The 72,089-nt window shown below is 42.2% G+C and overlaps 2 protein-coding genes and 1 pseudogene across 2 annotated transcripts in view; 1 reads left to right on the top strand and 2 right to left on the bottom strand.

Annotated features, from left to right (window-relative positions):
• Window positions 1–10,690, bottom strand: part of mrnip (MRN complex interacting protein) — a 20,978-nt gene extending 10,288 nt beyond the window's left edge. The window contains exons 1-5 of the mRNA XM_034182231.1: window positions 10,445–10,690; window positions 10,227–10,286; window positions 8,177–8,283; window positions 7,761–7,833; window positions 7,602–7,690 (exon numbers count right to left, since the gene is read on the bottom strand). Of these exons, the coding sequence (XP_034038122.1) occupies window positions 7,602–7,690; window positions 7,761–7,833; window positions 8,177–8,283; window positions 10,227–10,286; window positions 10,445–10,504 (389 nt within the window). The 5' untranslated portion in view covers window positions 10,505–10,690. The remainder of the gene's footprint in view (window positions 1–7,601; window positions 7,691–7,760; window positions 7,834–8,176; window positions 8,284–10,226; window positions 10,287–10,444) is intronic.
• A 15,109-nt stretch (window positions 10,691–25,799) lies between these two features.
• On the bottom strand, window positions 25,800–28,776 carry LOC117520888 (annotated as a pseudogene).
• A 2,175-nt stretch (window positions 28,777–30,951) lies between these two features.
• selenot2 (selenoprotein T, 2) lies at window positions 30,952–57,780 on the top strand. The gene is made up of 6 exons (XM_034182233.1): window positions 30,952–31,186; window positions 43,111–43,221; window positions 43,291–43,417; window positions 43,491–43,578; window positions 57,310–57,442; window positions 57,527–57,780. Exons 1-5 carry the CDS (start codon window positions 30,990–30,992, stop codon window positions 57,429–57,431), a joined length of 645 nt encoding a protein of 214 aa, XP_034038124.1. The 5' UTR covers window positions 30,952–30,989; the 3' UTR covers window positions 57,432–57,442; window positions 57,527–57,780.
• Window positions 57,781–72,089: the final 14,309 nt, after the last annotated feature.

Here is a 72,089-nt window from a genome sequence, read left to right as displayed (position 1 = left end):
GTCACATAGCACTACTATTATTCTGAACACTACTGTATGTGTCTTTGCCTCATCTGAAAATGGACCTCTAATGTGCAGTCTCTGACGAACAAGGCATGCCTCATTCAAGAGCACATCCTAAATAAGGATGTGGATATTATGTGCCTGACAGAGACCCAGCATCAGCCAAATAGATTCTCTGCCCTTAACGAGGCATGTCCTGCTAGATACAACTTTTTTCAGAGAGCACGGAACTCTGGTCGTGTAGGTGGCTTAACTATCTTTCATAAAGATCACCTGGGCCTTTCTCCTGTGAGCTCTCCTCTTTTGAGTGCTTGGCTTTTTCCTCCAAGCCACTGCACTCAATGGGCCTCATGTATCAACGTGCGTACGGTGATATTTGAGCGTATATAGAGTGTACGCCAAAACGGCTGCGCTACTTGGCATTTATCAATGTGGTCGTTGGCGTACGCTGCGCTGAAAATATACACCAGGTCGAGAGGTGGCGTAAATTATACACCAAAATGAACCAGCACTGGAATCCACATAGAAATGAAGATGATCAACATGATAAACAGTGCCATTATACAAATCAATGCATATGTTACATAAATAAGTTTTTAGTCCAATTTTGCATGCCTTTTTTTTTTTTTTTTACAGTGTTCTGCGTGTCTGTTTATAAGAATCTTCTCGCCCAGAAGAAAAAAAAGAGCGCCAACAACTACTCATAACTGTGTTTGTCACTCGGAAACAGACACCTGCAGCCAGGTGTGAGTGGGAAAAGGCGCGGCGTCAGGACGCAGAGGCGCGATTTGTGAAATACTGGTCAGTCACTATTAATAATTTCTTGTGTCCAACCTCGTACGTTGATCGTAAAAATTACATTCGTTAGTTCTAAAAGCCATCATTATTATTTATAGGAAAACGTTCTATTTTTATTTCTCAAAGAAATGTTTGGGCCTGAAAACAGGTTGGTCTTATTTTTCTAATAAGGTTTGAACTTTGAGAGTGTTTACACATGAGAGAAGAGTGAGAAAATGTTCATGCCTGAGTGAGAAAGTGTATAAAGTGGTTTTACAGCTTTAAAATGTCTATAATAATTGTAAAAAATAACGCTGACTACGTCGCGGTTTTGCGTATTACGGGCTATTTTTAGAACGTAACTCCCGTGATAAACGAGGGACCACTAATACTTTTTTGACTATACTACAAAACAATTAATACGACGGCCGCTTTTGATGCTCTACTGGCACGCGTCGTGATCGGATGAGTTCTTTTTCTTTGCCATCTTCCTGGCTTCCATGTCGTAAAATGAGGGTGTGTCTAAAGCGGAGTCTGAATATTTATGGGCGTGTTTATTATAATTACGATTGTTTTCACCCACCGCATTTATCAAGGTCACGTCAGGCGTATGCCGGAAATGGACAGGTGCGCACTGCTTGATACATGTCACGGCAACTTTGGTGTACTTCAAATTTACACTGTAAATTTATGCCACAAGTGCGCAACGTTGATACATGAGGCCCAATGACTCTTCTTCTCATTTACCGGCCTGCCAAATTTCATCCTTCTTTTCCTTTAGAGATGTCCAAGTTTCTTACGACATTTTGCTCCTCAACCTCCAACACACTCATACTCTGGGATTTCAACATCCATGTGGATACTCCTACCTGTCATCTGGCTGATGAATCCCTTCAATTTCTGGACTGTTTGGCCTTGAAACAACATGTTAAACTCCCAACGCACTCCCGTGGACACACCCTGGACTTAGTCATCACAAATTCTCTACCTGTTCAACATCTCTCAAACTATGATATAGGTGTGTCTGATCATAAGATTATCTACATGGAGCTTCTCTGCCAGAACAGATTTCTTTTAGAAATCTGAAAAATATCAATCTTGAACTGTTAGCAGCCGATCTTTGGAATTTCATTTCTGTCTTGTTTTGAGCATCAGTCAATGCAGTGGCTTTTTAGAGCACCAGCCTCTCTAACTTTCTGGACTGTCACGCTCCTGTTAAAGAGAGGAAGGTTGCCTTCAAACGCTCGGCTCCACGGTTCACCCCCGAGTTGAGAAAAATTAAGGCAGCTGGTTGAGTACTTGAGAGATGCTTTTTAGATTCAGGTCTGCTAGTTCACAAGCTAGCTTACTGCAGGCATCGCAAGACTTATGCTAGGTGTCTCCATGAATCAAGATCCCCCTTTTACTCACTTACAATCTCAAATAGCTGTGGTAATTCAAAAATACTTTTTTCCACTGTCACTCATCTCCTCCAACCCGGAGCACTATCTTTCACTGATCCCACCAATGACTTTTGTAATAAAGTCATCTCCTTCTTTCAAAGCAAGGTTCAAACATTACAATCTGCCCTCAACTTCCCCTTCCACATCCATCCCAGCTGTCAATCCACAGTGGGAGGGAAAGCCATGGACAGGGCTATGAAACCCTCCACATGTGCTCTCTACCCAACATCCCTAATTAAGGCAAACATTACCATTCTCATTCCCCTTATCACTACTATAATCAATCAATCTCTCCAAACTGGTCATGTTCCTCCCATCTTGAAATCTATTATCAAGCCCCTTCTTAAAAACCCACTCTTGACCTGCAATCAATCAATCAATCAACTTTTTTTTTATATAGCGCCAAATCACAACAAACAGTTGCCCCAAGGCGCTTTATATTGTAAGGCAAGGCCATACAACAATCATGAAAAACCCCAACGGTCAAAACGACCCCCTGTGAGCAAGCACTTGGCAACAGTGGGAAGGAAAAACTCCCTCTTAACAGGAAGAAACCTCCAGCAGAACCAGGCTCAGGGAGGGGCAGTCTTCTGCTGAGACTGGTTGGGGCTGAGGGAAAGAACCAGGAAAAAGACATGCTGTGGAGGGGGGCAGAGATCGATCACTAATGATTAAATGCGGAGTGATGCATACAGAGCAAAAAGAGAAAGAAACAGTGCATCATGGGAACCCCCCCACAGTCTACGTCTAAAGCAGCATAACCAAGGGATAGTCCAGGGTCACCCGATCCAGCCCTAACTATAAGCCTTAGCGAAAAGGAAAGTTTTAAGCCTAATCTTAAAAGTAGAGAGGGTATCTGTCTCCCTGATCTGAATTGGGAGCTGGTTCCACAGGAGAGGAGCCTGAAAGCTGAAGGCTCTGCCTCCCATTCTACTCTTACAAACCCTAGGAACTACAAGTAAGCCTGCAGTCTGAGAGCGAAGCGCTCTATTAGGGTGATATGGTACTACGAGGTCCCTGAGATAAGATGGGACCTGATTATTCAAAACCTTATAAGTAAGAAGAAGAATTTTAAATTCTATTCTAGAATTAACAGGAAGCCAATGAAGAGAGGCCAACACGGGTGAGATATGCTCTCTCCTGCTAGTCCCCGTCAGTACTCTAGCTGCAGCATTTTGAATTAACTGAAGGCTTTTTAGGGAACTTTTAGGACAACCTGATAATAAAGAATTACAATAGTCCAGCCTAGAGGAAATAAATGCATGAATTAGTTTTTCAGCATCACTCTGAGACAAGACCTTTCTGATTTTAGAGATATTGCGTAAATGCAAAAAGGCAGTCCTACATATTTGTTTAATATGCGCTTTGAATGACATATCCTGATCAAAAATGACTCCAAGATTTCTCACAGTATTACTAGAGGTCAGGGAAATGCCATCCAGAGTAAAGATCTGGTTAGACACCATGCTTCTAAGATTTGTGGGGCCAAGTACAATAACTTCAGTTTTATCTGAGTTTAAAAGCAGGAAATTAGAGGTCATCCATGTCTTATGTCTGTAAGACAATCCTGCAGTTTAGCTAATTGGTGTGTGTCCTCTGGCTTCATGGATAGATAAAGCTGGGTATCATCTGCGTAACAATGAAAATTTAAGCAATACCGTCTAATAATACTGCCTAAGGGAAGCATGTATAAAGTGAATAAAATTGGTCCTAGCACAGAACCTTGTGGAACTCCATAATTAACTTTAGTCTGTGAAGAAGATTCCCCATTTACATGAACAAACTGTAATCTATTAGACAAATATGATTCAAACCACCGCAGCGCAGTGCCTTTAATACCTATGACATGCTCTAATCTCTGTAATAAAATTTTATGGTCAACAGTATCAAAAGCAGCACTGAGGTCCAACAGAACAAGCACAGAGATAAGTCCACTGTCCGAAGCCATAAGAAGATCATTTGTAACCTTCACTAATGCTGTTTCTGTACTATGATGAATTCTAAAACCTGACTGAACCTCTTCAAATAGACCATTCCTCTGCAGGTGATCAGTTAGCTGTTTTACAACTACCCTCTCAAGAATCTTTGAGAGAAAAGGAAGGTTGGAGATTGGCCTATAATTAGCTAAAATAGCTGGGTCAAGAGATGGCTTTTAAGTAATGGTTTAATTACTGCCACCTTAAAAGCCTGTGGTACATAGCCAACTAACAAAGATAAGTTGATCATATTTAAGATTGAAGCATTAAATAATGGTAGGACTTCCTTGAGCAGCCTGGCAGGAATGGGGTCTAATAAACATGTTGATGGTTTGGATGAAGTAACTAATGAAAATAACTCAGACAGAACAATCGGAGAGAAACAGTCTAACCAAATACCGGCATCACTGAAAGCAGCCAAAGATAACGATACATCTTTGGGATGGTTATGAGTAATTTTTTCTCTAATAGTCAAAATTTTGTTAGCAAAGAAAGTCATGAAGTCATTACTAGTTAAAGTTAATGGAATACTCAGCTCAATAGAGCTCTGACTCTTTGTCAGCCTGGCTACAGTGCTGAAAAGAAACCTGGGGTTGTTCTTATTTTCTTCAATTAGTGATGAGTAGAAAGATGTCCTAGCTTTACGGAGGGCTTTTTTATAGAGCAACAAACTCTTTTTCCAGGCTAAGTGAAGATCTTCTAAATTAGTGAGACGCCATTTCCTCTCCAACTTACGGGTTATCTGCTTTAAGCTACGAGTTTGTGAGTTATACCACGGAGTCAGACACTTCTGATTTAAAGCTCTCTTTTTCAGAGGAGCTACAGCATCCAAAGTTGTCTTCAATGAGGATGTAAAACTATTGACGAGATACTCTAACTCCCTTACAGAGTTTAGGTAGCTACTCTGCTCTGTGTTGGTATATGACAATAGAGAACATAAAGAAGGAATCATATCCTTAAACCTAGTTACAGCGCTTTCTGAAAGACTTCTAGTGTAATGAAACTTATTCCCCACTGCAGGGTAGTCCATCAGGGTAAATGTAAATGTTATTAAAAAATGATCAGACAGAAGGGAGTTTTCAGGGAATACTGTTAAGTCTTCTATTTCCATACCATAAGTCAAAACAAGATCTAAGATATGATTAAAGTGGTGGGTGGACTCATTTACTTTTTGAGCAAAGCCAATAGAGTCTAATAATAGATTAAATGCAGTGTTGAGGCTGTCATTCTCAGCATCTGTGTGGATGTTAAAATCGCCCACTATAAGTATCTTATCTGAGCTAAGCACTAAGTCAGACAGAAGGTCTGAAAATTCACAGAGAAACTCACAGTAACGACCAGGTGGACGATAGATAATAACAAATAAAACTGGTTTTTGGGACTTCCAATTTGGATGGAAAAGACTAAGAGACAAGCTTTCAAATGAATTAAAGCTCTGTCTAGGTTTTTGATTAATTAATAAGCTGGAATGGAAGATTGCTGCTAATCCTCCGCCCCGGCCCGTACTACGAGCATTCTGACAGTTAGTGTGACTCGGGGGTGTTGACTCATTTAAACTAACATATTCATCCTGCTGTAACCAGGTTTCTGTTAGGCAGAATAAATCAATACGTTGATCAATTATTATATCATTTACCAACAGGGACTTAGAAGAGAGAGACCTAATGTTTAATAGACCACATTTAACTGTTTTAGTCTGTGGTGCAGTTGAAGGTGCAAGAACTGGCAAGTTACAGACCCATCTCCAATCTTCCCTTTCTGGCAAAAACTCTTGAAATATATATTGCTCCATATTCAGGATCATTTACATGAAAACAGCATTCTGGAAAAATTCCAATCTGGTTTCCGTAGAGCTCATAGTACAGAGACTGCACTGGTCCGGGTCACAAATGACCTGCTGGTCGCTTCTGACCATGGGTTTTCTTCTGTCCCCATTCTGTTTGACCTGTCAGCAGCCTTCGACGCAGTGGATCACGCTACCCTGATCCACCGACTACAGCACCCTATAGGGCTCACTGGCACTGTCCTGGACTGGTTTTGATCTTATCTATTGGAGAGATCGATATTAGTCTCCATTGGGTGTACCAGATCGAGCCATCCTGTCTCTTGTGGGGTGACTCAGGGATCAGTCCTGGGACCCCTTGTTTTTAATCTGTATATGATGCCACCTGGATGCATCATCGGCAGTTATAGGGTCTCATTCCACTGTTACGCTAACAATACTCAGTTGTATCTGAGGCTGGGTGGCAGTGTGTCTGAGACCCCATCTGCATTTGCTCTATCTCCATCACTGTTTCTTCTTCTCTAGCTACCCCTCTTTCCACTCTCACAGCCTGTCTGGAGGAGATTAAGGCCTGGATGCTGCAAAATTTTCTCCATCTTAACAGTTTAAAAACTGAAGCAATCCAAACTGGTACTTTTCATCAAATTCCACAACACAAAGTCCTCAGCATTGCCTTTTCTGGTCAAAATATCGCACTTTCCACTACAGTCACCAAACCTGGTGTCATTTTTCATCCACAACTCACCATTGAAACCCATATAAAACAAATTTGTAAAACCTCATTTTTTTCACCTTCGTAACATAGCTAAACGTAGGTCCACACTCTCCCTTTCCAATTCCGAAAACCTCATCCACACCTTTGTCTCCTCCAGACTGGAGTATTGCAACGCACTTCTCAATGGGATTCTTGGCAAGAAAAAAAGACTTCAGTATGTCCGGAACAGCACTGCAAGGATCCTGTTGAGAGCACATCACTCCCATCCTCTGTTCACTTTACTGGCTTCCTGTTTCTGCCCGAATCACTTACAAAATTTCACTGCTTACTTTTCAATGTTTATAGGGTAACACCCCATCATACCTCAAACTCCTCACCCCTCACTGTCCTGCACTTTCTCTTCGCTCCTCCAACACTCACCTTCTTCTCAATCCCAGGACTTGATCCCGCACCACAGGAGATCGCGCTTTCTTATGTGCAGCCCCTCAACTATGGAATGCTCTGCCTCCTTATCTGAGGGCGCCACAGACTGTGGAATCTTTTTAAAAGGGCCTTAAACTTTTCTTTTTAGCGATAATTGATTTTTGAATTTTTAATTCCCGTATTGTTTTAATAATCTGCCTACTTTTGTTTCTGTTTTTACCGAACTTTCCTTTTAATTGCTGTAGCACTTTGAGATTCATTGTAAATGTAAAGTGCATTATAAATTAAATGTATTATTATTGATGCATATAGACACAGGAAGACATGAAGAAGAGCGACAATGCAGAATTTTGAAATGCTCAGGATGAAAATACCAATTTTTTTTCCTAATGTGGAGGTAAATGACGTAAAAGCCAGTTTTTAGAAACACTGCACCGTGTCACTGCTAATCAACAGGTGGGGGAGACAGCCAACAGACAAACCTGTTACTCCTGCCCATCATGTTCTTATCTGGCTCCACCTCCTGAGGCACATTCAGGTATTTGTGCCAGCGGCTGACTTGACTGGTTCCCTAAAGACAAACAAAGACGCACCTGCTCACTGTGTAATGTTCAAAGAAACATGTGGCTCAACCAGCTCACCTGCTCGGGTGTCACGTCATCCCCCTCCTGCTGATCATCAGCTCCGCCCCCGCCGCTCGATTCCATCTGCTTCCTGTCCACACAATACAACTCCAATCCTCAAGGTTCCAAAAACCATTTTAAATCTCATTCCAGGATGTTACGGTAAATGGACTGCATTTATATAGCGCTTTTCCATCTGCATCAGGTGCTCAAAGCGCTTTACACACCGGGAGCAATTGGGGATTAAGGACCTTGGCCAAAGGCCCTTAGTGATTTTCCAGTCAGGCTGGGATTTGAACCAAGGATCTTCTGGTCTCAAACCCAACACCTTAACCACTAGACCATCACCTCCCCCATGATGAAGGAAAGGTAGAGAAGTGAGCAAAGGGAAAGAGGCAGGACACAACAAGAGGGCGGAGCAACAACAGAGTTACCATAGTGACCAGGCAGTCTGCTCCTGCTCTTCCAACATGGCTCCACGCCTGCTGTTCAGTTTCTGCACATGTCGCCTGCAGTCATCCCCGGAGCCCCGCCCAAATTCCTGTCAATCAGTTGATCAGAGTGTGAGAGAGCCAGGGCCAGTGCTAGCCATTTGGGTGCCCTAAGCACAAATGCTTTGTGGCACCCCCCGAAATGAACAATAATTCAGAATTTGTCAGTGCGGTTCTCTTTATTTCCAAACTTCTCAATACTCAATATTAAATTAATATTGAGTTATTATTTTAATAATAATTTATTGTTTTGAAAACAGCTGCAAATAAATAATCTAGCATTAACAATGGCACCAAACAGGACAATAAATAATATTAAATTAAAAATAAATAAATAAATACCACCACCATTATATAATAATAAAAAAAAAAAAGATTTGTGCAATGACAGTAGACTGAACATTGAACTGAACGTTGTAAACACATAGCCTATAAACATACATGACAATGTGCGCATTTCTTCAGTAAGTAATATACATTATGTATATTACTTACTGAAGAACTTTGCACTTATTATTCTCAACGTCGCACATCTGTCCAGTACGTGGTGGACAGGCCAGGAGGCAAGGTCAGGCACTTTTGGAGGTGAGCTCGCTGCACTGGCTGATGGAGGAAACTTCGAGCTGTAAACGGGGGAGCGGCACAACGCAAGGCAGCGTGTGGTAAGAAAGGTGAGGAATGAAGTTGGGGGGGGATGAAGAAGAGATAAGAAGAGCTGTGACTGGCTGGCTGCCAAACTCAGCCACCTGCGACACAGGCACTTTGCACCTGATTTTCCCGACTTCCCCGCGATCCTCAATCGCTGGTTGCCGTCTGGCTGTTGCAGTTCTCCGTGCACCCTCCCGAGTCCCAACATAATACCAGCCAAAACACAGCGTAATGACATCACCTCCAAAATGTTTGAAGGGGGAAAAAAAAATGCAATCTGAGCTTCTTATTTATTTATTTATTTTATATTTAAAAACAGAGAAGAATTTTCAAGTTCAAAAAATGCTATCAAGAATTAAACCTTTGTGAAATTAGCAAATACATATCCTTAAAAAGACTTGTGAAATACATCTGATCTTACTACATAAACTGAGTTGAACTGAAACGGGAGAAATGTGGGGTGAATGTAATCGCAAAGTTATTACAAACAACATCCTTATAAATTTACTTGTATGCTTTTGTCAGCTGATCAGTGCAGTGTGACGCGAACTACGGGGGCCGGTGATGAACACATTTAAGCAGGGGTGTAATCAGCTCTCAGTTGAATGGAGTCAGAGCTCCATCTACTGGACAAACGGTGCAAAGACATTTTACATTGCCAACACAAACATTATTTCAGTAACTGTTCTGTTTATGAGAAATTATCGGCGTTCTATCGGCAAAATTTTGGCCGATAGTGAGTACTTTGAAAAGGGCTTATATCGGTCGGGCTCTAAAATATAGTTTATTTATACAACAGTGATAGTAAGTAAGTAGCAAGTGCCTTATGAACGTTTGTTTTCTTTTTTTACCGTCCCCTCGTGAATCCTGTTGCTGTCTGCTGTGTGTGTGTGCGCGCGCATATGCGTTCAGTCTCTACCCACCCGATTCCTCTCACTGTGCTCTGACAGGCATGAGCTTTAATGTGATATTAGGTTATTGTGAGGGAACGCAATAATCTGGACCTATATATTTTAGCCATCATGTCTCCAGGCGGACTCCGTAGTTTTTCATTCTGGCTTTGTTGGTATGACCCACTGCCTCACATCACCCAGGCATTAAAAAACAAAACACAGTGGCTAAAAATGAGGAAAAAAAAAACCAAACAAAAACTCTATAATCACGTAACTGTTGCTACTTAAACAACCCGCCAGCTCGATAACTGTCACGCCAGGCGGCGTTGTTAAGACCTCATAGACGCAGTGCCCGGATGTGTGTCACCGAATTAATTGGGGGGGGGGGGGGGAGTGTGACGTCACATAAGTTCTGTCTGTACAGTCTGTAGCGTCAACATGTCAGAACTGACCTTCAGCACGGACTGTTTCTGGCCGCAGAGCACACAGCTCCACTTGCTCACCTTCTTCACCTGAAATACACCAAACACAGTCACACCGCTTCTTACTCCCAACCGCACCTGGCAACATTTTAGGCGCCAAAAGCTGGTTCATGCCGTCTGAAACATGGCTCAAACGCAAGCAGCTGCTTCGACAGTAAAATGTTTCAAACAGCTCGTTTTTGTTTTACCTGTTGAACCTGGAAACTTTGGCAACAAAAGCAGCAGACGACGTGAAACTCCTGAACCATGGCTTCATGAGGTAGCTTCGAAGCTGGATAACACCCGAATCGACTCGCCGCCGCTGATCCAACAACCTCAGTACTGAGCCAGAAACCACCCCGAGAAATTAACCGTAACGTTAGACATTAGTGACCATGGAAATATAGAGACCAAGTAACGATACACCTAGTACCGAAGCATCTTCTTCTTTCTCTTCTTTCGAATTCAATGGCAGTCGGCACCAGCTTAAGGTGCATCTACTGCCACCTACCGGGCTGGTAAGTGATCACTGAGATTTACAAAACCTTAGCTACTGGCAGCCATAGTCATTTGTTTAGATGCGATTAATTAATCCAGTGTCCTTTAGATATTTTTTTCATTATTTTTATTCGCAATTTAACTTTAACTTTACAAACACAAGTGAACAAAAGGACACAGCAAAACAGACGACAGCTTGGTCAATAGAAAAAAAAAAATCCAACGAGGAAAATAAAAGTAAGAAGAAGAAGTGGAGGGATTAAAAAGGGATGCACCGAGGTCTGAATCCACCCAACCCTACAATAATTTAAAGATAAAGATAAATTAATAAATGACAAAATGTCACACTTATTTAATAATTTGAAAATCCATAAAAAAAATAGTAATAAATTTCTCAAACCCCATATCCAAAATTTGAGTCGGTAGTCACTACATTGGTGCATCTCTATACAATTGAAGTGTCATTTATAGACCTTTTAACAGAGTGGAAGACAAATCTGGCCCAATATATTCTAAAAATGGGCGCCATACTTTGTTAAACTGATGCCCAGTATCATGAATGATACTTGTGAGATATTCTAAAGGAATTAACTCAAAAACAATTTTTCGCCAGCCACTAATAGATGGGATCCGGTCACTGACCCAGTTCAAAAGAATATTTTTTCTTGCAGCAAAAGTTAGCGTATTGTAAAGTCTTTTACCAGCAGCTGTTTTTACATATTTACTTGGGAGGCCCAGGAGTAAAGATACAGGGTTTACTTCTAAATTCAATAGTAATATTTTCTCAGTCTCCCTTACAATTTTGACCCAGTACCTTTGAAGTTCATGACAAGTCCATAAACAATGCGTTAAGGTTCCTACTTCAGTTTTGCACTTAAGACAGAGAGGAGAAAGGGTGCGGTCAAAGAGGTGTCTGCGGTGTGGGGATATATGAAGTCTATGAATAATTTTTAACTGTATTGCTTTAGTTCATGTACAAATTGAAATCTTTTTTGCACAAGACCAGATATTATCCCATGTCTCTTCATCAATGGTTAAAGACAACTCCTTTTCCCACACACCCCTCACTCCCTGCGTATCAGTAGTAGTTAAATTGTTCAGAACACTGTACAGAGAGCTCAGAGACACTTTCCTGCGATGTTGTTTAAACAGCATATCCTCTTTTAACACCTTTTTAGAAAATATTACAGGAGTCATTTGAATAGGATATAGCAGTCTTGGCAACACATTCATTTTAACCAAGGCTATTCGCCCTAGTCAAGAAATAGGGAGTGAGCTCCAGCGTTCTAGTTCCTGCTTAATTTGATCAAATAACGGTTCAAAATTGGCTTTATATAAATTATCAAAGGAATGAGTAATAAAGATACCCAAATAAACAAACCCATCTGGTGACCATTTAAATGGAAAGGCAGATAAGCCTATAATGTTTGGTATTGATGAAAGTGTCCCAAGAGGCATAGCCTCAGACTTTGCCAGATTAACTTTATATCCCGAAAAACAACTAAATGAATCCATCAGGTTGACAAGGGCTGCTACAGAAGTTTCAGGGTTAGTGAGAATAATCAAGATGTCATCCGCATACAGGGTTATCTTATGACATAACTGTCCAATATTTAAACTATGAATTGTAGGTGACATCCTTATCGCTTCAGCCAGTGGCTCTATAGCCAGGGCAAAAAGAAGTGGCAATAAAGGGCAGCCCTGCTTTACTCCTCTCCCAGTAGAGAAGTACTCAGACCGAAACCCATTTGTTAAGACTGCTGCTTGTGACCCGCTGTACATTACCTTAACCCAATTAATAAAATTTGTACCCAAATTAAACCGATTTAAAGTATAAAATAAAAAAGACCATGTTGTGTGGGCCACCCGAAGAGGAGGTACTGCTGGCCCAACCATGATATTGCTGACGTCTTCAGCAAGGATCTGCCGCTCACGCTGCCCCCGCACCGTCCGTACGATTGTGCCATTGATTTGGTATCGGGCGCTGAGTACCCGTCCAGCAGGTTGTACAACCTCTCACGTCCGGAACACGAATCAATGGAGACCTACATCCGGGACTCCCTAGTTGCCGGGTTGATCCGGAATTCCACATCCCCGATGGGGGCTGGTTTCTTTTTTGTGGGCAAGAAGGATGGCGGACTCCGTCCATGCATTGATTACAGAGGGCTGAACGAGATCACGGTTCGCAACCGATACCCGTTACCTCTGTTAGATTCAGTGTTCACGCCCCTGCATGGAGCCCAAATATTTACAAAATTGGATCTCAGGAATGCGTATCACCTGGTTCAGATCCGGAAGGGAGACGAGTGGAAGACGGCATTTAACACCCCGTTAGGTCATTTTGAGTACCTGGTCATGCCGTTCGGCCTCACCAGTGCGCCAGCGACATTCCAAGCTTTGGTTAATGACGTCTTGCGGGACTTCCTGCATCGGTTTGTCTTCGTATACCTGGACGATATCCTCATCTTCTCCCCGGATCCTGAGACCCATGTTAAGCATGTACGTCAGGTCCTGCAGCGGTTGTTGGAGAACCGGCTGTTTGTGAAGGGCGAGAAGTGTGAGTTCCACCGCACTTCTTTGTCCTTCCTGGGGTTCATTATCTCCTCCAACTCCGTTGCCCCTGATCCGGCCAAGATTGCGGCGGTGAGACATTGTCCCCAACCAACAAGCCGTAGGAAACTGCAACAGTTCCTCGGTTTTGCGAATTTCTATCGGAGGTTCATTAAGGGCTACAGTCAGGTTGTTAGCCCCCTGACAGCCCTGACCTCCGCTAAAGTCCCTTTCACCTGGTCGGATCGGTGCGAAGCCGCGTTTAAGGAGTTGAAATGTCGGTTCTTGACTGCACCTGTTCTGGTGCAGCCTGACCCCGATCGCCAGTTTATAGTCGAAGTGGATGCCTCTGACTCAGGGATAGGAGCCGTGCTGTCCCAGAGTGGGGAGTCCGATAAGGTTCTCCATCCTTGTGCCTACTACTCCCACAGGTTGACCCCGGCTGAAAGGAACTATTACGTCGGCAATCAGGAACTTCTGGCGGTGAAAGAGGTTCTTGAGGAGTGGAGACACCTTCTGGAGGGAGCCATGGTCCCCTTCACAGTTTTCACGGACCATCGGAACCTGGAATACATCCGGACCGCTAAGCGTCTGAACCCCAGGCAAGCCCATTGGTCACTGTTCTTCGGTCGGTTTGACTTCCAGATCACGTATTGCCCCAGGACCAAAAACCAACGGTCCAATGCACTGTCCCGGGTGCATGAAGAGGAAGTCAAGCCAGAGCTGTCGGATCCACCGGACACCATAATCCCCGAGTCCACTGTCGTCGCAACCCTCACCTGGGACATGGAGAAGACCGTCCGGGAGGCCCTGACATGACACCCGGACCCCAGAGATGGACCTAAGAACAGACTATACATCCCACCAGAAGTCAGGGCTGCGGTCTTGGACTTCTGTCACGGTTCCAAGCTCTCCTGCCACCCAGGGGTGCGAAAAACCATGGCAGTGGTCCGGCAGCGCTTCTGGTGGGCGTCACTGGAAACCGACGTCCGGGAGTATGTCCAGGCCTGCACCACCTGCGCCAGGGGCAAGGCTGAACACAGGAAGGCCCAAGGACTCCTCCAGCTGCTGCCAGTGCCTTGTCGCCCCTGGTCCCACATAGGCCTGGACTTCGACACGGGTCTCCCTGCGTCCCAGGGAATGACAACCATCCTGACGATAGTGGACCGGTTCTCCAAGGCGGCCCACTTCGTGGCCCTCCAGAAGCTCCCGACGGCCCAGGAGACTGCAGACCTCCTGGTCCACTACGTCGTGCGTCTGCATGGTATCCCCACGAACATAGTCTCGGATCGTGGTCCCCAGTTCTCCTCGCAAGTCTGGAGGAGTTTCTGTAGGGAACTGGGGGCCACCGTGAGCCTCTCGTCCGGGTACCACCCACAGACTAATGGACGAGGCAGAGCGGGCAAATCAAGATCTGGAGCAGGCCCTGCGGTGTGTAACTGCCGCGCACCCGACGGCTTGGAGTCAATATCTGGCCTGGATCGAGTACGCCCACAACAGTCAGATCTCCTCGGCGACCGGCCTCTCCCCCTTCGAGGCATGTTTGGGGTATCAGCCCCCGTTGTTCCCAGCCATAGAGGGAGAGGTCGAGGTCCCCTTGGTCCAGGCCCACCTCAGAAGGTGCTGTCGGGTGTGGCGCACGGCCCGCTCTGCCCTTCTGAAAGCCCGGACGAGGGCTAAGGACCATGCAGACCGCCGGCGTACCCCGGCTCCTGCATACCAGCCCGAGCAGGAGGTATGGCTGTCGACTAAGGACATCCCTCTGCAGGTCGAATCACAAAAGCTGAAGGACAGATACATCGGACCATTCACGATTACCAAAGTCCTCAGTCCAGCCGCAGTGAAACTGAGGCTGCCAGCTTCACTGCGGATACATCCAGTCTTCCACGTGTCTCGGATTAAGCCTTGTCACAACTCCACCCTCTGCACTCCAGGACCAGCGCCGTCTCCTGCCCGAATCATCGATGGAGAGCCTGCGTGGACCGTCCGCAGGCTCCTGGACGTTCGTCGACGGGGCCGGGGATTCCAATATCTGGTGGACTGGGAAGGGTACGGACCCGAGGAACGCTCCTGGGTTAAGCGGAACTTCATCCTGGACCCGGTCCTCCGGGCCGATTTCTACCGACGACATCCCGACAAGCCTGGTCGGGTGCCAGGAGGCGCCCGTTCAGGGGGGGTCCTGTTGTGTGGGCCGCCCGAAGAGGAGGTACTGCTGGCCCAATGCCAGAGGGCGCCCTGCCTGAAGGCGGGCTTCAGGCACCAGAGGGCGCAACCACCGCCAAGAACTCGAGTTGACAGCTGTCACTTATCACCTCATCACACCTCACCCATAAATGCCTGGAGAAGACACCACATCTTTGCCGAAAAATCGTCAAACCGTCCAGGTAGACACTCAGCCGTTGTATGTAATTCAGCTAAGCTAAGTTGTGACGTATTTTGCATCTGAGCTGGTAGCTGTTGAACTGTAGTTTTGAGTTTTGCAGCTTTCCACTGTCTGCCGAGTTGGAGGGAGTTGGTAAGAGTTGGCATTCCCGCTCTTCACTCTTACACTCGTTGAGTGGAGGCTGCACGTAAAAGGAAGTAGTGAGATCAGGAGGTGGTGTTTTCTCCAAAAGGATTACCTGCTGACTGTTTTACTGGGTGTGTGCACACACACCCACTCTTGACAGTTTCTGTTTCCTGCCAGCAGTACCCGATCTGACAGCTGGAGACGGTGGCCACCTGGGGACTCAGGACTTGGCGGCTCCGGGGTGTTCCAGATCCGTTGGCGGTGGTATTCGTGTGGGTCCCGACTCTTCTCTGGACAGGCGTCTCCTATCCTCGAGCCTGCCCACACGACACCAACTTCATAATTGACTGTAGTATTGAGTTGTATCTGTATCCGTTGTGCACTTTTCACAACATTAAATTGTTACTTCGTATTTCCATTGACTATTCATTTATGCCCCCTGTTGTGGGTCCGTGTCATCACACTTTTCACAACAGACCACTCAATTTGGTCGAATGCCTTCTCTGCATCGAGAGAAAGCACCAAACCAGGAATAGATTTTCTTTTAAAAGCTTCAGTCACATCGAGCAGACATCTGACATTAGCAGTAGAGCAACGACCTTTTATAAAACCAGTTTGGTCGTCTTTTATTAACATTGGCAGTACAAACTCTAAACGAGAGGCCAAAATTTTAGCAAGTAATTTCCTATCCACGTTTAATAGAGATATAGGCCTATAAGAGGCCCACAATTCCGGACATTTTCCTTTCTTTAAAATCAAAGATATATTGGCCTCCTTTAAAGTGTGTGGTAATTGCCCTGTTATAAAAGAATGATTAAACATATCAAGCAGAGGCTCCACGAGAATGTTTTGAAAGTGTTTGTAAAATTCACTACAAAACCCATCAGGCCCAGGACTTTTTGAGTTCTGCAGTGATTTAATAGCTTTGACAACCTCAGCCTTTGTAATTGCAGAATTCAGGGCATTCTTTTGCTCTACTGACAAAGTCGGTAGTTCAAATTGCTCAAAGAAATTATCGATTAATCGCTCTGAGTCCAAAGCCTGGTCAGATGTATACAATTTTGTATAAAATTTTTTAAAACAATCATTTATTAATTTATTTTCATAAACTTTGCATCCAGCATCAGATATAGCTGCAATACGTAGTTTGCGATTCTGCCCGCTTCTTCACGTGATAGGCTAGGCATTTTCCTGATTTATCTCCATGCTCATAGAACCTCTGCTTGGTAAATCTTATTTTCCTCTCTGCATCTCTAGTTAGAAGACAATTTAAAGCTGATCTAATTGAGGTAATTTCTTGCCATAATTTTGACGAAGGGGAGATGTATATCCTTTCCTTATCTATCAATTCAAGTTCAAGAGATTTTTGCTTCTCCAGTCTTTGGTGTTTCTTTGTAGCAATGTATGATATAATCAAACCCCTAGCATATGCTTTAAAAGTTTCCCATAAAATAGACACGTTATTAGCAGAGGGGGTATTAATTGACAAAAATGCTCTAACTTCTGAGGAGAAATAGGATACAAATGTCTCATCTTTCAGTACAGACTTGTTAAGTCTCCAATAACGAGACTGGTGTGAGGGAGATCTGAGGTTCATGTCCAAGATCACTCTAGCATGGTCAGAGATAAGAATACTGGTAATTTCACAGGAAATAATTAAATGCAAATCAGTTCTGGGCAGAAAAAAATAATCTATTCTCGTTTGGCATTTGTGTGGGCTAGAGTAGAAAGTGTACTGTTTATCTGATGGATGAACACATCTCCAAGCGTCTACCAAACCAAACCCATCACACAGAGCCTGAAATGCATTGGCTTGATGGGAAGGGAGTATTGTACTATGTGGAAATCTATCAATAAGTGGATTAAAAATTAAATTTAGGTCCCCACCTACAATAACTGTTGAGTTAGAAAGAATCTGTGCTAACTCTAGAAATATTTTGGTAAGAAAATTGGTTGGGTGGGCAGGAGGAAAATAAACATTCATTAAAATTATATTTTCACCTTGTAAAGTTCCTTTTAATATTACATAGCGACCTTTGTGATCTGTAATACAATTGGACATTTTGAAGGGCAATGTTTTCTTTATAAGCACAGCAACTCCTCTACTTCTAGTTGTGAAAGATGAGAAAAACACCTGATTGTATAATCCTTGTTGTAATTTTGAATGCTCAATGTCATTGAGATGTGTCTCTTGCAAGAAAGCAATATCTATCCCATCCTTTTTCAGACAAGTAAATATTTTCCTATGCTTAATGGGATTATGCACACCTCGTACATTCCAACTACACAATCGCAATTTACCCATTGAAATTAACAAAGAAATATGTTGAACATAGATACATAGGATCCCACCACACTTCCAATAAAACATATATAAGCCAAGCTGTGTCAATGCTAAACAAAGATAAAACAATAGAACACAATAAAATAAAACACAAATTAAGAAACATAGTAGTCTTGGAGTAACACCCTACAGAACAAGTAGGAACCAAAAACCGACCTTGGCCTGCTAGCAAATTTACCAACAGGTACCTGCATCTAGCACACGCCTATTCATAGAGACAAGCACAGTGCGCCAGGCACCAAGTGAAAAATAACAGTTTCACCTGAATATCGAGAGGATGTGAGAGAACAATGCAGCAGTCACGAATGCCCACAATGGGCGAATACTCACGTCTTTAGCATAGTTAAGGGCAATCCGTCGGAAAGAAAAGAGATGAAAAATAAAACCCAAATATCTATATCGCCCTCAGCGCTCTAGGGCAACGATTCCACATAAGCAGCAGCTGCTTCAGGTGTGTCAAATCTTTTCTCTGCGCCGTTAGTGGTGATCTTCAGCGTTGCGGGAAACATGAGCGCGTAGTCCACATTCTTACTTCTCAGCCGGGCTTTCACTTCGTCAAACGCCTTCCGTTTCTTAATGACAGCAGCGGAGTAGTCGTTGAAGAAAATGCGAGGCTGCTGGTCTGCGGGGTGGGTCGGGTCCGCTGCGAGGCGCCGAGCCGCTTCCATCACCCGCTGCTTATCGATGAAGTTATGGAACCTCAGGATAATGGCTCTCGTGCGTGGAGTGGGACCCACCGGCCGCTGCTGCACAATAGAGCGATGAGCGCGATCCAACTTGATCTTCCCTGCCTTGGTTGTGAGCTTGAGGTAAGTGGGAAGCCAGCTTTCCATGAAAGTAACGAGATCTCTTCCATCCGTGCCCTCCGCCAAGCCAATCATGCAGAGATTATTTCTGCGGCTATAGTTTTCCAGATAGTCCAAATGATCCGTTAGGTCACTGACTTGCTTCTCAGGTTTTGTCACTTTAGCCTGTAAGACCGTTGTAGTGTCTTCCACGTCTGAGATTCTGCTTTCAGCTGCACTGACTCGTGCTCCCAGTGTCTGAATCTGGGCTGTTTGTTCATGAATAGCAGCGAGCACAGTACCTATTTTGTCATCAAATGCCTTTGTGACATCCCTTGTCATTCTGCTTAAAACAAGAAGGATAGTCGGGTCCACTTCGTCAGTCTCCTCAGCCATGTCATCATTTTTGGACCCCGCAGATGGTTCGCGTACGACGGGCTGTGATGGCTCTACCACGTCAGGCTCATTAGCATCGCTAGCATATTTTCCAACGGTGGATTTCTTATATGCCTTACTTTTTGAACCCGGCATTTTCGAAAAATAGTGATCCAAGCTCATCCTACAGTGAATCACACTCAAAAAAAGACAAGTTCTACCAGGTGAACACGTAATGTAGACGGATATTTCAAACAGTTTCACCGGAGCCTCGCAACACAAGCGCTCATGCTACGACGCCATCTTGCTCCCCGTCCTTTAGATATTTAAATAATTATTTTTGCACGATGTTTGATGGGTTTTGCAGAAGATTTCCAATGGACATGTTCTTATTTTCTCTGCACAGTGTTGTGGACAGTCTCCTCTGTTGTTCATTATACGCCTCACATAAGCGCATGATGAACAGTTTCCAGTTGGTCACAGTTGGGGCAGACTCCTGTTGGGTGTTTATGGATCCTTAGAAGAGTGTTATTAAGACCTTTGTGGCCTATCCTGAGACGGGCCAAGACTGCTTCCTCTTTCTTGCTTCCAGCCACATCCATTCTACCTAAAACGTCTTTAAGGATTTGATATAAGTGCCTTCCTGTATTATGCATGTCCCAGAATTCCTGCCACAATTCCATAACCTTTCCTTTAATAAGAGTCTTTCCTTCAAACTTACTCAAGGGAATGTCCCGGTCAGTTCTGTTCATTCTTAAAGATTGTTTGTCCAGGATGTCACCATCCTTATTTCCGTCAATCCCTACATGAGCCGGTACCCAGAGGGAGCACAGAGAAACTCCCTTCTCATGCAGCCTCCATATCAAGTAATAAATGTTGTATATCAAATCTGTTCTGCAAGACTTCCCTGGTTCATTACTCAGGAGAGCTGCTTGACTGTCAGAGGCAACCACTAACTTCTGCAACAGATTTTCATCAGCCCAGTTAAGGGCCATTAAGATAGCACACAGCTCAGTAGAATACACAGAAAGGTGATCAGATGTTCTTCTTTTTATACTGATTTTATACTCTGGGATGAAAATTGCAGAACCAGTGCAGCCAATAATTGGGTCTTTAGAGCCATCAATGAAAATGAAGAGAAAGTCTTTGTACTGTTCAAAATACTTCTGTACATGAAACCACTCTGGGGTGTTTGTCTTCCGGTTGAGCAGCTGGTGTATACCCATATCGACTCTTGGGGAATCAAAAATGCACAGTGGGACAGGCGAATGCGGCACTGTAGGGCAGAACTGAAGATGGTGTATATTCATAGCTCCAGCTTTAGCATTCCCAACCCAGCCAAAGCTCCACCAATCAGTTTCCTGATGCTCCTAGCACTCCATCAAGACAGCTTTAGTTGGATGACTCTAAGCATGTCCCTAGAGATTGATCCAATAGTTCATCATCAGTTGGAGTCTTCTCAGCCTGAGAGGCATCTCCCCATCTCAACTTGGAGTGCAGCCACCGGAATAGATTTAAATGCTCCACTACATGTTCTTAAAGCTTGTGCTTGTTTCTATCACTTGTTGTCTATTCACTAGATGGGATTCTGCAGCAGATATAAATGCAGGAGATCCAAAATCCAGTGTGCTTCTCATCAAGGACTGGTAAATATTTAACAGTGGTCCTCTAGTAGCCCCCCAGTCCTGTCCCGCCAAGCACTGAAGCAAGTTATTGATCTTTTAGCACTTGGTCTGTACACACTCAATTTGATGTTTCCAGGTCAGTTTCTCATCAAAGATGGTGCCAAGGAATTTAAATCTATCTACTTGTTCAAGTACCTGACCATACATCTTTAACATAACATTTTTACGCCGCTTCGAAAAACATATAACCTGTGTTTTTGAGACTGACAGTAAAGGCCCATTTATTACACCACTCCTCCACTTTATTAATGGCTCTCTGCATTTTTGTTTGTAAAAACTTCAAATTACGACGTCTAACCCATAGAGCTCCATTGTCGGCATAAAGGGACCTCCCTACATTCCCCTCCACCTCATCAAATATATCATTAATCATAATGTTAAACAACACAGGGCTACACACACTTCCCTGCAGCGTTCCATTTTCTACATTGTAAGGATTTGACAGGTCACATCCAACTCGGACCTATATGGTTCTCCCTGCTAAAAAATCTAGAACCCAATTATATAATTTGCCTTTTATTCCATAGTGAAATGTTGACACGAAAAGCTCCGCCTCTTTTCATCTAGAAGATCCTGTCTACATGCAGAATTCCCAGTCTGGATGCTCATCAAAGAGGACATAGAATCTGTACAAATCACAGGTTTATATGGCTTAACTTCTTCTAGCCACTGTAGCGCCATAATAATGCCCATCATTTCTGCAGAGAATATTGAGAGGTGATCTGAGGTCCTTTTCTGAATTGAAATATTATATTTTGGAATGTATACAGCCACCCCTGTTTTACCTGCTGGGCCTTTGGATTCATCTGTGTATAGTTGTACTGCATCATCATACAAGATATTTAAATACTGTTGATCAGAAAAGGTTGTCTTGGCTATGTTTTTCATCTCCAGGTTAAATATACAGTGAGGAAAATAAGTATTTGAACACCCTGCGATTTTGCAAGTTCTCCCACTTAAAAATCATGGAGGGGTCTGAAATTTTCATGTTAGGTGCATGTCCACTGTGACAGACATAATCTAAAAATAAATAAATAAATAAATCCGGAAATTACAATGTATGATTTTTAATCATTTATTTGTATGTTACTGCTGCAAGTAAGTATTTGAACACCTTCCAACCAGCAAGCATTCTGGCTCACACAAACCTGTTAATGTTTCTTTAAGAGGCCCTCTTATTCTGCCCTCTTTACCTGTATTAATTGCACCTGTTTGAACTTGTTACCTGTATAAAAGACACCTGTTCACACACTCAATCAATCACACTCCAACCTGTCCACCATAGCCAAGACCAAAGAGCTGTCTAAGGACACCAGGGACAAAACTGTAGACCTGCACAAGGCTGGGATGGACAACAGGACAACAGGCAAGCAGCTTGGTAGAAGACAACAACTGTTATGATTATTTATTAGAAAGTGGAAGAAACACAAGATGACTGTCAATCTCCCTCGGTCTGGGATTCCATGCAAGATCTCACTTTGTGGGGTAAGGATGATTCTGAGAAAGCTCCGAACTACACAGGAGGACCTGGTCAATCACCTGAAGAGAGCTGGGACCACAGTCACAAAGATTACATTAGTAACACATGATGCTGTCATGGTTTAAAATCCTGTAGAGCAGCAAGGTCCCCCTGCTCAAGCCAGCCCCAGTCCAGGCCCGTTTGAAGTTCACCAGTGACCATCTGGATGATCCAGAGGAGGCATGGGAGAAGGTCATGTGGTCAGATGAGACCAGAACAGAGCTTTTTGGAATCAACTACTCTTACCATGTTTAGAGGATGAGAACAACCCCAAGAAAACCATCCCAACCATGAAGCATGGGGGTGGAAACATCATACTCTGGGGGTGCTCTTCTACAAAGGGGACAGGACGACTGCACCGTATTGAAGGGAGGATGGATGGGGTCATGTATTGAGAGATTTTGGCAAACAACCTCCTTCGCTCAGTAAGAGCATTGAAGATGGGTCATGGCTGGGTCTTCCAGCATGACAATGACCCCAAACACACAGCCAGGACAACTAGGGAGGGGCTCCATAAGAAGCATTTCAAGGTCCTGGAGTGGCCTGGCCAGTCTCCAGACCTGAACTCAATAGAAAATCTTTGGAGGGAGCTGATACTCCAAACCTGAAAGATTTGGAGAAGATCTGTATGGAGGAGTGGACCAAAATCCCTGCTGCAGTGTGTGAAAACCCGATGAAAAACTACAGGAAACATTTGACCTCTGTAATTGCAAACAAAGGCTACTGTACCAAATGTTAGCACTGATTTTCACAGGTGTTTGCAGCAGTAACATACAAATAAATTATAAAAAATCATACATTGTGATTTCCAGATTGTTTTTTTTGTTTTTTTACATTATGTCTCTCACAGTGGACATGCACCTAAGATGAAAATTTCAGACCCCTCCATGATTTCTAAGTGGGAGAACTTGCAAAATTGCAGGGTGTTAAAATACTTATTTTCCTCAGTGTATGTGAGCAGAAGAACCAAGGTGGAATTGCGCTTAATTTGACAGTGTTATTGCAAGGCATTGTACTGATTCCCATGTCATCTGCCTCTGTATTGCCATTCCATCCAAAACTTGAAGTCACAGTGCGCCCATATTCCCAGCAATCCTCTAACACCTGCTTTGTAGGATGTGTAGCCTCATGCCCTTGTAAATGTACCCAGTAAGCGAGTGAGACTTTCAACCTTCTAAGACTTAAAGGCATCTCCCCTACTTCTACTTGCAGGGCTGGAACTGGCGATGTTCTGAAGGCTCCACAACACAGCCGAAGAGCTTTGGCCTGGACACTGTCAAGTCTGGCTAACACAGTTTTTGCTGCAAATTTATAAACTATACATCCATAATCAAGAATCAACCGGATTACAGCTCACAATATGCTAAACCGTTATATTACACCTGAGGTACTTCATGAATGTGTTTATTAAATATGGATTGTTGAATAGAAATGTTTGTTATTGTTAACACTAATGTAACTAATGTATATATAGTATGCATAATTTGAGTGTATTTCGTTGCTCATAAAATAAAGAAAAATTGAAAAGAAGTTTGGAAAATCCACTTTTTTCATCACATAACAGGATTGGACCTCACTTTTTCAACCAGGTCATATTGTTTTCAAACCAACCTCAAGGCAATTGCACTGTGCGTTAGTCAATAGAAAACCCATGAAATGAAAAAATAAAAGTAAATAAAAGGCCCTTGAGTCAATTTTAAGTACAAAAAATTAAAAACGACCCTTGCGGATGTTACGCCGTCTGTCAAAACCAAGTGGGAGATATAGACCCTTACCAAAAAATAGTACTGATAAGTATATAAAAAGTAAACTAGAAGTATACTTGAAACATACTTGCATATACTACTTTTTGGTAAGGGGATGGTTAAAAGTTGCATAAACTATAGCTAACATTTACACTTAGATGGGCATTCTACTTGAAATATGTATTCTCCGATATACATTGTCAATTTGTATAAAAGATACGCATATTAAGAAATTATAACAAGTTGAAAACAACCTGAGAATTGTCCGTCAAAAATAACATCTGCAAGGGTCCATACTCTTATTAATTTCACTTTTCCATAATGGAAAAGTTAAATTTTTAAAGTTAATATACTCAACAAAAATATAAACGCAACATTTTTGGTTTTGCTCCCATTTTGTATGAGATGAACTCAAAGATCTAAAACTTTTTCCACATACACAATATCACCATTTCCCTCAAATATTGTTCACAAACCAGTCTAAATCTGTGATAGTGAGCACTTTTCCGTTGCTGAGATAATCCATCCCACCTCACAGGTGTGCCATATCAAGATGCTGATTAGACACCATGATTAGTGCACAGGTGTGCCTTAGACTGCCCACAATAAAAGGCCACTCTGAAAGGTGCAGTTTTGTTTTACTGGGGGGGATACCAGTCAGTATCTGGTGTGACCACCATTTGCCTCATGCAGTGCAACACATCTCCTTCGCATCATCCGTGAAGAGAACACCTCTCCAACGTGCCAAACACCAGCGAATGTGAGCATTTGCCCACTCAAGTCGGTTACAACGACGAACTAGAGTCAGGTCGAGACCCCGATGAGGACGACGAGCATGCAGATGAGCTTCCCTGAGACGGTTTCTGACAGTTTGTGCAGAAATTCTTTGGTTATGCAAACCGATTGTTTCAGCAGCTGTCCGAGTGGCTGGTCTCAGACGATCTTGGAAGTGAACATGCTGGATGTGGAGGTCCTGGGCTGGTGTGGTTACACGTGGTCTGCGGTTGTGAGGCTGGTTGGATGTACTGCCAAATTCTCTGAAACGACTTTGGAGACGGCTTATGGTAGAGAAATGAACATTCAATACACGAGCAACAGCTCTGGTTGACATTCCTGCTGTCAGCATGCCAACTGCATGCTCCCTCAAATCTTGCGACATCTGTGGCATTGTGCTGTGTGATAAAACTGCACCTTTCAGAGTGGCCTTTTATTGTGGGCAGTCTAAGGCACACCTGTGCACTAATCATGGTGTCTAATCAGCATCTTGATATGGCACACCTGTGAGGTGGGATGGATTATTTCAGCAAAGGAGAAGTGCTCACTATCACAGATTTAGACTGGTTTGTGAACAATATTTGAGAGAAATGGTGATATTGTGTATGTGGAAAAAGTTTTAGATCTTTGAGTTCATCTCATACAAAATGGGAGCAAAACCAAAAGTGTTGCGTTTATATTTTTGTTGAGTGTAGTTACTGGGTTATCTTGAGCTTTGTGGTTTATGAAAGAAATAGTGGTGATTACATACATCTCATAATGCAAATTCTTGGACACATCATCAGTGACAGTACCTGGGGTCATGGGGGGTTTCGGGTCTTTCAACTTCAGACCCCCTCACCCAGGCGACCCGACCAGGAGTGATCAATTCCCGGCCTGTGTCCAAGAAGCCATCGCCCACTGCTTGTCCCTCCTGATCCACAGCCACCGTGAGGCTCTCTCTGCAGCCTCGGATGCTGCAGTGATGGCCTTTCTCTTGCGTGCTCTGGTGATGCCCAGAAGGCTGTAGGCCTTGCAGAGTGACTTTCCTGCAAAGCCCCTTCCTCCAACTTCGACGGGAAGGCACCTCGCATGCCACCCCCCGTCCGCGGCACTCCTCCACCAGCTCAGCGTACTTCTCCCTCTTCCTCTCACTGGCTTCCTCCATTCTCTCCTCCCAGGGCATTGTAAGCTCCAGCATAATGACCTGCTTGGATGACTCTGAGAACAGGACGATGTCTGGTCTAAGGCTGGTTTCCATGATGTTTTCAGGAAAATGAAGCTGTTTCCCCAGGTCCACCCTTAACTGCCAGTCCTTCGCTGCTCCCAGGAGGCCTGTCTGGGCCTTCGGTCGGGCGGGTGGTTGTTCTCCAGCTCGCACAAATGAGATTTCCCGCCTTAATGGTTTCAAGCTCTTGCTCTGGCCTATGGCAGTATTGATGGACTCAGCAACTGCTTTCAGCACCTGGTCATGGCGCCAGCGATAGCGACCATCCCCCAGCACTTTAGGGCAGCTGCTGAGGATGTGCTCCAGAGTTCCTCTTCCCTGACACAAGGGGCATGCTGAGGTATCAGCCTTGCCCCAAGTGAAAAGGTTCGACGGGCTGGGTAGGACATCATAGACTGACTGGATTAAGAATTTAATGCGGTAGGGTTCTGCCTTCCACAACTCCAGCCACGAGATCTTCCTCTCTATGGCTCCCTCCCATCTGGTCCATGCGCCCTGTTGTCTCAATCCCACCATCTGGCTTGCACGCTGCTCCTCAACCCCAGCTCTCACTTCGCGTTGAACCAGGTCCTGCCTTTCCTTTCCCTCAAGTTTGTTGTAGTGGATTGTTGGAATGGTTCCCAGCCCTGCCCGGCCAATTGCCGCAGATCCCACAAGCTCTTTGTGATGCAGCCGTGCTTCTGCCTGGTCCACAGCCTCCTGTGCCTTCCACTTTCTGCCAGTCCTCACCTCAATGCCTGCTTGGGATACTTTCAGATCCTTGGAATCACTGTATTGGAGCACCTCCCTTGCTCTGGTAACCCTAAACTCCTCAGTAAGGCTGCTGATAGGGAGCGTCAGCTTGGTCTTATTACCGTAGAGGGCGATGCTGCTCAGGCATCGAGGTAAGCCCAACCAACATCGCAGGTGGCTGCTGATCCTCCTCTCAAACCCTTCCACAGTAGAGATGGGAAACTCGTATATGAGCAGTGGCCACAGTATTCTAGGCAGGATTCCATGCTGGTATAACCACACCTTGAATTGGCCCGGAAGACCTGACTTGTCAACTGTTGTCAGCCAACTCTCCAATTGTTCATTGGTTGCCCTGATGGAGGCGGCATCCTTTAGGGAGCAGTCGAAGGTTTTTCCAAGGCTCTTCACCTGGTTTCTCTGTGACTGATGGTATACGGGTACCTCCTAGTGATGAAGTAGAACCGGTCAATCACCTTCCCTCTCTTCAGGACCAGTGACCTGGATTTTTCTGGCTTAAAGCGCATCCAAGCCCAGGTGGTTAGTCTGTCCAAACCTTGGAGGATCCATCTGCATCCAGGGACTGACGCTGTTGTTACTGTCAGGTCATCCATGAATGCCCTGATGGGAGGCTGACAGATTCCGGACTTGGTTTGGGGGCCTCTGCATTCCGGCTCAGCAGACTTGGCTAGCATGTTCATGGCCAGGGCAAAGAGTATCACCGAAATAGTACATCCCATGATGATCCCTTTCTCCAGCCGATGATACTCTGATGTAACTGTGTCGGAAGTGAACCTCAGGTTAAAGCTGTTATAATAATCCATAATGAGGACTTTGATGTTGCTTGGGACATGGTGCCTCTCCAATGCCGCCTCCACTAGCTTGTGAGGTATGGAGCCATACGCATTGGCTAGGTCCAGCCATAGTACCGCCAGGTCTCCTTTCCCTTCTCGGGCCTCTCTGATTAGTTGTGTTACCACTCCACTGTGTTCAAGGCATCCTGGAACCCCTGGGATCCCCCCCTTTTGCACTGAGGTGTCGATGTACTGATTCTTCAGGAGGTAGACTGACAGCCGATGGGAGAGGATACTGAAAAATATCTTCCCCTCGACATTAAGCAGTGAGATGGTTCTAAACTGCTCAATGGTGGTTGACCTCTCCTCCTTTGGAACCCAGCCCCTTCTGCAGATCTCCACTGTTGGGCCACCATTTCTTTCCAACTGGGTGTTTTGGTGTTAAGGGCAGTAGTCGGAGCAGGCAGATTAATCAGGCCTCTGCATTCACCCAGGTCCTCCTCCCGGGTTGCATCGCTGTAGGTATTATGGAGATATGAGTCTACCTCCTCCTTTGAGCATGTGAGGTGGCCGCTATGTTTTTGACCTAGCAGCTGTTTGGCACACCCAAAAGGGTTTGCCAGAAAGGCAGCGCGTCTGTTGGCTCTCTCTCTGGCCTGCCTCCTGTGCCATTCTGCTCGCCGGAGGGTTAGCAGCTTCTTCCTAAGGATACCTCGAAGTTCTACCAATCCTGATTTCTCGTCCTCGCTTGCTCCCTTAAACTGCCTCTTCAAGAGTCGTAGTTCCTGGCGTAGCTGTGAGATCTTTTCTGCCCTGCGGTTCTTGGAGTACTGGTTTGTAGTGACCCTCTTTTCTGCTAACCCAAACCTTTCCGTGGCGATACTGATGATCACGGTTGCCATTGTTTGGAGTTTCCTGTCTGCCCCTCCCCTCATGGTAGCTTCCAGGATACCATCAACGTCATCATCAAATTTCCGCCACTCACTCCCTTTGCTGGCTGGAGGCCACTTAACCCGTCGATGATGTTCTGGAATGCATGAAGCTTGGACTTCATGAGCTTGGAGGTTCTGGGCTCTGTGGGGTGACTCCTGGCCCAGCTCCTCCTGTGTCTCACCAAGGTCCTCTGGAGCACAGGGGTTCTGGGCGCTATGGGGTAATCCCTGGCCTGGTTCCTCCTGCGTCTCTCTGAGGCTGTTCCTATATGTGTACTACAATTTCAAACTAGCTTTCAATAAATACATGTAACTTGAAAAATTGACCTTTGTGTTACACTTTCATAACAGTTTAGCATATTGTGAGCCAAATTCTTTTTAACGAAGAACCAGACACCCCCTTAACCTGTTTAAGAGATCGTCCATATAACTTGAGGTCTATTATGGGGTTCACCTTTTTCTTAGTAAAACAAACAAATTGAATTTTCTCCACTGAAATGCGGAACCCCCAGGCAGGTGACCATTTTTTACCTGGTTTATTGCTATTTGCATTCTTTTCTGCAGGTTATCAATATTACATCCCTTAACCCACAGTGCTCCATCATCAGCGTATAATGCTCTGTTAACCCTCTGACTCACTCCACCAAAAACATCATTAATCATAATATGGAACAAAATTGGACTGCATACACTTCCCTGTGGGGTGCAATTCTCTAGGTTCTACTCATTAAAAAATCTTTGATCCAGTTAAACATTTTGCCACCTATGTCCATTTTATTTAACTTCAGTAAAAGTGCTTCTTTCCATAACATATCATCAGCTTTTTCTATATCAAAAAGGTTGCCAAAACAGATTCTTTGTTGACCTGTGCTTTACGTACTTCGTTCTCTAGGCAAACCACAGGATCCATAGCAGTTCTTCCTTTATGGAACCCACTCTGGTAAGGTGTGAACAACCTTCTGCTTTCTAGCTTGTACACTAACCTCTTAGTAATCATCCTCTTCATCAATTTGCATAGGTTAGACAACAACGCTATTGGTCTGTAGCATTTGACATCTGTCTTATTTTTGCCTGGTTTCCCTACAGGAACTATCACAGAATGTTTCCACCCAGAGGGTAGCTTTCCATCCATCCATCCATCCATTTTCTTCCGCTTTATCCGGAGTCGGGTCGCGGGGGCAGCAGCTCAAGCAAAGCCGCCCAGACCTCCCGATCCACACACACCTCCCCCAGCTCCTCTGGGGGAACCCCAAGGCGTTCCCAAGCCAGCAGAGAGATGTAGTCCCTCCAGAGTGTCCTGGGTCTTCCCCGGGGCCTCCTCCCAATGGGACGTGCCCGGAACACCTCTCCAGCAAGGCATCCAGGGGGCATCCGGAAAAGATGCCCGAGCCACCTCAAATGACTCCTTTCGACGTGGAGGGCAGCTTTCCTTGCTCCCAAATTTTGTTATATAAAATCAGAATCGCAGTTTTTACCACATCAGATAATTCCTCCTCAATCATTTTATAGCAAATCCCATCTTTCCCAGGTGAAGTATTCTTAACACCTATTTGCACCCTCTTTAATTCAAACAACATAAAATCTGCATCTAGTGAACTCTCACCCACAACATCCATCCCTAGCAATTCTTTATTGTCTTCAGTGGTCTTAACTGTTTTAGCTAACTCCTCGTTGGAGACATTTTGTGAGCTATGTATCTTAAAGGAAAAGTTATGGAGTTTTGGCAGGAATTTTGGGACATGCATGATACAGGAAGGCACTTACATCAAATCCATAAAGATGTTTTAGGTAGAATGGATGTGGCTGGAAGCAGGAAAGAGGAAATTGTCTTGGCCCGTCTCAGGATAGGCCACAAAGGTCTTAATAACACTCTTCTAAGGATCCATAAACACCCAACTGGAGTCTGCCCCAACTGGAGTCTGCCCCAACTGTGACCAAGTGGAAACTGTTCATCGTGCTCTACAGTATGAGGTGTATAATGAGCAACAGAGGAGACTGTCCACGATACTGTGCAGAGAGAAAAAGAACATGTCCCTTGGAAATCGTCTGCAAAACCTATCGCATATCGTGCATAAAGAGTTATTAAAATATCTAAAGGACACTGGATTACTTCATCGCATCGAAACAAATGACTATGGCTTTGTAAATCTTAGCGATCACTCACCAGCCCGGTAGGTGGCGGTAAATGCACCTTAAGCTGGTGGTGAAGAAGAAGAAGAAAAAGAAGACGTCACGTGCCTAGCCTGCCGATAACGAAGAAGAAGAAGAAGAAGAAGCGGCGGCGGCGGCGGTGGTAGTGGTGGTGGTCATGGCGGAGTACAGTCATGCGGGCCTGTTAGCGGCTTTGGTTTTGTTCTCTGCGATCACTTTTCGTGATATTTATGTTGGCAAGTCCAGTCTACAGCAGTCCAAACGGCCTGACGTATCTTCGAACTCACGGTCTGAGCCCGGCAGGCTGCTTAAACCGTCTCTGTACACCGGTCCTGTGCTCCGGTTCCAGTACTGGTAAGGTAATTGTTCGCTTCAGTAGTTGGAGGACAATTTTAACGTGTAATCTGACGTATGTATGTGTGGTTCCCTCGAACGTAGCTCCGCGTGCAGGTTTGTTTCGAAAGTAGCTTTCTGATCGGCGCCTCGTGCATGACATGTCGGAAATTACGGACTTGAAACAATCAGACTCTTGACATCACGCGCCGGAGTTCCAGTAGGTAGAAAACTCTGCAGCGAGTGAAGTCACCCCAGTCCAGCAATCTATGCTTATTTTCTGAAATAAGAATGACAAGTTTACAGCTGGGGACTTGCTAGTGTGATGTCAAATGTTTTTGAGCGCATTGTTTTTAACCAGGTAAATGAGTATCTCGTAAATCACGACTTATTGTATAAGCTACAGTCTGGTTTTCGTTCATCATACTCCACAGATACCTGTTTGATATATCTTAATGATTACATTAGGCAGCAGTGTGACAAGGGTTTTTCAACTGGCATGGTACTGTTAAACCTGCAGAAAGCGTTTGATACAGTTAATCACAGCATATTGTTGCAAAAATTGTCAGCCCTTGATATGAATGAAGACTCGGTTAGATGGTTCAGGTCTTATTTATCTGGTAGAAAACAAGTTGTTGATGTAAACGATACTATATCTATGGAAAGTTCCATCAGTTGTGGTGTTCCGCAGGGGTCGATACTGGGGCCGCTTCTGTTTCCGATCTACGTCAATGACGTGCCTGGGGCTGTCAAATGTAAGTTGCTGTTTTATGCAGACGATTCAGCACTGCTTGTTTCTGGCAAAGACGTGTCGGAGATAGAGGCAAGCCTTAGTACCGAGCTTGCCGCAGTCCAAGAATGGTTGATATATAACAAGCTATCATTGCACCTAGGTAAAACAGAATCAATACTGTTTGCATCAAAGCGCAGGCTAAAAAAGTGTAATAGTTTACAAGTCAAGTGTGGCGGAGTTGGTATTGAATCAAGGCAGCAAGTAACTTATTTAGGTGTAATTTTGGATCAATCTCTCTCAGGCGATGCTGTTTCGGATAAAGTTGTTTCAAAATGTTCAAACAAAGTGAAATTTTTAGATTTTACAGTTTTAGATATTTTACAGTAATAACTTTATTAAGGGTAAATTGCCAACAAACGTTAAGGATTTACATGCAGTTGAAAAGGCTGTATAAAAAAAAAAACCTTGTATTAAAAAAACTTGTATTTAAAAAGCAGTTTCTAAAAGATAAAGATAATGATCATATCAACCTTGAAATACAGTTTCTGATAATTATTGGAATTTTTTTTTTTTTTGAGAATTTTTCAAATGAAGTTTCCTCCAGTTGCCTGTGCTATGACATCACAAATGCTCTTAACACACTGTTGAATGTAAACACATGTATAGAGGTATCAGTAAAACTCCTTACAAAATCTGAAAAATAGGCTAATGATTTGACTAATATTCATAAATAAGAGCAAGAAATATAATTTGCTACTTTCTGATGTCACAAAGTGTAAGATTTTCAGGTGTTTTACTGCAGTATCTATATATGTACACTAGGCTGTGCAAGATCAGCACTTGTGACTTAATACATGTAGCACATGGAAGGCTGGTCAGTTTTTAAAAATCATAAAAATTAAGCTAATCTATTGCAAATCTTGTTTTTATTTAAGATGTCACCATTTCAATATATAATCTCTTATTTTAGGGGTTAACATTGATGAGTGAAGTGTCCCTTTAAGCACCCAAACATACCTTGAAATGAAAACAAATTGACAAGAGATTGAGTTATTTAGTGTAAACCAAAATCAAGATGGCTGCCATGGGGGCATCTTGATTATTGGAGCATGCCACAAATCTATATGAAACATCCTTACCACCCTAACATACTTTTAGTACCCTGAGAAAATGAAAACAAAAGGACCAGGCATTTTAAGATTTATAAGACAGAAAATAAAATCAATATGGCCGCCATGCATGTAGTAGCCATCTTGATTTATCAGAGTGTTTTAAAGGGAAATCATCCTAAAACCAACCTCAGCACACCCTAAAATAATTGACACATGCATTTTTTACTTATCAAAAGCCAAATTTGACAAACAACATTTGAAAGAATGTGAAATGACGGAAAATCAGGAAACTCATGATGACTCACCTTCAGAAAGCTTTATAGAGTAGGGCTGTATCTGTACAGTCAAGATTTCCAGTCCAAATGAGGATTCTGAAGCCACTGATCAAAATAAGTATGTTGTTTACAACTTGCACCCTGTGAAACTGGTTGCACTTAGCATGCACTCATTGAACTGCGCTTGGTGCTTCTGCACTTGCACTGCTGCTTCATTCTAAACCAGGGGTGGCCAAGTTCGGTCCTTGAGAGCCACCTTCCTGACACTCTTAGTTGTCTCCCTGCTCCAACACACCTGAATCCAATGAAAAGCTCATTAAAGGTCTGCTAACGAGTCTTTCATTGGATTCAGGTGTGTCGGAGCAGGGAGACAACTAAGAGTGTCAGGAAGGTGGCTCTCAAGGACTGAACTTGGCCACCCCTGTTCTAAACTGATATATTGCAAGTAATTAATCTGAGGGGCCCTAAATTCAGTGAAGCATAAACATGCAATCAGTACTTGACCAATTTTATCTTTAAAAGACAGGTTACTTATAAGATGCAAATAATGAATGTTTATGAGTTCAGTGGTACAAATATTTAATTCAGTGAAAGCTGGAGCATGACATTCAACGAAGCGAACTTGAATGGCATGTTCCAGCTTTCACTGAATTAAATATTCGTTCCAATGAAATAATGTAAAAACATTCATTATTTGTTCTATTTAACGGCTAAAATAGATCCTAGTCATTTGATATTTTATGAATTTATAAACAACAGAAAAGGGACTTACATTTTGGTGTTCCACTGTAACGTGTAGTCCAGTGATGCTGTGCATTGACTTCGGACTTCCATTAAAAAAAAAAAGACTTTGTGTAGTTCCTCAGTCCAGCAAAAATCACATCAGCGTTTCATCTGAACAGTTCTTAATACATCCAGACGGCTTACAGCAGATTGGATCTTGTGTGTGTGTGTGTGTGTGTGTGTGTGTGTGTGTGTGTGTGTGTGTGTGTGTGGCAGCGTTAGTTAGCTCAGTCAAATCATCGTGTCGTTGTCCCCTGTGCGCATGCACGCACGCAACCGGCTCGGTTGACTGTGTATGTCCTCAGTGCAGCGAAAATAAAACACGTCAAAAATGAGTCCAGCTTTTTTTTCCTCTCTCTTCCTGCTAACAGACAGCACAGTGGATTTGTTTTTGTGTGTGTGTGTGTGTGTGTATACAAATGATACCTTTTCCATACAAATAATGTACAGTACCAAAGGAAAAATGTCCCACATGTTTGTCTGTCACATGTGTGACGGACGGAAATGGTTCATTGGTTGTGGGGACTTGGCCACTTGAATTTTTTCATGGATGTCATAGAGTATGCTTGTGGGTAGGTCTTCATCACACTTAGGTCAACTTTTTTTTATCTTCCCACAATGAAGAGCAACATGTAGCGTTATGGACGGACGCTGTGGGACGGAAAAAAAAGGCCCAAAATAAAAGGACTACAGTATCAAATTCCAAAAATCTAATGAAAAGTCATTATTTTTATCAACTCTTTCGATCAACCAATAGGTGTTTTGGGTACTTCCAGAAGTTTTAACATGTTTTTTTTTGTTTTTTTTTATCCACTAAATGCAAGGTAACCTGTGTGTACAGTAAATTGAGGTATTTTTGCATTATGCTTTATTGAAGAAAAACAGGACGGACCAGCTGTAATTGCCCCGAAAGTACCACGTCATATATCAATGGAAACTAGAAACAATAAGGATGCTGTAAATATGATGTTTCTTAACGATTAATAGGTGTACATCTTATTTATGTCCAGCTGAATTTACATTATATCAAAGATGTTACATTATTTTGGAAAAACCATCGTATTTTTGGGTCAATTAATGCTCACTGTGGGACTATTAAACACACCATCCACCTGAATTTGTCTTGACAGATTCCTAGGAGCGGTGGCAAAACAATAAGACCAATAACTTCTTTGAGCCAGTGGATTGAAGCACTGCTTCAATCCACTGGCTCAAAGAAGTTTGAATGAATCACTGCATGAGCACACGCCTGCATGAGCACACGCCTGCATGAGCACACGCCTGCATGAGCACACGCCTGCATGAGCACACGCCTGCATGAGCACACGCCTGCATGAGCACACGCCTGCATGAGCACACGCCTGCATGAGCACACGCCTGCATGAGCACGTGTGGCTCGTGCATGCGTGAGGGCGTGTGTGGGTGTGCAGAGTGCTATGTTACCTAACGTATGGGACCAAATTTGCACTCTAAATTGAACCAAACTGCACTCTAGCTGCAATACGTCACAAATGGTTCTATCTGGTTTTGTTGAAGGATACGGAGGCCTGATGAAAAGCACAAAACGTGATTCTCAAGGAGATGGATAAGAACTAAAGGAAGCTGAATTGAGCCTCTCTCCCTACTAGCATCCTCGGGACCTTCTACAGAGGTGTTGAGAGCGTTCTGACATACTGTATCTCAACATGGTTCTCCAGTTACAGTATGTCAGACAAAAAAGCCCTGCAGAGGATAGTTAGGGTAGCTGAGAGGGTCATTGGAGTTTCCCTCCCCTCTGTCCACGAACTGTTCTTGAGCCGCTGCAGGAGCAGGACAATGACTGTAGTCAGGGAACTCTCACACCCTCTTCACAGCCACCTTGAATTCCTGCCATCAGGCAAACGTAGCATCAAAACCAGGACTACCAGACTGTCCAACAGCTTCCTCCCTCAAGCTGTTAGATTGTTGAACAACTGACTAGGGTTCTGTCACCATTAGGGCTGCAGCTATCGAGTATTCTGTAGATTATTCTGACGATTGAGGCACACAATTTGCCTCTGTATATACAGCTGTATGAGGTCTGTTAGAAAAGTATCGGACCTTTGGCTGGGGAAAAAAAACTGCCATACACGGAGCGTTGGAAGCCTAATCACCCTTAAAGTAGTCTCCTTGGGACTCCACACACTTCTCCCAGCGGTGCCGCCACTGTTGGAAGCATTCCGAAAAAGCCTCTTTTGAAATGGAGTTCAGCTCCGCTGTCGTTGCAGCCATAATGTCCTCTCTTGTCTCAAATCTTGTTCCTTTCAATGGCATCTTGAGTTTGGGGAACAGCCAGAAGTCGCAAGGGGCCATATCAGGAGAGTGAGGAGTCTGGTTTTTCATCAAAAAAGTCTGAATTAAGTGCGAGGAATGTGCTCGAGCATTGTCGTGGTGGATGCGCCAATTTCCTGTGGCCCACAACTCCGGTCTCTTGCACCGCACAGCATTACGTAGGCGATGGAGGACATCCCTGTAGTACTCCTTGGTGATTGTTTGACCCTGTGGTGCGTACTCATGATGTACCACACCACGGGAGTCAAAGAAAACAGTCAGCATCACCTTAACGTTGCTGCGCACTTGGCGAGCCTTCTTTGGTCTTGGTGACGTGGAATGCTTCCACTGTGACGACTGGAATTTGGTTTCCAGGTCGTACCCGTACACCCAGGACTCATCACCACTGATTATGGTGTCCATGAAGTCGGATTCACTTTTTCTGAAGTCCAGCATGTCCTGTGAGACTTCAACACGAAGTTGCTTTTGCTCTGCCGTTAGCAACTTCGGCACAAATTTAGCTGCAACTCTTTCCATGCCCAAATCTTCTGTCACAATGGAATGTGCCGAAAAAGTGCTGATGTCCACGTCTTCCGCTTTCTCGGACAGTCACAGGACGGTCCCGCATCACCACAGCGTTCACTTTGGAAATAATCTCGTCATTTCGGCATGTTGATGGCCGACCGGAGCTCGGCTCGCTCTCCACCATTACGCGGCCGTCTTTAAACCGGTTGTACCATTCCTTAATCCATGTGATACTCATTGCATCATCTCCGAAAGCCGTCTGAATCTTCCAAATGGTTTCCACCTGGCTGTCACCCAGTTTCTGGCAAAATTTGATGCAGTAGCGCTGCTCCAATCATTCCGTCATTTTCCTTGTAATAAAAATCCGCCCAGCGCACTCCACACGTCCTCACACAAAGGCTGCTTACCAGGAACTGACGCAATCGACAGGTGGGAAAAAATTCATGCATGCGCACAAAGGTTCAAGGTTTGCTCACTCAAGCACACGTGATTCAAATCCATCAGGTTTTTGAAAAAAATATAAAGGTCCAATACTTTTCTAACAGACCTCGTATATTATGGATGTCCAATTATGAATGGGACTGACATCTGGACAACTGGAATATGGCATCCTACTGTCTGGAATATGGCATCCTACTGTCTGGAATATGGCATCCTACTGTCTGGAATATGGCATTTGTACTTATACATGTGTGTACAAAATCCTAATAAAAACAATGAAAACGAACTGGTTATGTGGAAGTCCTGAGGTCAAAATCCAAACTTTGGGCTGATCGTGATTTTGCGGTCACTGACCCCAAACTTTTAACAAGTTATCTCCTGATTTATTCACCACCACTGACTGAGCAGTTTTGAAATCAAAGCTCAAGACTTAGTGATTTTAAAATGGCTGTTAGGGGAGGTGATGATCTCATGGTTAAGCGTTGGGCTTCAGAGGATCCTCGGTCTTTCAAAATAGTTTTCAATAGAGCCCGACCGATATATCGGCTGGCCGATATTATCGGCCGATATAAGCCCTTTTCAAAGTACAGTGGTCCCTCGCTATAACGCGGTTCACCTTTCGCGGCCTTGCAATTCCGCAGATTTTTTTTTTTAGTGCAATTTTGCATGCTTTTTTTTAAACAGCGCATTGTGTTCTGCGTCCTTATCAGGCGGGCCGGTCGCGGCACCGGTCGGCATCACCGCGATTGCTCTCACTGCCTCCGATGCGCTTTCTGCAGACGCAGAGCTCCGTGGCCACCGAGAGAGGACTTGGATTCTTTGCTGGTCCCGCCTCCGTACCTCTGGAGGCAGTGAGTGAAGGGAGAGTTCTGCGTGTGTCTGTTTATAATCTTCTCGCCCAGAAGAAAGAGTGTTTACACAGGAGAGAAAAGTGAGAAAATGCCAATGCCTGTTTGAGAAAAGTGTATAAAGTGTGTAGTGAGGGGTTTTACAGCCTTAAAACAGCTATAATAATTGCAAAAAATAGCACTGACTACTTTGCGGATTTCGCTTATCGCGGGTTATTTTTAGAACGTAACTCCCGCGATAAACGAGGGACCACTGTACTCACTATTGGCCGAAATTTTGCTGATAGAACGCCGATAATTTCTCATAAACAGAACAGGTACTGAAATAATGTTTGTGTCGGCAATGTAAAATGTCCTTGCACCGTTTGTCCAGTAGAAGGAGCTCTGACTCCATTCAACTGAGAGCTGCTTACACCCCTGCTTAAATGTGTTCATCACCGGTCCCCGTAGTTTGTCGTCATGCTGCACTGATCGGCTGACAAAAGGATACAAGTACGTTTATAAGCATATTTGTAATAACTTTGCGATTACATTCACCCCACATTTCTCCCGTTTCAGTTCAACTCAGTTTGATTAACTCAGTTTATGTAGTAATGTGTCAAATGTGCTTCGTTGCGTTGGTCACGCTTTTTATTAAGCCCACATTGTGTAGACCTTATTTCTAGCATGAAAAACTTTTGTTTACTGCTAAGAGGTTGAAACATTCAGATGCACTGGTCGTCCGGAAGGGTTCTGGGAATTACTGCCGTTCGCCATTAACCCTCTGGCCAACGCCGTCGTATACGATGGCTGGGATCAAGCTTTACTAAATTGTAAATAACTTTTTAATGATATGAGATAGAAATTTACTCTGTTTTTTTTTTTTTGGCTGAAAAGTTAACTCCGCGGACTTTCGATCCAAAGTCGGCCATCTTGATACTCCTCATAGAAGATGTGTGATGACGCATTTTTTAAACTTAAATTCTTCTCTGTTATAAAGTTCATCAATATGAGAACATAGCTTCAGCTTTTAGCTCATACCTTTTTTGTTAAGGGTCCAAAAAAGAACATTTTATTCATTAAAAAATAATATCGGCTGATCTATCGGCAAGTCAGCCGATTTATCGAGCATCGGCCTCAAAAAATCCTTATCGGTTGGGCTCTAGTTTTCAACATAGTCCCCTTCCAACTCCATACACTTGTTCCATCTAGTTTGCCAGTCATTGATACTTGATCCGTAGAACTCAATATCTTGGTCCCCTAACGAGCCCTCTGCTGCAGCAGCTCATCATCACCCCACAGGTATTTTTTTCAGCCTGGGAAATAGGTGGAAGTCGCTAGGAGCTAGGTCTGGAGAATAGGGTGGGTGAGGGAGAAGTTCATAGCCACACAGCGTCCATGGCAAAACGGCTGGTGTGGACTGGTGCGTTGTCCTAGTGAAGTAGAATGCCACAACTGACACTGGAGGGTATGTCTCTTCCACACACTGTTATGACTCAACAATTGAAGTGAGCAATATGATCCTACATGCAGTGGCGGGCACAGATCCGCCAATCGCCAATTATCGAAGCTAACTTTTTTGTTAGCGGATTAGCTTTTCAGCTAACTTTAAAAAACATCAGCAGAGCAATTGGCTTCCGATAAATTTATTTTGATAACTTTTAGACTAACATTTTTTACATAGTTGGTAACGTGAAAAACATTGAGAAACCCTGTTGGCTCTTGTCTGCTATGTTTTTTGCAGCAGTGAAGTAGCTGAGAGGAGCTGAGCTCAACTCTATCCCAGCAGTAGGGTTCTGGCCACTAGGCTGCCACAAAAAAAAAAAAATAATAAACTAAAGTCATTACCCTTAACAGCATACAGCGGTCCGGCTGTGAGGCAGACCTCTTGAAAAGGAAAGCAGGTTTGACTTATGGTTTATAAATCAAATTAATCCAGATAGAATAACTACATTAATGGAAACTCTTAAAATGTACAAAGTGAAAATATACCACATATCTGTTAATTTTAAAATGACGCACTAATGCTATAGATTTGAACATTAACACACAGATGCCCAAAGAGATCATGGGTAAACTGAGCATCTGCTCACACTGACTGGTTGACTAATTCATTCTATGTAAAACAACACAAGTTAATGTAACATGTATGTTGGTGTTTACAAATAAATGGGTTTTGTAAAATATATAATTTTTTATTTGTCAAAAAAGAAAAAGGCCATTTGCAAAACTGAAAAGTTTAAGTTCTGATTCAGGTCGACAACCGTGTGATATAACTGGGGTCAAAATGCACAGAACACTGCCATCTACCGGTGCCTGTTTATATCACATGGTTGTTGAATCACAACTTACCCATAATCCCGTTGGGCATCTGTGTGTGTTAATGTTCAAATCTTCAAAATTAGTGAGTTATTTTAAAATTAACAGATATGTGGTATATTTTCACTTTGAACATTTTAAGAGTTGACATTAATGTAGTTATTCCATCTGGATTAATTTGATTTATAAATCAAAACCATAAGTCAAACCTGCTTTCCATTACAAGACGTCTGTCTCACGGCAGAACCTCTGTATACTGTCAAGGTAAATGATGCTTCCCTACAGCAGTGGCAGGGCGCACAAAGACAGAAGCACTGACTCATTGGCTGTATTTGGGTTTGTGATCATCTTTGATTCTATCAGAAGCGTTAGCAGTGTTTAAACTTGAAATCATTTTGTTAGTAGTTGAGAGTGTACTGGAGACATTACTGAAAGTAATTGGTTAGCTGTAGCTTCTGATAAGTTTTTTTTTTTTTTTCGGTGGCTTATCGGTTCCATCCATCCATTTTCTTCCGCTTCATTCGAGGTCGGGTCGCGGGGGCAGCAGCTCAAGCAAAGCCGCCCAGACCTCCCGATCCACACACACACCTCCCCCAGCTTCTCCAGGGGAACCCCCAAGGCGTTCCCAAGCTAGCTGTGAGACGTAGTCCCTCCAGCGTGTCCTGGGTCTTCCCCGGGGCCTCCTCCCGATGGGACGTGCCTGGAACACCTCTCCAGCGAGGCATCCAGGGGCATCTGAAAAAGATCCCCGAGCCACCTCAGCTGGCTCCTTTCAACGTGGAGGAGCAGCGTCTCGACTCCGAGCTCCTCACCCTATCTTGAAGGGAGCACACTCTGCGGAGAAAACTCATATCGGCCGCTTGTACTCGCGATCTTGTTCTTTCGGTCATGAGCCAAATCTCATGACCATAGGTGAGGGTCGGAACGTAGATTGATTGGTAAATCGAGAGCTTCATCTCCCCCCCCCCCCCCCCCCCCCCCCCCCGCGCTCAACCCTCTTTTCACCACGACGGTCCGATACAGCGACCGCATCACTGCGGATGCTGCACTGATCCGTCTGTCAATCTCATCCTCCATCTGTCCCTCTCTCATGAATAAGACCCCGAGATACTTAAACTCCTCCACTTGAGGCAAGGACACTCCACCAACTTGAAGAGGCAAAGCACCTTTTTTCAGAAGCTCCCATGACCAGTATGAAATCAAGGACCGAGACGTCGCCTGGTACGGCGGAGTCGGGGTTCCACCCTGGAGCCAGGCCCGGCGTTGTGGAAATCCCAAACTTTTAGAGCTTTCAAGTTTTTAAAAGATTTGTGCAGCATGTCTGTGTCACAGACAGACATCGCACAGAGAGAAGATGGCGAGAAAGACGGTTTGAAAAAAGGACAAGAATCCGTGGAATCGTCGCTGGCTTCATCAACACACCTGAAAGATAAAATAAATGGGAAAAGTGAACTGTGTGCCCTCAGGAAACACGGTAAAAAATTTTCTCTCCCTGGAAAATAAATATTTTGCTGTTCAAACAAGATTTTAGACATTATGTGACTTTTTTTCATTAATCTAGACTTTCTTTCATTGTAAAAAAAAAAGACATTGTGGCTTTGAATGGATTTAGGCTGCATGAATTTACACAAGAATATGTGACTTTTTACTATAAGGTATGTTATTGATATTTTACCATGATTTTCCAAATATTCTACAAGCTTTAGCTGTAGTTTTTGAAATGCTGTAAGTCTTTTCAGTCTTCATAAATTTCATGTAGTTTAATTGTTCTGAGTTAATGCATAATTTGGTTTACAGTTAAAAGGAAAATCATTCCAGGTCCTACTTGCACGTCATATTCTGTTATTTCAACATCATCATTGACAGGTCAAATAAAAGGTTGAATATAGGATCATCTAAATATCCACTAATTTTGAGATTTGTTCTTCCAGGAGGTACTGAAAAACCATCATTAGATAAAAATTTAATTCTGGGGCCCCACAGGGCCCAAGACCCCGGCTCCTGGTGGGCTGTACCCCCCAGCAAATTTTCCTCAGATTTCACAATTTTCATTTTACAGCCCTGCCTGTGGGTTCACCGCCTGAAGAGGGGGCCATGGGGGTCGGGTGCAGAGAGGACTGGGTGGTAGTCGAGGGCGGATGGCCCGGTCCGCGCTCACAGCCTCTGGGTGTCAGGATGTGTAAAAGTTTTTTCGGTTTAGCGTTAAAAAAGATTATCTTTCAGTTAGCTGACTAGCGGTTATCGAAGCTAACTTTTTGGTTTGCTCTGCCCACCACTGTCTACATGAAATAAGTAGCTATGGCATTGATGTAGCTCAGGTATGATGCATTGTAATATCTGACTGGGAAAAATGTGCAAGGCTCAAAACTTTGACATCCCCTCGTACGCTCTGTGCTCAGACGGATGCGTCGTGTCCGCACTCGCTCGCTCACGTCAGCAGCCACGGTGACCATCACAGAGTCCAGACTGCGAATCCAAATTCACTCATTTGACACATTTTCCATCTTTGTTGCTCATAGTGAGCAGCTGGACCAACTGATTTATTTGTTGTTACGACAAGAACAAAGTTTGAATGTGTGACTGCCTGTGGTGTGTTTGTGTCATAAGTATGCTGATGGGTGCATTTTCTGTGTGACGGCAGTATTTCCTGAGGCTACAGCAGAGTGTTCGAGAAGTACTCGCAGGCCATCAGCCAACTGTACCCCGACATCCGCGTGGAGGGACACAACTACCCTCCTACCCCCTTCAACAGGTAAGCTGTCAGTCAGCGGGTCAAGAGCTGTCCCATTGATTTGCGTCTCAGTGGGTGTGTCCTCTCCAGGTACATGGGGAATTTCTTTTCATACTTAAAGCTGCTCGCTGTTATGCTGATCATCACTGGACAGAACCCTTTTCCTCTCCTGGGCCTGGCTACACCGCACGCCTGGACCTGGACTCAGGACAACAAGGTACTGCTGTTAGCATGGCAACATGTGTTTCAGCATGGACCATGAATTTCTCACTTGTCGTTTCTCTCTGCAGGTTTTTTCATGTCTGATGGCGTTTTTCCTGAGTAACATGCTGGAGATGCACTTCCTGTCTACTGGAGCCTTTGAGATCAGTCTAAATGGTCTGGCTTGCATTCTTTTCGTTCTTCCCCTCTCTTGTTGCCACTCTTGTCGTTCTTCCCCCCTCTCTTGTCTAGGGTTGGCTATCGAGAACCGGTTCTTTTCGGGTATCGTTAAGAAGTGATTCGATCCATCGACATCAATAGCCTTTTTGCTAAACGATTCTCTTATCAATACAATACTTCAGAGCGGCCGTTGTTTTTGGGGGTGTTTGTCGGGAAAATGATCATGTCTTTACGTTGATTACAGAGCCCCTGCAGGGTCTGTAATCAACCGTTTTTGCAGCGCGGCTCTTCTTTGAAGCTTGAAGCAATGAAGCATTGGTCCGACCCGCTGCTTCGTTGGTTCTTTGTTTTATTTCGCTTTATCTTAATTTTTCCCTGCTAAAACCCCAAAGAGCATGTGTCTGTGAGTAATATTTACCTTTTTTATGTTAAACCGACCTGTTATGGTCTTCTGAAACAGTTGATAGATGTATTTTATAACTTAAAAATGGGACTGGTGCTAACGCGTTAGCATGTCTATGGCATTTCCAATGTTAAAGTTAGTATTAAGCTGTTCGCATCTCAGCATGTTTGTTTGCATTTGTTTTCTGTATAATAATTAATGGCTCAGCGTTTGTCGTAAAAGAGTCAAATGTATTACAAATTGTAATATTTTTTAAATGTATTTTTGTTTATATATTAATAATAATAGCAACAATAATAATAATAACTAATAATTCTACAATACAATTTAGAGAGAGACAAAAAGAACCTGATTAAAAACACAAGAAAATATAAAACCAACTAACAATGAACATAAATAAATAAATATAGAAATAAGTAACTGTTTCCTGTGAACACTATCTGCCAAGCTAGAAAACTGCTGCATCCTAGTAAGAGCAGAATACTACTGGAATGAATTTGAATAAGGAAAGTTTTTTTTTTTTTTTTTTTTTTTTTTGGGTCACCAAAATGGATGCTGCTCTCACTGCACTTGTCTGGAATAGCCCCCGTTTGCATTTCAGAACTTCTAGAATTCAAACATTTTCGTGCGGGTGGTGTTGGGGGGGGTAATTTGGGTTACAGCTTTTGTTTTTCACCACTTTCATCCCTGAATATGTCAATCGTGAGTCACTTTTGTGAGGATTAAAGTCACTAACTGGGACTCCTGTCTTGTTGCGAGAAAGAAACGAGACTCGTCCTCCGTTCTGTTCACACAGCTCTAAACGCTGCGCGGCTCTCTGCCGAGTCAAGTTAGAATGATAGAGTCCAGTCGGAATTAATAAATTCAGAGTGAAATGCCATTTAAATCAATTGACACCTATTTCCGAATGTTGTAATACAAACGAACTCCAGTTGATCAAAACATTTTTTCCTCCCAAAATGAGACATCCTGCGCTGACATGCAGCAGCCGGCTGAGCTCAGCTCAGAGGTACAGAGAGACATTCATGTCAAAAATGTCTGAAAGGAAATGCTTTTGACAAAAACTCCAGATTTTGTTTATTTTTATTTATGCCCAGAGATCAAGGATCCAGTGACCAATTTCATATTTATTTACTTTAAGACTCAATAAAATGTTGTTGACATAGAAAACCTGTAAAGCCTACTTTTACTACACAGAAAATTCGCAAGAGGTATCGATAAGGGAATCGATAAAGAATTGGATTGATAACCAGAATAGATAATGGCATTGATATTGATAAAATCTTATCAATACCCATCCCTACTCTTGTTCCGCTCTTTTCCTTCTTCTCCCTCTCTTGTCCTGCTCTTGTCATTCTTCCCCCCTCTCTTGTTGCCGCTCTTTTCGTTCTTACCCTCTCTCTGGTTTGCCAATTGTCACCTCTTATTCTGTTCTTGTTTTTTTTTTTAAATTGTATTTATTTATTTATTGTATACTAGCCGAGTTCACTGTTTTGCTCACGGGTAATGGAGCTGAATTTTATCCATGTCATTGTATATTTCATGTCCCTTTAGCAGTGGTGGGGACAGATAAGCAAAAAAGTAACTTCGATAACAGATAATCAGATAACTGAAAAGTTATCTTTGATAAAGATAAACCGATAAACCACCCAAAAATGTATCAAAACTTACAGATAAACAATAAATTCCAGTATTGTCTCTGGTACATTTGCAACTACTAACAAGCTGAATTTGAGTTTTAACACCACGATCGCTTTTGGAAGCATCAAAAGTGACAGCAGACCCAAACAATGAGCCCACACTTCTATGTTTGAACATCCTGCCCCATGCTGGAAGCTCTTGTTTACTACACGGCTTCCAGCACAGAAGCAAGCTGAGCGCAGCCACAAAAGCTAGCTCTCTACCAATCACAACGCTCCGGTCAGGCGGAGGTCTTGGAAAATAAAGTCATGCTGACTTATGGTTTGGTGTGAATACTGATAGAATAACTCCATTAATGTCAGTTCTGTCATTTGTACAAAGTTAAAATGTAACATATCTTTTAATGTTGAATAATGCACTAATTCTGAGGTTTTGTAACAAACACAGACAGATTGCAAAAAATTCTGGGTAAAAGTGCCTCTGCTAAACACTGATTGGTTCAGTCATTCATTATGTAACCCAACACGTTAATGTGACGTGTGTTGGTGTTTACAGATAAATGTGCTTTTGTAAAATATTCAATTTTTTATTTGTAAAAACAGGCATTTTTACAGAGCCCTGGAAGTGTCATCGCAAAATGTTTTGCATGTGGAGAGAATGTGCGCACGTTTTATTAGTGCCGTGCACACGTTTTATGATGTGCACAACATTTTATGATGTTGCAAAACGTGCACTCAATATTGTTTTCGGACAAAAATTTATCGGAAGATAATTAGTCCGATAATGGTTTTTAAAGTTATCTAAAAAGATAATCCGATAATGAAAACATTATCTTCAATAATTATCTGTTATCAGATTATTGGAACTGTGCCCACCACTGCCCTTTAGTTAAGGTGTAGTAAGTTGCATTACATTGTGTGTATTGAATTTTAATTTGAATTGAATTTATTAGACACCATGCATAACTGAAATTCACTCGTATACAAACTCATAACAGAAACGTCACAGGCAAAAAGAAATATAAGAAAATGCCTCTCTTGATTTACTTCTAATAAACTCTATATAACATATTTTTCTTCTTACATGCATTTGCTGTCCCTTATCCGTGGATGGGCCTTATACTTGTTAATTACACTGCAATGTAGAATTGGACAATTTTTGTTATATATATCTCAAGAAATATATTTTCAAGTTCGACATATGCTAAATTAGCATCGTTCTCCATAGAAATCGAATTCCAATCCTGCAGACATAAATCATTTTTTAGGGTGGTAATAGCTTCTTCAGATTGCAAACGTTTTCGATATTGTACTTTCTCCTTCCATTTAGTATTCAAATTCAGCTCTGTTACTATAAAAATTGGTAAGTGGTCACTGATATCATTGATCAATAAGGCACTTATTGTTTTGGTATTGGTATCACTTGTAAATATATTATCAATAAGGGTAGCCGACTGAGACGTTATTCTTGAAGGCCTAGTAATTTGGATATAAATTTAAGCTGTACAAGGTATTAATGAAATCATCTGTCACTTTATGTTGATGCAGATTTAAAAGATCATTATTTATATCTCCACAGACAAATACTCGCTTATTACCCATCTGTGAAAAATATTTCTCAATCCAATTTTGAAATTCTTAAATTTTTGAGCCAGGAGCTCTATAAATACAACTGAATTATATTTTTACCTATTCCCAAAAATATTTCAATTGTGATACATTCCAAAAGATTTTCTGCGTCACTTGATCATTGATTTTGTATTTAAGCCTTTTATCAACATACAATGCTACTCCACCTCCTCTGTTATATCTCTTCAGATGATTAAATTCATAACCCTCCAATTCTTAATTTGAATCGTCAATGTCAGCAAGCCAAGTTTCCGTTATAACAATTACACTGAAAGGTTGGCGGAATTGTTTTTACTTTTTATTTGTGCTTTTTCAAATTATTACAAAGACATAACATTGGAACTTAATCTGTGGGGTTCTATCAAAAAGGAAAAACAAAATTATACAGTAGACAGAGTTTTATAATCAATCCACTTTGACCATTGTTTCTCAAATTTACCAGCTTTCAACCTCAGACAGTGAGTAATTTTTTCCATCAAATTTCCTTGATTATGTCAATCCACTGTTGTATTTCCAGTGGGTTGCTTTTTAACCAATTCCTTGTTATAATTTTTTTGCTGGCCACAAGCATAATTTTAAACAAATAGAAGTCTTCAGTTTGAATAATTCCTTGAAGTAGCAAGCCCAAGTATACAACACGTGGGTCGTTAGGAATTGTGTAGCCCAGTATTTCTCCCATTATTTTTGCAAGATTTTCCCAAAACAAAACAATTTTTGAACACTTCCAAAATATATGAGCATGATTGGCATTCTGAACCCCACACAATCTCCAGCATTGTTGTTGTTTTTTCAGTTGTTTGCTTTTGACATTTGGAGTAATAAAATATCTCACCACGTTTTTCCAACCAAATTCTTTCCATTGCCTTGAAGTGGTTGAAGTGTGCTGTGAGACATATAGAGTGCCAATCATCCTCTGACAATTCAATATTCAGTTCTGTTTCCCATTTTTGTTTTATATACCAAGTATTATTCTTGTTTGCATTTTGCAATGATTTATACAGTCTTGATACAGTTTTGGGGGGTAATTGTCTACAACCCCTGGCAAAAATTATGGAGTTACTGGCCTTGGAGGATGTTCATTCAGTTGTTTAATTTTGTAGAAAAAAGCAGATCACAGACATGACACAAAACTAAAGTCATTTCAAATGGCAACTTTCTGGCTTTAAGAAACACTATAAGAAATCAGGAAAAAAATTGTGGCAGTCAGTAATGGTTACTTTTTTAGACCAAGCAGAGGGAAAAAAAAATATGGAATCACTCAATTCTGAGGAATAAATTATGGAATCACCCTGTAAATTTTCATCCCCAAAACTAACACCTGCATCAAATCAGATCTGCTCATTAGTCTGAATCTAAAAAGGAGTGATCACACCATGGAGAGCTGTTGCACAATGGACTGACATGAATCATGGCTCCAACACGAGAGATGTCAATTGAAACAAAGGAGAGGATTATCAAACTCTTAAGAGGGTAAATCAGCACGCAATGTTGCAAAAGATGTTGGTTTTGGTTGTTCACAGTCAGCTGTGTCTAAACTCTGGACCAAATACAAACATGGGAAGGTTGTTAAAGGCAAACATACTGGTAGACCAAGGAAGACATCAAAGCGTCAAGACAGAAAACTTAAAGCAATATGTCTCAAAAATCAAAAATGCACAACAAAACAAATGAGGAACGAATGGGAGGAAACTGGAGTCAATGTCTGTGACCGAACTGTAAGAAACCGCCTAAAGGAAATGGGATTTACATACAGAAAAGCTAAAAAGGAGTGATAACACCTTGGAGAGCTGTTGCACCAAGTGGACTGACATGAATCATGGATCCAACACGAGAGATGTCAATTGAAACAAAGGAGAGGATTATCAAACTCTTAAGAGGGTAAATCATCACGCAATGTTGCAAAAGATGTTGGTTGTGTCTAAACTTTGGACCAAATACAAACAACATGGGAAGGTTGTTATGCACAACAAAACAAATGAGGAACAAATGGGAGGAAACTGGAGTCTGTGACCGAACTGTAAGAAACCGCCTAAAGGAAATGGGATTTACATACAGAAAAGCTAAACGAAAGCCATCATTAACACCTAAACAGAAAAAACAAGGTTACAATGGGCTAAGGAAAAGCAATCGTGGACTGTGGATGACTGGATGAAAGTCATATTCAGTGATGAATCTCGAATCTGCATTGGGCAAGGTGATGATGCTGGAACTTTTGTTTGGTGCCGTTCCAATGAGATTTATAAAGATGACTGCCTGAAGAGAACATGTAAATTTCCACAGTCATTGATGATATGGGGCTGCATGTCAGGTAAAGGCACTGGGGAGATGGCTGTCATTACATCATCAATAAATGCACAAGTTTACGTTGATATTTTGGACACTTTTCTTATCCCATCAATTGAAAGGATGTTTGGGGATGATGAAATCATTTTTCAAGATGATAATGCATCTTGCCATAGAGCAAAAACTGTGAAAACATTCCTTGCAAAAAGACACATAGGGTCAGTGTCATAGCCTGCAAATAGTCCGGATCTTAATCCAATTGAAAATCTTTGGAAGCTGAAGAAAATGGTCCATGACAAGGCGCCAACCTGCAAAGCTGATCTGGCAACAGCAATCAGAGAAAATTGGAGCCAGATTGATGAGTATTGTTTGTCACTCATTAAGTCCATGCCTCAGAGACTGCAAGCTGTTATAAAAGCCAGAGGTGGTGCAACAAAATACTAGTGATGTGTTGGAGCGTTCTTTTGTTTTTCATGATTCCATAATTTTTTCCTCAGAATTGAGTGATTCCATATTTTTTTTTCCCTCTGCTTGGTCTAAAAAAGTAACCGTTACTGACTGCCACAATTTTTTTTTTTTCCTGATTTCTTATAGTGTTTCTTAAAGCCAGAAAGTTGCCATTTGAAATGACTTTAGTTTTGTGTCATGTCTGTGTTTTGTTTTTGTTTCTACAAAATTAAACAACTGAATGAACATCCTCCGAGACCGGTGATTCCATAATTTTTGCCAGGGGTTGTATATGCCTTGGTCATAATTTCTACTAAATCGCTGCCCTCATTTCTCAAATGTTTTCTAATTTCTGAGTTGTAAAAATGTCTTAATTGGAAATACCTAAGTAATTCAGACTTGTCGACATCAAATTCCTGTTTAATTTTCTCAAATGATTTAAAAATATTTCCTTCTACTAATGTGCATATGGCTGTGGTTCCCTTATCAATCCATTTTATAAAGGTGGCATCCAGTTGTCCACCTCCAAATTTTGGCGAGTACGCTGGCCACACCAAAACTCTACAGTCACCCTCAATCCCACATCTATTCACCACATCCCACCAAATTTTAATAGTCGTCTCAATAATAGGATTCATATTTTCCGGTTGTGTCTTATGTTTTTCACCAAGTCTAGTTTGTGGTTGACAAGTATAGTAATGTAAATCAATTTGTTTCCATTTTGATTCATATTCTGGTGAACACCAGTAGGCAATGAATCTTAGCTGAGCAGCCAGAAAATAATTTTTAAAATTTGGGAGGGCCAGCCCACTCTGTTTTTTCTCAAGTTGGAGTGTTTTCAGTTTAATCCTGGGCTTTGTTCCCCTCCAAATAAATCTACATACAAGTTTATCCCACTTGGCAAATTGTTTATCTGGAATTTTAATTGGTAAGGAGATGAATAAATACAATAGGCGAGGCAGCACATTCATTTTTATGACCTCAATTCTAGAACTGAGATCCATAGTCAGAGTTGCCCATATTGTCAGATCTTTTTGAATTACGACATTAATCTTATAATTCTCTTCATACAGTTGGTTTGGCTCTCTAGTTAAATATACGCCAAGATAATTTATTTTATGTAAGTCCCATTTTAGTTTATATTTTTGTCTGATTGAATCACTGGGGCTGTATTTGATACATAGGATTTGAGTTTTTAAAATATTTAATTTGTACCCAGATTTCCTTCCAAAATATTTGAGAATTTTTAGCAGCTGGGGAAATGTATTATCGGGATTTTGGAGGAATACAATGTCATCCGCAAATAGACCTATTCTTTGTTCTTCCCTCAACCCTAATTCCCTCCAGTTTACTGCTTTGTCGTATATGTTGAGGCAATGGTTCAATAAACAGTGCGAAGAGGGAGGGGCTTAAGCAACAGCCTTGCCTAGTGCCTCTAAATAACTCGAAGCTGTCCGTCAGATCTCCATTTATTTTGATCCTGGCCGATGGTTTTTGATATAAGGCCTGAATACACTCAACTATGGCATCGTTAAAACCCATTCTTTTTAGGACTGCAAATAGGAATTTCCATGATACCCTATCAAAAGCCTTTTCAGCGTCTAAGCTTACTAAGGCAGTTGGAATGATGTTCATTTACTTCATTTATGACATGTAATGTGCGTGGGATGTTATCTTGTGTTTGACATCCTTTTATAAAACCTGTCTGGTCATTATCAATCAGATCTGGAAGAAAGACTTCTAGACGTTTTGAGATTATAGCGATAAAAAGTTTGTAATCCACGTTTAAAATAGAAATTGGCTGGTACGACTCACAATACTCTTTATTTTTGCCTTGCTTTGGTAAGACTGAAATTATTGCATCCTGCCAAGAAGTAGGGATTTTTGCATGTTTAAGTGTCCAGCTAAGAGTCCAATAAAAGAGGAACTAGGTCTTCTTTAAAGACCTTGTACCACTCATTTGGATAGCCATCACTCCCTGGACTTTTATTTTTAGTTCTACTAATGGTCTGGTTCAATTCTTCTTTAGTAATTGGTTTTGTTAAGGATTTGTTTTGCGTGATTCCTATGGAGGGAATCTTCAGTTTCATTTTCTCTCACAGTTTCTGACTGACCATATAGGGTTTTATAATAGGTTAAGAAAATGTCTTTAATTTTTTCTGGCTCATAGTGTATTTTTTGATTTATTGGGTCTCTGATCTTATTGATTGTAGTTCTTAACTGGAGGGCTCTTAGACATTTTGCTAATATCTTGGTAGCTTTGGTTCCTGACTCATAAATGTTTGTTTTGTAAATCTCAATTTCTTTTCAGACTCCTCATTGACCAAATCAGTCAGTCTGTTCCTTAACATTTTTTACACGTTCTGCCAAGGTGCTACTTGTATCAGTATGTTGTTGTTTTTCTACACTCAACAAAAATATAAACGCAACACTTTTGGTTTTGCTCCCATTTTGTATGAGATGAACTCAAAGATCTAAAACTTTTTCCAAATACACAATATCACCATTTCCCTCAAATATTGTTCACAAACCAGTCTAAATCTGTAATAGTGAGCACTTCTCCTTTGTTGAGATAATCCATCCCACCTCACAGGTGTGCCATATCAAGATGCTGATTAGACACCATGATTAGTGCACAGGTGTGCCTTAGACTGTCCACAATAAAAGGCCACTCTGAAAGGTGCAGTTTTATCACACAGTGCTACAGATGTCGCAAGATTTGAGGGAGCGTGCAATTGGCATGCTGACAGCAGGAATGTCAACCAGAGCTGTTGCTCGTGTATTGAATGTTCATTTCTCTATCATAAGCCGTCTCCAAAGGCGTTTCAGAGAATTTGGCAGTACATCCAACCAGCCCACAACCGCAGACCACGTGTAACCACACCAGCCCAGGACCTCCACATCCAGCATGTTCACCTCCAAGATCGTCTGAGACCAGCCACTCGGACAGCTGCTGAAACAATCGGTTTGCATAACTAAAGAATTTCTGCACAAACTGTCAGAAACCGTCTCAGGGAAGCTCATCTGCATGCTCGTCATCCTCATAGGGGTCTCGACCTGACTCCAGTTCGTCGTCGTAACTGACTTAAGTGGGCAAATGCTCACATTCGCTGACGTTTGGCATGTTGGAGAGGTGTTCTCTTCACGGATGAATCCCGGTTCACACTGTCCAGGGCAGATGGCAGACAGCGTGTGTGGCGTCGTGTGGGTGAGCGGTTTTCTGATGTCAATGTTGTGGATCGAGTGGCCCATGGTGGCGGTGGGGTTATCGTATGGGCAGACGTCTGTTATGGACGAAGAACACAGGTGCATTTTATTGATGGCATTTTGAATGCACAGAGATACCGTGATGAGATCCTGAGGCCCATTGTTGTGCCATACAGCCAAGAACATCACCTCATGTTGCAGCAGGATATTTCACGGCCCCATGTTGCAAGGATCTGTACACAATTCTTGGAAGCTGAAAATGTCCCAGTTCTTGCATGGCCGGCATACTCACCGGACATGTCACCCATTGAGCATGTTTGGGATGCTCTGGACCGGCGTATACGACAGCGTGTACCAGTTCCTGCCAATATCCAGCAACTTCGCACAGCCATTGAAGAGGAGTGGACCAACATTCCACAGGCCACAATTGACAACTTGATCAACTCTATGCGAGGGAGATGTGTTGCACTGCATGAGGCAAATGGTGGTCACACCAGATACTGACTGATGTCCCCCCCCCAATAAAACAAAACTGCACCTTTCAGAGTGGCCTTTTATTGTGGGCAGTCTAAGGCACACCTGTGCACTAGTCATGGTGTCTAATCAGCATCTTGATATGACACACCTGTGAGGTGGGATGGATTATCTCAGCAAAGGAGAAGTGCTCACTATCACAGATTTAGACTGGTTTGTGACCAATATTTGAGGGAAATGGTGATATTGTGTATGTGGAAAAAGTTTTAGATCTTTGAGTTCATCTCATACAAAATGGGAGCAAAACCAAAAGTGTTGCATTTATATTTTTGTTGAGTGTATGTTCTTTAATTGTTCCTCCAGTTTTGATTGTTAGCCTTTTCGTCCTTTGAATATAAGCAAATCTTGATATCAAGTTTCCTCGCATGACCGCTTTAATAGTGTTCCAAACAATGGTTGGTTCTATCTGCTCATCTTTGTTATTAGTGATACATTCTTGAATTTCTTTTTTTAATTTCTTGCACAACTGCAACATTAAGCATACCAATATTCAATTTTTAAAGTGTTTTCTTAGTTTGATTGTGTAAATTTACAGTTAGATTTATGGCATTATGATCTGACACATCCGCTATCCCTATTTCACAGTCTATTACTCTATGTATGTCACTAGTATTCATCAGAAAAAAGTCAATCCTGGAGTGTACCTTATGAGCTGCTAAAAAATGTGTATAGTCTTTCTCCATAGGATGCATTTCCCGCCAAACATCACAAAGCCCTGCCTGCTTCATAACTGACATGAGGGCTTTCGATTTTATAGTATTGTGTTTTTTAACACTTGTTGTGTCTTTTGAATAATTCAAAATAGTGTTCCAGTCTCCCCCACCAATCAAAATGCCATCACTTATGCTAGATATTTTATCAAATAATAGTTGAAAAAGTTTTGTATCTTCTTCTGGAGGTGCATACACATTAATCAGGGTCACTGTAGTGTTGTCAAACCTCCCTTTAACAATTACAAATCTGCCCTCTTTATCTAAGCATTCCTTCAGCATTTCAAAGTGCACTTTGTTTGATATTAGGGTTATCACTCTTCTGCTATTTTTATGCGAACTGTAAAAAGAATTAGTGTAACCAAATTTTTGGAATTTTTCATGCTCCTCTTTTGCCATTTGGGTTTCTTGAATAAATATAACTTGTGCATTTTCTCTTTTTAATTTTGTCAATAATCTGCTCCTTTTAATTGGGTTACCCAGGCCATTAACACTCATTGACATACTTTTTAATTTTGCTATGCCACTCATGTCTTATGTTAATAAAAAATAAATAACAAACTAGATAGACCCCACAGAAGAACAAGAACAGAGAACAATTATATTGAACAGACTAACATACTTGGAATACCTGGCCCTATATATGGTTTGGAAATTAACATAATTACTTCCTCCATAAAAGTCCAACGTTTTGACTTGTACAGTCTTTTTGACTCGTACAGTCTTTGAGTGCCGCTCCTCCTATATATGGATTAAAGAAGCCATGTAAGGTTTCTGTTGTAAAAAGTGTGAACGGGGGGGGGGTACAAAATTATGACTTCATTTCTTAGAAACTCCTTCAATTTTTCTTTAGCCCTTTGAGCTGCAGCTGGCACATGTTCCTCACGAGGTCGCGCGCTCCTCTGCCTCCAAGCACCTGAGTAGTCGTGACGTCATATCCTCTCCTGAATCAGCTGGCACCTCCACCTTGTATCCCCGCTTCTGCAGCTCGAGTCCCGCATCGTGCGTTACCGTAATTCCTCACGCCATCCTGCCAGTGGATCCACATGTTCGTGTATGGCGTTTGGAAGTGTACACCTTTTTCCTTCAGCGCTTTTTTAATCCCTTGATATTCTTTGCGTTTTTGGGCGATCTCTGTTGCATAGTCGTAATCAAAATAAAAGGTCCTCCCGTTTCGCTGGATCCGCCCCTTTTTCCACATTTCTCTGAGAATCAATTCTTTTGTAGTGAATTCTTGGAAATTGACCACGATCGGTCTTGGGGGTGCATCGGGGCGAGGTCTTTGTTGTGGGACCCGGTGCGCACGTTGGATCTTTAAGTCCAGTCCATCCGGTAGTGGCAACCCGCGCTTTAGAAATTCCGTCACAAACTGCATCAGCGATTTGTTTTCTTCTGCCTCCTCGATCCCAAAGATGCGTATGTTATTTCTTCTGGATTTCGATTCTATGTCTGTCATTTTGTTTTGAATGTTTCTTTGTCATTTGATGCACTCAGCCAGCACGTCGGTCAACTCCAGTATCATGTCCTCTGTATGCCCCACACGCTCCTCCGCACTATTCACTGTTTCCATTAACTCTTTCATATCTTGTCTCATGCCATCAAGTTTTCCATCCAGATCCTGTTGCAGTATGACTGTCTTTCCTCAAGTTTTCGTTATCTTTTTTTATTTTGGATTTCAGTGACTCTATTGCTTGAAGTAGATCGCTCGTCGTGATGCTAGGTGCAGCTATCTCGGTTACACTGCTAGCTTTTGCCGATGCAGTACCTTTCTCCTGTACCTTTAGCATCGTGTATCTTCCAGGCTTCTTACAGTCCCTTTACCACCTACGAGGTACTTGTTGTTCCAGTTTAATTTATTAATAGCGAGTTTTGGTGGGTTATTACTTCAAATATTATGGAGCGGACACCAGACACGTCTTGCTCACTGCGCCATGACACTGGAAGTCCGGCGGAATTGTTTTAAATGGTCTTTAATACTCCCAAAATTCTTGTACAAACTCCTACTGTTAGTGGATTATTGAGAACTTCCCATCCCATATAGTGCACTTATTGTATTGTTCCTCAGTATAATACGGGCAATTACTATTTACAGAAGAATAAAAATGATTGTCCGGGTTTATCTCATATTCCTAATCTTGAATAAGATGTTCAGTGTACTGAAAAGGTTGTAATTCTTGTACAGAAGTAAATTCAAAAGGATCAGCTGTCATCATAAAATAAAAACAGTTAACACCAGACTCCAGTGTGTCATCATTAATTTTCAGAGAGCAATTTGTGACATTCATAAGACTCAAGTGAATATGATAAAAGGTGACAGCAGGTCATATCACTGCAACGCTCTGGAATATATAATGTTCTTAGTGTGACCCTGAGGTGCACAGATAAAGTGCGTCAGGGTGACCAACTCGGGAGCATCCGGCATACAGCTGACCGTGTGAGAAGCCTGGTGTCTCCAGATTTAGCCCAACCACTTTCAGTGACTGCCCCTACGACTTCTTGGGAGGCATAATTGCAAAAATGCTTTAACTCGCATGCGGTATGGATTCTAATTAAAGTGCACCCTAGCCAGCCACTACGACGTACTAAGTAAAGTGTGATGCTTAGTGTCTGACTGAGTACCATGTGAACTGCGAAAATAAGGGCTCCAGTGAGCGGGTCGTGATTGTAATTAAAGCACACACGTTTTCAACCTAAGAGCCCCGGTGACCTCCCCCTTGGTGACCCCCGTCACCATAGCAAATTTGGTGTTGATTGCTTAATTACTGTGGCTGTACATGGAGAGAACACGCACGCACGCATCAGCCTTATGTGTTAGATAATGCCTTCCTCTGTCAGCCAGGCGCCGTGTGATGGGCTTTGTCTTCCCATCTGGCAGATGTTCCAATTTGGTCAAAGCTGCAGTTGGGTTATGTTCCCAACATCCAGGAGCTCTTCCAGATTCTCGATAACCACCTGAAGATGAACCAGGTCCATCAGATGAGCATGACCTCCACTTAGTGCTTCAGCTGGTGATCACACATCAGACAGGTAAACTAACGCATTAGCTGTGATGTCATGTGACAAGGCGTGACACAGCATGTGTCCCTCTGCAGGTGTGCTGCCTTCAGGTGTCCTGTCCATGTAAGGCTGTTGCACGTTGGCATCCATGAAGGCCTGGTCCTAAAGCAGTGCCTCTGTGGGGCCTGGCTGGATGTTTCCGCCACGAAACGCCTGCAGCTGAACTCCACCTGCAGTGTACCTGTCAGAAGGGCTGATGTTTCAACCAGATTCAGTTTTTGTTGGCTTGTTTATTTGTGTGCAGAAGAAAGTGTGAACCATAGAGATGTATACGAGTACTCGAGAGCACAGTCCCAATGCTGCCTACTTAATCTGAATGTACGTTCATGGCGAGCGATTTGCCATTTTGAAGCCAGGCAAAATATTGATGGAAGTGCCTGGATGTGAAAGGTTTCATGTGCATTTTCAATGCGGATACGCAAGTGAACACGTACGAAAAAAAGCTCACAACATATGTGTTAAAATACCGTTCTGACCTGGATATCGAGCCAGTAAAATTAATTTACATTAAAATAAACTTAACCTGATCCCCACACATTCCAAAATATTAGTGTTCAAAGTTTCCACTGATCCGATCTGTTCAGCTTCAATCAGTTCCTTTGTGAATGATCATTCATGAGTCAAATTTTATTCTAGGCAATATCGAGGTCCAGAAGCTGAACTTGAACATGTCATAATCCAGTGATCAGGTGTATTAAATAGCAGTCACAGGTGATGTGGGTTTTTTAATTAACTTGGGAGTGGGAGAGGCAAGTTTTACACCGCTTTCACCTTTTTGTTTTTTTTTGTTAGACACCTTTTAGTATAAGTAGAAATATAAAATCTAAAATAAATGGGAACATCACCTAGTTTTTTGAATGATTAATGAATCACGCTAGCAAATGATTTCTCTCCTCATCCAGTTTAGTGACTACATTGCCATAGTCACTACAATTATGTTAACATCTGGTCATAATCATTCAGATACGCTGTGCTGCTATATATTATAAATAACCTTTGAGACGATTCCAAATGCGTTCTCCGCCACACGATGTGGACGAGACGACCTGCAGCTGTAAATAATTTCTCTGTGAGCGCTGCAAATGGTTTCATCAGCCAAGTTCTGAGAGCAAATGCATCATTGGAGACAAAATGATTATTTTATTTTATTTTATTTTCATGTTGAAAGATTACGCAGATCTGATATGTTCCAGCTTTCAAATTCTGTAGACCCAAGGCACAATATCACACAATCCAGACTGGGCACACAGATCACATTAATTAATTCCCCACAGTAAATCAATTTTTTGTATATACTGAATTAATTCAACTTTTTGTAAAATTCCATTCTTGGTGGATTCTAAATGGTACAGGCCCTTCAAAACTTACAATAAAAAATTCAGTTATCAATTCTTTTGCAGATGATGTCAGTTTTATTCTAGGCACTGCCAGGCAGTATCGTATATACATGGTACACAACTTCATATTCATGCATTGCACAGGCACGACGCTCTGCAAGATAAACCAGTTTATTGCCCCAAAATAACAGAAAAAGTAACAAATAACCAAAACTACGCCACTTTCCAATCGTTTCTTGACTAGATCTATAAGCATCAGTACGCTGGCCGCTGAGTTGCCCAGTGTCAAAAGGGCGACCACACCCCCTTGCCAGCACAGTCTCAGTTCGACTGCACTCTCTAGTATTCTCTATTCATCTCTATGGTGTTAGCTTCATGCTAATTAGTGTGTTCATGCTAATTAGTGTGTTCATAGTAACAATGTGACAAACTGTTAGTTTCCAGTTAAAAATGATCTGATTTGTCAGATCTGATCAATAAATCCTGTCGGTGAGAAGTTCAGACAAACTTGCCTTTACTCATTCAGAACTTTTGAACAAATGCTGACTTTGAAAACAAGTAGGGGTGAGTGATCTGGCAACATTTTCCCGGATAGACTGCCTCCTCAGCGACCAGACTCAGCCCTCTTCTAATTAGTACAAGGTTGTAATTATTTGTTTTATTTCCATTACCTGTCTGTTACTTCTGTTAGTTTGAAAGTGCATTAGCTACAAATTTTAGCACATTATTTTACTGTGTGAATTTTAGGAGTGTTTACCTTTTCGTTAGGGGCTAACTTGCTCTTGCTACGTTTGGATTCTGTGGTGCACAATTTACGCTACAATATACTCTACATTAATCTTGTGTGATGTTGACAGAAAGGGTGGCCCTCTTAGAGAGCCATGTCCATAAGTTAGAGCAGCTTCTTGGTTCAGTAGAATTAAACAAACGGGCACACCAGATGTGTTAGTACTAGCTTAACTCCGCCGCCTAAAGAAGATGGCTTTCGGACTGTTGTTTGGCAGAAGAACTCCTGTAAAGCTTGGTGCCTGTTTGTTGAACCCAGTTGCAGTTGCCACTGCCAACTGTGAACCGTTTTTCAGCCTAGGACATGCCTGTGGATAGTCTTCCAAGCCCACAGATGAGTTCTACCCCTATCTCCAGGCTGAAACGCCGTGTGTTAGTGATGGAGGATTCTGTCACCCGCAAAGTTAGATTACAGACACCAGCAGATGTTAGTGTTCCTGGGGCCAGAGCACCTGGCATTGCCTCTCACCTTAGGGTGCTGATGTTCAGTGGTGGGCACAGATAACCAAAAAATTAACTTCGATAACAAATCAGATAATTGAAAAGTTATCTTCGATAAAGATAAAACGATAAACCACCCAAAAATGTATCGGAAGTTACAGATAACCAATAAATTCCAGTATTGTCTCCGGTATACTTGCAACTACTAACAAGCTGATTTTGAATTTTAAAACCGCGATCGCTTTTGGAACCAGCAAAAGCGACAACAGACCCAAACAATGAATCAGCACTTTTGTCTTTCAGCGTTCTGGCCCCTGCTGCAAGCTCCAGTTTACTACATGGCTTCCAGCACAGACGCCATTGGGAGGAGCCAGAAAGCTCAACTCTCTACACAGTCACAGTGCTGTCGTCAGGCCGAGGTCTTGGAAAATAAAGCAATGCTGAATTATGTGGTTTTGTGTATAAAGAAAATGAATACTGATAGAATAACTCCATTAATGTCAATTCTGTCATTTGTGCAAAGTTAAGATATAACATATCTTTTAATGTTGAATAATGCACTAATTCTGAAGTTTTGTAACAAACACAGAAAGGTGGCATTCTGGGTAAAATGTGCCTCTGCTACACTCATTCTATGTAAACCAACATGTTAATGTGAGGTGTGTCGTGTTGTTTACAGATAAATGTGCTTTTGTAAAATATGCCATTTTTTATTTGTAAAAAAAAAAAAAAGGCCAAGTTGTAAGTAGATAACCAGTCTGATATAACTGGTGTCAAAATAAATAGAACACTGCCATGATCTACCGGTGCCAGTGCGAGTTTTGCCCTTTTTCAGCTGATTTTTCATTTGCGCGAGAATTTTTTTGGATCGCACAGAGTTTCAGGTTAATCACGCTTCCAGCATCATTTAGTATACATGGAGTAATAAGCTGTGTTTAACATCTCAAGACCTCCTGATCGCCGATCGTATGGGTCAGATGAAAAGCAAACCTGCTTGATATTCTGGTCGGCTGTCGTGAGGGTATCCTGCTGCTGAAGCGCTACAAGCATCCAACCTCTTGCACTGTGCCTGTGCAAACACTGCAGACCTGTCTTTTATTTATTTATTTATATATATACGTGTATATATATATATATATATTTTTTTTTACTTTGTGTCCCATCAAGAGTTTTTGTAAATTAAGTTTGGAAAAAAAAAGCTGTTTATGTTTTGCTTCTGGAAACACGAGTCCGACGTGTGGTTTTTGAACGTACAATGTGTGTGAAAACTGCTCTGAACTTTTACACCGTGCGGTTCTCTGGTACAGTGTCTGGCCAGCTTCAGTCTAAATACTGCCATGAACACTACTGGCCACTAGATGGCAGTAGAGACCTTGAAAACTTGCAAACACAAAATTCCAGATAATCTATGTTGCTACATACGTTTAAGATGCGTGGAATTTTAAAAAAGCAAAAACAATAACAGTCTATAAACCCAGAAAATATATTCACGAGAGTTTTAGGCACTAGAGTTTAATGCTGTTATCAGTGGAGCCTGATCAGAGTATCTCAAATGCATTCTCCTGTCGTGAACGTACTGAGATTACCCTATCCTAACCATAATGCACCTGGACACAGCATGCCCACACTAAAACCTTAAAAATTAGCGCACTACTTTAAAACTAAAACATATATCTGATATTTTCACTTTATAAAAGTTCAGAAGTGACGTTAATTTAATTAACTTGTCCGAAATAAGTTTGGTTAAAATTTGAACCATAAGTTACAAATGTATGGCTCTGGATGACTTGGGTGACATTGCCTGCAAGTCAGTATGGGGTTAAAAGAAATGAGTTTTTTTGTTTTTGTGTGTGATCATTTCTTTGCCTGCAGAGGACAGAGTGGTTTCTTCTAGAAGCAGCTCTCTGTTTGCGTTAATGGTCTAAAAATTATCGGACAAAAACTTATCGGAAGATAATTAGTCTGATAATGGTTTTCAAAGTTATCTGAAAAGATCCAATAATGAAAACTCTATCTTCGATAATTATCGGATTATCAGAAGTGTGCCCACCACTGATGTTGCACAAGAATAGTCAGCCAAAGAAACATGACACTAGATATAGCCACAGAGTTATTCATGTTGGCTACAATGATACAAGGATGAGACACTCGGCGGTCACAAAAATGGACATAGAGGACTTAGACCTCACCAGAAAGATGTGTCAGCGTTGATCAAAAGTCTTTGGTTCCCTCCCCTTTCGGGGTAATAATGAGGCATTTAGCATGTCATTGAATAGGTGGCTGGTACAGTTTTTGTAGACAGCAAGGATTTAGTTTATTGATAACTGGTCTTTCTCAGGTCACCATGGCTTGCTGATGCCGGACAGCCGTCACCCTACTGGGGAAAACGCCACCATCTTTTCTGTGAACATAGACAGAGCTCTACAGGGAGGGTAACATTAGGACTATACAGTAGACCACAGAGCAGGTGACGAGAGAACCTGCAGATCTAATTACAGAACACCACTTCGGTATGATTGGCTTATGTGAAACCTGGCTTAAACCTACTGTTGTCCTCCCCTTAAATGAATCCTGCCCACCGGCGTACACATTTAGTCACGTCCTTCATACAAAGCAAGGTGGGGGTGTTGCTCTGATTCATAAATCTGGTTTTAGCTTATTGGCTCTTTGGGGTCTAAAATAGAATTAGTTTGAACATCTGACTCTGCTCTGCCCATGATACTACATACAGCCAAGGTCAGAAGAACAAATTGGATGAAAAATCCTTTACATTCCGTTGCAGTAAAATCAGTCTCAATGATCTTTACGCAATAATTTTGTTAAAAAGTATACAAAAGCACATTTCACAGGGTTCAGCTCAAAAGGTCTGCACTACAGTGAGATATAAATGTGAGAAAAATATTTTCACTGAGAGAAGCTGAACCCCACGTGATCCATCGGAACCAATCACTGCTCAGCTTTCACATTCTAGCAGCGTGTAAACAAGGTGAGTGCCGCTCGCTGGTTAGAGAAGCGGTAATTAAATGCTTTTTCCACCTTGAATCCGTAAATAATGAGAAATCCACCCCAGTAGTTTCAGTTTGTACAGGGGTCAAAAGTTAGAGTTGCTCCAATTTTGTTCAAAGGTGATGCAAATTATTGGTTGAGTTAATAGGGTTTCAAAAAGGAATAGTTTGCACCATGTATCATGCTTATGGGGAACATATGTCACATGAAAATTCAGCAAGGTATATCATATATTATATTCCAATTCTAAGGTGGAACTATGCCAGTATACAAAGGTATATCTAAAAAGGAAGAGTAAAATAGGAGAGTAGAAAAGAGTAGAGTAGAGCCACTTAGGTGCCTGGTCTTGAGAACCAGGGATGGTAGGTTAAAAAGCTTTTTTATCACATGGGAACTCTCCCTATCCACCCAAGCAGCTCAAGAAAAAGGTATATATAATATAATAAGTAGTAAGACATAAGAAGGATAAGACATCACAGGAGAAGATGTCATGTCATAGAATCTCATAGAATTCAATGGACGTCAACATTATTTGACCTTTACTTTAGAGACCAAGCATTGAACACAGTCGATTCCATTTATTAATCCAAGTAGCTCAATCAACAATTTGCACAATTTTTTACAAAAATTGGAGCAACTTCAATTTTTGACCCCTGTACAAACTGAAATCGACCTTTGTCACCATTCTTAAGGTTTTTACCCCATAACTCTATAGAATTCAGACATACATAGTCCAAACGTTTTGGAATCTTTACAATCAGACAAATAATAATACAATAACATGCTTTTGGAGGGAGGTATGCATTTTCAGAGGCCCGACGTTCATGCTCAGTCGCCCAAAATGACAGCTATTCGCCCGAGTTAGACGAGGGCTAATAGCTGTCATTGCGGGCGATGGGATGGACGGAGGGACTCAGAAAAATGCATACCGCATGACAACAGCATGTTATTTGCCTTATTATTACTTTTTACTGAGATACACAATACGTAACGCGTACATAAAAAGTTGACTCACTTAACTTCTGCCTTGTCGCCTGGCGCGCGCTGCTTTTCAAATTCAGCAGTGCGTCCTCATCAAGCTGGCTGCTTTAGCTGCTCGTACTATCCATGAGAAAATCATCCGGAATATCCATATTGGGACCAAAACACACTTCTCGCCTTTACATCTTTTCCTCTGCGCAGTTCACCCCCGCGCGTACAGTTCTTGGGCTGCGTGTGCGATGAGCGGGTGGGTATAGCTAGATACCATCGACGTAAATCTATGATACCGGCCCAGCAACGCCCCGGTAAAGTGATAATAATGTGGTATAATTTTCAATATGACTGGAGCCTTTTTATATTTTGACCCCTACCAATTGACCCCTATGTGTCCGCCTATTGAAAATTCAAGTGGCCCATCCTTTTTTTTCAAAAGAGTAATATCTAAGGTGTAGTTCTGCCAAATTTGGTGCTTCACATGGTGATGTGAAGTATTGTTTCAGTTATTTGCTGCACTAGTTACAAAACATTACACATGTTTGTATTTTAATGTACAACCAGTGTTACTGTCAAATATACTGATTTTTACTGGAATGAAAACTTGTTTCTGAAGGGTTTCTTCCGCTGATCTGATTGCCTACAGTAGTGTTCAGAATAATAGTAGTGCTATGTGACTAAAAAGATTAATCCAGGTTTTGAGTATATTTCTTATCGTTACATGGGAAACAAGGTACCAGTAGATTCAGTAGATTCTCACAAATCCAACAAGACCAAGCATTCATGATATGCACACTCTTAAGGCTATGAAATTGGGCTGTTAGTAAAAAAAAGTAGAAAAGGGGGTGTTCACAATAATAGTAGCATCTGCTGTTGACGCTACAAACTCAAAACTATTATGTTCAAACTGCTTTTTTAGCAATCCTGTGAATCACTAAACTAGTATTTAGTTGTATAACCACAGTTTTTCATGATTTCTTCACATCTGTGAAACATTAATTTTGTTGGTTTGGAACCAAGATTTTGCTTGTTTACTAGTGTGCTTGGGGTCATTGTCTTATTGAAACACCCATTTCAAGGGCATGTCCTCTTCAGCATAAGACAACATGACCTATTCAAGTATTTTGACATATCCAAACTGATCCATGATACCTGGTATGCGATATATAGGCCCAACACCATAGTAGGAGAAACATGCCCATATCATGATGCTTGCACCACCATGCTTCATTGTCTTCACTGTGAACTGTGGCTTGAATTCAGAGTTTGGGGGTCATCTCACAAACTGCCTGCAGCCCTTGGACCCAAAAATAACAATTTTACTCTCATCAGTCCACAAAATATTCCTCCATTTCTCTTTAGGCCAGTTGATGTGTTCTTTGGCAAATTGTAACCTCTTCTGCACGAGTTTTATTTAACAGAGGGACTTTGTGGGGGATTCTTGCAAATAAATTAGCTTCACACAGGCGTCTCTAACTGTCACAGCACTTACAGGTAACTCCAGACTGTCTTTGATCATCCTGGAGCTGATCAGTGGGTGAGCCTTTGCCATTCTGGTTATTCTTCTATCCATTTTGATGGTTGTTTTCTGTTTTCTTCCACGCGTCTGTTTTTTTTTTGTCCATTTTAAGCCATTGGAGATCATTGTAGATGAACAGCCTATAATTTTTGCACCTGCGTATAAGTTTTCCCCTCTTCAATCAATTTTTTAATCAAACTACGCTGTTCTTCTGAACAATGTCTTGAACGTCCCATTTTCCTCAGGCTTTCAAAGAGAAAAGCATGTTCAACAGGTGCTGGCTTCATCCTTAAATAGGGGACACCTGAGTCACACCTGTTTGTTCCACAAAACTGACAAACTCACTGACTGAATGCCACACTACTATTACTGTGAACACCCCCTTTTCTATTTTTTTTTTTACTAATAGCCCAATTTCATAGCCTTAAGAGTGTGCATATCATGAATGCTTGGTCTTGTTGGATTTGTGAGAATCTACTGGTACCTTGTGTCCCATGTAACAATAAGAAATATACTCAAAACCTGTATTAATCTTTTTAGTCACATAGCACTACTATTATTCTGAACACTACTGTATATACTCTGAATTCTTAGCTGAATTTGGTGACTTTGTCTCTAACTTGTAAACTACTGCACATAACATTCTGATTATTGGTGACTTCAACATTCATATAAATAAGGCTTCTGATCCCCTCTGCAAATCATTTATGGAAATTATTGATGTCTTATGATTTCAGCAGTACATTCAAGGATTCAACGCACAATAGTGGAAATAGCTTGGATTTGGTTCTCGCACATAGTATTGCTGTCACAACTATTGACATCATGCCTCTTGCATCAGTGGTCTCTGATCACTCACTTATTAGGTTTACAGTTTTGCTGCCATGTTTAGTGAAACAACAACCTTATTTATCACTGCGTTGATGCATCAACACAACTACAACTGAACTCGAAGCTAGACTGCCTGATATCTTAGCTTCACGTTTGGAAAATGCCCAATCAGTACTTGTGGATAGTTTAAACTCAGTGCTCAAAACTACACCAGAAGGATTGCACCACCTTTATTAACCTCCCCCCCCCCCCCAAAAAAAAACAGTCACCTTGGTTCACTGATTACTTGTGTGGCCTCAAGCATAAGGCTAGAGGTCTGGAACGGAAATGGTGTAGTTCAAAATTAGAAGTATTCCACCTTGCGTGGCGTGATGCTATCTTAGACTATAACCATGTACTAAGCGGACCTATTACTCTGATCAACAAAAACAAGCATAATTCAAAGTTCTTGTTCGACACGGTGGCAACACTTATTTATGGACAACCACCTGTAAGTTGCTCTCCTTTCACAGCACAAGATTTCTTGGATTACTTCGAGAAGAAACTAGAAGACATTAGGTTAAACATATCCCAGCATGTCTTAACCCAGCCACTACACCCTGCTATTGAGGTGGGTGCCATTACTGAAGTATTACCTAGATTTACAGAATTTGATAATATCTCAGTAGGCGTGCTGATGAAACTCGTAACGTCTACAAAAAGCACAACCTATTTATTTGATCCTATACCAACAGAACTGTTTAAGGACCTGTGGTCCACTCTTGGGCCCACTGTGCTGGAAATTATTAATCTCTCATTAACTTCTGGATCTGTTCCTAAATGCTTCAAATATGCAGTGATTAAACCATTCCTTAAGAAATCTAATCTCAACCCTAGTGTATTGAAAAACTATCGGCCGATATCAAATGTCATTTTGCTCTAAAATACTGGAAAAAGTGGTGTCACTGCACTTCGTGGACTATCTTACTGAGAATAATCTTTTTCAGCCATTGCAGTCTGCTTTTAGAAAATATTCCACAGAAACAGCTCTCACTAAAGTGGTGAATGAGCTTCTGCTTGCAATGGATTCAGACTCCACTACGGTTCTGGTGCTGTTTGATCTTAGTGCTTCGTTTGATACCGTGGATCATTATATTCTACTCGATAGAATATGATGATAGTAGAGAAGCTTGAATCTTCGACTGGACTGGGTTGCTTGACTAATTAGCAACTATTGTGCTGTAGTTAGCACACCTAATGGCTCTAATTAGCAACTATAGGACAGCTGTCCTGCCATTAGGTGTGCTAACTACAGCACAATAGTTGCTAATTAGAGCTATTGTTTAGTCACTAGCCTATAGCAGTCTGGCTCTCAGTAGGAGGGGTCTGGTTAGGTTTAAAACTCCAGCTTTTGTTGGCTTCTGTTTTATTCTTCTCTACAAGAGTCAGACAGAAGTCAGACTTCCAGAGCAAGAATTTTAGCTGAGGAAGCTTCTGCGATTGAAGCGAAACGTCCTCGCGTTAAGCAACCCAGTCCAGTCGAAGATTCAAGCTTCTCTACTATGGAAACCACCTGGACAACTGAGAGCCTACACAGAAAGAATATGATGATGTACAATAACACTACCTCCAACCTTAGTGACATGAAATTTCGGGTTCCACAGACATCTGTCTTCAGCCCTCTGATTTCTCCCTTGTTATGGAATTACTTTTCATTGCTATGCTGACGACACTCAGTTGTACATGCCAATAACTGCTGGTAATCTCATATACATAAAGTCCTGAGAGTCCTGTGTATGGCTGATGCAGATACCTTGATCCATACATTTGTCTCTTTTTCCAGCATTAGGGGTCTCCAGTTGGTTCAAAATGCTGCTGCCAGAGTTTTGACATGGAGCAGAAAATTTGACCACATTACACCCATTTTGGCATCTCTTCACTGGCTTCCTGTCTCTGTGCGGTCGGATTTTAAGGTTCTATTACTAACCTATAAAAGTGTTCGTGGACTGGCACCTCCCTACTTAGCTGACCTAATTAAACCCTATGTACTGGCCCGGGCTTTGCATTTTCAGGGTGCAGGACTACTTTGTGTCCCTAGGGTGAATAAAAAGTCTGCCAGCTGAAGCTGATGCAGCACACTGCAGTCTGCATTTGGAATAAACTTTGCTGCGGTGACAAGTCCACTGACAGCATGATGGAGAACACTGGCCATGCACCCCAGGGTGCTGAATGAGCCCCTGCCTGCATCAAATACTTCTTTGGTCATCTCAATGATTGCACCTTGTTTTTGATGTTGCTTTGGTTTCCTGTTTCTTCAGATTTGTGCAACCTTGTAAATACCTTGTAACTTTTAGAATGGCCTAGCAGTGGGTCACCCCTCTCAGTCTGGTCTACTTGAGGTTTCTTCCTCAGTATCAGAGGGAGTTTTTTCTTACCATTGTTGCCTGTGCGCTTGCTCTAGGGGTTGGGAAGGTTGGAACGTACTCGTGTGAAGTGTCTTGAGGCAGCTTTGTTGTGATTTGACATTATATAAATGAAATAAATGAACTGAGAATCTGCAGCCCAGAATTCTGCTCAACAGATGTTTGTGTTTGTACCGATGCCGGATCAGTTACTGGGGATGACGCCACATTCCGTGTCTGAAGGTTCATCCAGGTAACTGACATCAAATGCCAAGAAGCGAAACCAAAGTTCTGCCATCAAAAAAACAGCGTAACAAGAATAACGCTGCCACCGAAGATCGTACGTCAGATGTAAAGAAGAAATAGTTTAGAGGTGAAAAAGATTTTTCCCCACATGAAGGACACTGATGATGACAACAACAGTACATCTCCATTATCGAGGTGAGATATACTTTATTGATCTCACAGTGGAGAAATTATGTTTACACTCCAGTTACCTCAGACAGCAATTAGTCCACAATTATTACTTGTTTACCGTAATAATGGCACACATCAGAATTAAGGACAACACATACACATTTGACATTGTTTATGTGCACTAAATTTGAAGAAGTCCGTTATCCGAAATGAGGCAAGTGGGTGAAGGTCACGCAGCAACCCTGAGTTATGCCACCGTCAGCTTGGGGGAGGAACGGGGACCAGCAGCAGCTAAAACCGAGGTGAAGAAAATATTACATGGTGTATTAGTTTGGTGGTTAGGTGGCACGTCTGACTGATTTGCCCGTCTTTAGTGTGCGCATATGTGTGTTGTGTGTGGATCTAGTTGAGCAAATCCAGAGGCAGCTGGTGGGAACTTTTCTCCTCAGCACAGTTGCGAGGAGCTCAATTCTGATATGACAGGCTGCTGAAGCTTTCCTGGCCTTTATGATCTCTCCAACATTTGGTGGTTTGCTTTTGACTGGAGAATTGGCCAAAAGAACTCTGAACACTGGAGATAACACGCCAGCTGGAGGATCAGCCTGTGACAGTACAGCACATGAATCTGTCAAGACTGAACCCTCCACCACTGTTACTGCAAGGCTACAAGGTGGTTTGCTTCTTCTGTAAGCAGGCCGAGGGTCACTAGACCATAGATGGTGAGTTAGCTGATACAGACTCCTCAAACAATTTGCTCCTTTTCTGCTGTCAGGGCCATCACAGCCCGCTTTGTCAGATTGTTGTGTGCAACAATGCCTCTGGCTGATATTCAGAGAGCCCTCAGACACGAAGTGCCTTGTGTGGATGTTGGCAACTTGGCATCTTTCATGATCTGATGGTGGAGGAACTCCGACAGTCCATTTGTGTCCATGTTGTCATAAGAGTCCATTTTACCGTGTGTGTGTTGGGGTCCAAAACGAATGAGACAAACACGTAGCGAAACGGTGACTGACCTGAGGCGTAGTTTCATAGATTGCAAAATAGGCTCACGTCTGCTGTGGGGTAATGACCACGTTTCCATGTCAGAAAAACATGAGGTCTGGACCACTCTCAGATTTTAATTAAACTCAAAATGCACGAAACTCTGCAAATGTGGGAAGTTATCTTAAATTCCGAAAAAATCAGGTCTGACCCAAAACCTTCTGTGTAATTACACTTCCATCATTGTGAATGAGTGAATAGTATTTAGCATCATTGTAAAGTGCTTTGAGTCTGTTTAACCACCTGGCCGTGTTCCTTTGCTTTTGAAGTCAGCTATATATCTTTATATCAAACACTTTGACATCATCACTGGATCAACCAAAGCAAATAAATGAGAGTTTTTGGTTCTCACTTTGGAGTCAAAGCACATAAATAATGAATAATGTGTACAAAGTTGGATATTATTATTTATTTATTTGTAAGAATTTGAACACCCTGCGGTTTTGCAAGTTCTCCCACTTAGAAATCATGGAGGGGTCTGAAATTTTCATCTTGGGTGCATGACTGCTGTGAGAGACATAATCTAAAAGAAAAAAAATCCGGAAATCACAATGTATGATTTTTAAATAATTTATTTGTATGTTACTGCTGCAAATAAGTATTTGAACACCTGTGAAACTTAGTGTTAATATTTGGTACAGTAGCCTTTGTTTGCAATTACAGAGGTCAAACATTTCCTGTAGTTTTTCACCAGGTTTTCACACACTGCAGCAGGGATTTTGGTCCACTCCTCCATATAGATCTTCTCTAGATCTTTCAGGTTTCGAGTTTCAGCTCCCTCCAAAGATTTTCTAATGAGTTCAGGTCTGGAGACTGGCCAGGCCACTCCAGGACCTTGAAATGCTTCTTATGGAGCCCCTCCTTAGTTGTTCTGGCTGTGTGTTTGGGGTCATTGTCATGCTGGAAGACCCACCCTTACCAAAAAGTAGTACATGAAAGTATGTTTCAAGTATTCTTCTATTTTACTTTTTATATACTTATCTTTACTATTTTTTGGTAAGGGCAGCCATGACCCATCTTCAATGCTTTTACTGAGGGAAGGAGGTTGTTTGCCAAAATCTCACAATACATGACCCCATCCATCCTCCCTTCAATATGGTGCAGTCGTCCTGTTCCCTTTGCAGAAGAGCACCCCCAGAGTATGACGTTTCCACCCCCATGCTTCACGGTTGGGATGGTTTTCTTGGGGTTGTTCTCATCCTCTAAACATGGTAAGTGTAGTTGATTCCAAAAAGCTCTATTCTGGTCTCATCTGACCACATGACCTTCTCCCATGCCTCCTCTGGATCATCCAGATGGTCACTGGTGAACTTCAAACGGGCCTGGACATGTGCTGGCTTGAGCAGGGGGACCTTGCTGCTCTGCAGGATTTTAAACCATGACAACATCATGTGTTACAAATGTAATCTTTGTGACTGTGGTCCCAGCTCTCTTCAGGTCATTGACCAGGTCCTCCTGTGTAGTTCCGAGCTTTCTCAGAATCACCCTTACCCCACAAAGTGAGATCTTGCATGGAATCCCAGACCGAGGGAGACTGACAGTCATCTTGTGTTTCTTTCACTTTCTAATAAATAATCAACAGTTGTTGTTTTCTACCAAGCTGCTTACCTGTTGTCCTGTAGTCCATCCCAGCTTTGTGCAGGTCTACAGTTTTGTCCCTGGTGTCCTTAGACAGCTCTATGGTCTTGGCTATGGTGGACAGGTTGGAGTGTGATTGATTGAGTGTGTGAACAGGTGTCTTTTATACAGGTAACAAGTTCAAACAGGTGCAGTTAATACAGGTAAAGAGTACAGAATAAGAGGACTTCTTAAAAATTAACAGGTCTGTGAGCCAGAATTCTTGCTGGTTGGTAAGGGATCAAAT

This window comes from Thalassophryne amazonica, chromosome 11, assembly GCF_902500255.1.
Source record: "Thalassophryne amazonica chromosome 11, fThaAma1.1, whole genome shotgun sequence".
Taxonomy (NCBI): Eukaryota; Metazoa; Chordata; class Actinopteri; order Batrachoidiformes; family Batrachoididae; genus Thalassophryne; species Thalassophryne amazonica.
This window is presented reverse-complemented; position numbering and strand designations above follow the sequence as displayed.